This window comes from Schistocerca serialis, chromosome 9 (assembly GCF_023864345.2).
Source record: "Schistocerca serialis cubense isolate TAMUIC-IGC-003099 chromosome 9, iqSchSeri2.2, whole genome shotgun sequence".
NCBI lineage: Eukaryota > Metazoa > Arthropoda > Insecta > Orthoptera > Acrididae > Schistocerca > Schistocerca serialis.
Window position 1 is genome coordinate 503,966,913 of NC_064646.1, and position 69,892 is coordinate 504,036,804.

Here is a 69,892-nt window from a genome sequence, read left to right on the forward strand (position 1 = left end):
TCATTTCTTTTTGCCGGTCTGTACGCTGTCATCAGACATGAAGGCGTTCACAACCTTGTAAAAGAACGAAAACGCTCGGCATACTAGGCAACAGCAGCCTCAACATATCTTCTATATTCTCCGTAAATCAGGATCATTTCAGTTTTTGCTTCTCTGGTTGCAACATTCATCACCCACATGTTCGTCTGTTCTCCAAATGATAGGTAGGCGTGTAGGCAATAAACACTGCGCAAGTATTGTAATGTTTAGAGCCGCTGTCTGCTCTACGTCTGCACAAGTGAGCTCCCGTCGCAGCCTACTGCCTGTTACGTCGTAGTTCACTACACGGCCACGGTGGTGCGTCGAGCAGCAACTGTTCGATTTGTCGGAGGAATAGAACGTTGCTAATGTGGTTCCACCCTCGCAGCATGGAGCTGGGTCCTACGTGCCATTGGATATTCAAGGACCATTGAGCAGCATGTCATAAATTACAATTGTACGCCCATTTCTATTCTTCTGATTACTGTGCCATCTGTGACGAAACGAAGAAAATGCTTCAGGCAAAACGTATGTAGATTTTGCCTTAGAATTGTAATCTGCAGTAAAAAACTGGGGTTCCTATTGAAGATGTCAAAGCTGCCCCCTTCCACCGACGAAAGGTGGGGATATCGCTGGATGTTCCCATCCAAGACAAAAAGTTTGGAATTATAAATTTTTTTGATCCGATGTATAGTTTTCGAGATATTTCAATCTCTTCAGGTAAAATGAACATCCTATATACACTCTTTGGTTGAGATAGTGGATCGCTATTGGTGCTAAGCGTCGCAAGTTGAATTATTGAATTATTTCCTAGTACTCTAGCCGTTATTCATGTTCTGTGAGCGAATTAGTGTCGTGTAAATGTTTTAAAGCTGTAAAATAAATCTTGTTGTTATTCAACAATTCCAAATGCGTGTTATTTATTATATCATCATGCTCATAAATTAAATATAATGATGATACATGGTGAAACAACGCTCTGGTGGGCGGTTTGCAGGTTTAAATCACCTCAGGGTATGACCATGCGGTGCATCTGACCTGCGGTTGTCGCACATACGCAGAGGTGTGTTTGTGCATGTCAGAGTACGGTGCAGCGAGTAAGCGTGCAGACGTTTTCAGACGTGCAAATGGTGACTGTGTGTTGAAAATGGCTCAAAGAACACATATTGATCACGTTATGAGGGGTAGAATACTAGAGCCACTGGAGGCTGGTCAAAAACAGCAGGTCGTAGCACAGGCCCTCCGTGTGCCACAAAGTGTGATCTCAAGATTATGGCGACGATTCCAGCAGACAGGAAACGTGTCCAGGCGCTACAATAATGGATGTCCACAGTGTACAACACCACAAGAAGACCGATATCTCACCATCAGTGCCCGCAGACGGCCACGGAGTACTGCAGGTAGCCTTGCTCGGGACCTTACCACAACCACTGGAACAGTTGTCTCCAGACACACAGCCTACAGACGACTGAACTGACATGGGTTATTCGCACGGAGACCTGCAAGGTGCATTCCACTGAACCCTGGTCACAGGAGAGCCCGTAAAGCCTGGTCTCAAGAACACAGTACATGGTCATTGGAACAGTGGTCCCAGGTTATGTTCACGGACGAGTCCAGGAACGGTCTGAACAGTGATTCTCGCCGGGTTTTCATCTGGCGTGAATCAGGAACCAGATACCAATCCCTTAATGTCCTTAAAAGGGATCTGTATGGAGGTTGTGGTTTGATGGTGTGGCGTGGGATTATGATTGGTGCACATACACCAGTGCATGTCTTTGACAAAGGAACTGTAAAAGGTCAGGTGTATCGGGACGTCATTTTTCATGTCCGCCTTTTCAGGGGTGCATTGGGTCCCACCTTCCTCCTGATGTATCATAAGGCACGGCCCCACCGAGCTGCCATCATGGAGGAGATTTAACATTTTTCCGTTTTGTAAACACAGCTAAGGAATCCTGTTTTTTCGCCAAAAATGTTTTCCTTCTCCGGTAGTTCTACTGCTATTAAATTTTAAAAGCCGCTTCGTTAGCAATCACAATAATAATAATACAACATGGGGAAAAATATTCCTACTGATTTGGTTACCTATCAAACAACATTATTTTTAAATTACACTGTGGGAAGTATTGCAACCAGCCACAAGTTTTCTTGCAATCATCGAATTACACCATTACTAGTTTCAGGCCTGGGTCCATCGTCAACGCTACCGTGTCACGATAGGCTCAGGACCGAAACTCGCAGTGGTTTAATAGAATCAGTTCAAAAAAGCTTGTGGCTGGTTGCAATATTTCCTACAGTGTAATTTACGAAAATAGCTGCCGTGTTGTACAACCAAAACCAAAATGAGATTTTTCCCCGGTTAATTCGGTGGAAAAATTGAGCAGTTTCGTTCCACAACTACCTGCTGGCAACACTTAGACGAATACTGACCACGTATCTGTTTCTCCGTGTCTTTCTCGTAATGGATCATCAGTCAAAATGGGTCTAACTGTTGCCGATCGGGAGTTATCGCGGAACGAAACTGACTGCTTTTGCCACAGAAATTATCAGGGATAAATTTTGTTTGAGAGACGACGAAATGAGTAATAAGTATTCATATGATTTCTATGCTGTAATAAAATAGCAGGAAAAATTTCATAGGTGTAGGAGTAGCAGTTTCCGAGAAAGGAAACATTTTAGTCAGAAAAACAGAATTTCTTGGCTCTGTTTACAAAACGGTATAACATTCCAGTATTAGAGTCACAGCAGTGAAATTTAACTGAAAACCCGTCATTAAGATGTTTAGTATAGTAAAATCATGTTAAGCACTGACTGAAATGCTGTTACTCCAGGGACAGAGGCGGATGCAAGGAAATTTAGCCTGTCGTTAAATTTCCTGCAAGCGTGTTAACAGCCGAAATTTATTTTTACCGAAGGCAAAGACGCGGAAACTACTGGCAGATGAAAGTAGTATGCTTAAAATCGAGAAATTTGTTTATCGTCTTCCGGGGTGAACTGTACCCAGTAAATCCTAGTGATCAGACAGATGCCATTTGATTCTGTTCCAAGCCTTCTTTCTCTTCTATTTCTACGACAAGAGGTCTTAATGTTTCTGCACATGTTCTTGAAAATCTCACTTGTGCCATGAAATGCAGATTTATTAAAAATAAAAGTGTACTAGCTTTTTCATCTTGTTTACATGTTGTTTGGCAACAGGATAATCTTTACCATCTCTAGTATTTTCATTCCAAATCGCCGGCCGGGGTGGCCGAGCGGTTCTAGGCGCTACAGTGTGGAATTGCGCGACCGCTACGGTCGCAAGTTCGAATCCTGCCTGGGGCATGGATGTGTGTGATGTCCTTAGGTTAGTTAGGTTTAAGTAGTTCTAAAAGTTCTAGGGGACTGATGACTTCAGAAGTTGTCCCATAGTGCTCAGAGCCATTTGAACCATTTGAACCTTCCAAATCTCTACAGAATTGTGGAATTGTGGAAAAAGTACTGTCTGCATTTATCTACAAACTTTCTTTTGTTTATTTCCAGTTCGTCGAAAAGATAACTTTTGGAACAAGCAAAGGATTTTTCGACCAAACCACCGCAGTTGTCCACCTGTGACGGTGCTGGAACAAAGTGTCTTCGTACTCATGATGCTTTAAATCTAAAGACACTGATACTGAGAGACTAACTCAAAGAGTATTACTTACTACGAGTGTCTCATCGGAGTTTTGTTTGCGTATACAGCGTGTGACAACACTAGGTAGAAGAAGTCAGCGGCACGTCTTCCGTGGTAGCACTGGTCACTGGTCACTGGAGAAGTGCCGCGACGGTGCCCCTTCCAGCCGCGGGTCGCAGCCCAAATTGAGACTGCACATGCGCGATCGGGGTTGTTGGGTTGTTTTTGGGGTAGGAGACCAGACAGCGAGGTCATCGGTCTCATCAGATTAGGGAAGGAAGAGGAAGGAAGCCGGCCGTGCCCTTTCAAAGGAACCATCCCAACATTTGCCTGGAGCGATTTAGGGAAATCACGGAAAACCTAAATCAGGATGGCCGGACGCGGGATTGAACCGTCGTCCTCCCGAATGCGAGTCCAGTGTGCTAACTACTGCGCCACCTCGCTTGGTGCGCGATCAAGCAGCCGCTCTCGTCGTGGGGGTACCTGTCGCTGCCGCACCTTGGACAAAGCACCTTAGGTGACTGTGCCCCAGACTATTGTTCCATTGTTGCAGAGGCGCGCGGTTCAAGGCAGTTCACATATCGGGCAGCAGCTGCATGCATTAACACGTTGACTAACAGCCGGCCGTAGGTTTCAAGTTATGTAGCCAGCTGTGTGACCGGGGTTTCTTCTTCTCTGTCAAAAGACGGCATGACGCGTTGTATATCATTGTAAAGCTGAGAAATCGTTATATTTGAACGTGTACAAGACACTCCATTTCTTTCGATATTTGCGAGCTACAAGAGATCGTTTACACATTTTGTTAAGTTTATCCCCCACAGAGCAAGGGAGAAAAAAAGTGATGCACGATATGAGTGTGAGAAATGTCTAGTGCCGTATCAGATGCCTGTGTGTTTTCGGCTGTACCACACCAACGAAAACTTCTAAAACAGTATTATCTTCACTCCTCAACACTTCAGTAAATAGTAAGGATAGGTTTAAAAGAAATTCCTATCAAATCATTGCATAATCTTGAGGAAAGTGTGTAGGACAAAATTTGCTGAATTTCGTAAATATAGGTCGAATATAGAAAAATATTAGTAAGTTAGTGGATTAAATGTGAGTGTCGTGTCGCAGATACGCACGGAATGTGTAACTAGTATGGCATGGCACACTCCATTCATATTCGATAGAACTCGTTCGTCTAAGCTTCCCAGGCACTTTGTTTTGGGACTTTCGTAGTTTGTTTCGAACATCTGATGCGAATGTCAGGTTGATTCCTTAAAAAAAAAATCACTAATTTCATTTGACATGTATGTCAAAGAAGAGGAAATGACCAATTTTTAACACTGAGATCGCAACCACTGAAAGACATCATATACCTACATCTACATGAATACTCTGCAAATCACATTTAAGTGACTGGCAGAGGCTTCATCGAACCACATTCACAATTCTCTATTATTCCAATCTCGTATATCGCGCGAAAAGAACGAACACCTATGTCTTTCCGTACGAACTCTGATTTCCCTTATTTTATCGCGATGATCCCCCCCGCCCCCCCCCCCCCCCCCCCTACGTAGGTCGGTATCAACAAAATATTTTCGTATTCGGAGGAGAAAATTGGTGTCTGGAATTTTGTGAGAAGATCCCGACGCAACGAAAAACATCTTTCAAAAATTGGTTGAAATGGCTCTGAGCACTATGGGACTCAACTGCTGAGGTCATTAGTCCCCTAGAACTTAGAACTAGTTAAACCTAACTAACCTAAGGACATCGCAAACATCCATGCCCGAGGCAGGATTCGAACCTGCGACCGTAGCGGTCTTGCGGTTCCAGACTGCAGCGCCTTTAATCGCAGGGCCACTTCGGCCGGCAAAAACATCTTTCTTTTAATGATGTCCAGCCCAAATCCTGTATCATTTTTGTGACACTCTCTCCCTTATTTTGCGCTAATACAAAACGTGCTGCCATTCTTTGAATTTTTTCGATGTACTCCGTCAGTCCTACCTTGTAAGGATCCCACACCACGCAGCAGTATTCTAAAAGAGCACGGACAAGTGTAATGTAGGTAGCCTCCTTAGTAGGTCTGTTACATTTTCTAAGTGTCCTGCCAATAAACGCAGTCTTTGGTTAGCCTTCCCCACAACATTTTCTATGTGTTCCTTCCAATTTAAGTTGTCCTTAATTGTAATACCTAGGTATTTAGTTGAATTTACGGCTTTTACATTAGACTGATTTATCGTGCAACCAAAGTTTAACGAGTTCCATTTAGCACTCATGTAGATGACCTGACACTTTTCGCTGTTTAGGGTCAACTGTCGCTTTTCGCACCAATATGATATCTTTTCTAAATCGTTTTTCACTTTGTTTTGATCTTCTGATGACTTTATTAGTCAGTAAACGACAGCGTAAACTGCAAACAACCGAAGACGGCTGCTCTGATTGTCTCCCAAATCGTTTATATACACAAGGAACAGCAAAGGGCCTATAACACTACCTTGGGGAACGCAAGAAATCACTTCTGTTTTATCAGCAACACCTCCAACAAGTTTTGGAACGTAACTAAGCTTTAGCTTTATAAACAAATTATACCTTCGGTTTTAAAATAACATGTGATTCAGACAAACAAATCTTAATATTTGTTGTATATCTTTTAAATCATGGAATAATGAATCAAAAGATTGTTGGTTTCGCTTATTTGTACTCATGCATTTTCGTTTATATTTGGTTTGGCGTCGACCAAGGAACATCGCAGATCAACCTACAAGTTCACTCGTTTCATCGATTCTGCTGTCATTGTTACCATAGTCGACAGTCTCCATCCGCCTCGCAAGTTGTGGAGAGTGGAATCGATATTTACAAGAGTCTATTTGCATGATAGTAGGTACAGGACTTCGACCTACGAAATTTCCAAACTGAAACCTTACAGTATGTGTATTACTAGTTATGACTTGGGTGGATGATGTGTCCATCTTAACGCGAAAACCAGTCAAAAGATAGAGGGTTGCTCAATGAGAAGTGGAAATATGAACATGGGAATTATTAGGAGAGAAAGAAACCATTTCATCAGGAAACAGACGAGATTGGAGGCCACAATTACTACTGTAAGATTAGGAAATGGAGGCGGAGTAAGACTTTAACCAGCAAGTTTGAAGACAAACGCTGAAAGGACATTCCTATCAGGACTCCAGGGAAAAAGAATAGAGTGGGATGGCGACCTAATGGGCGCTAATGGGCGACTGGTAGCTCTCGTCAGAGAATATACGGGCCGCACGGAGTAGCCGCTCGGTCTCGGGCGCCTTGTCACGGTCCGTGCGGCTTGCCCCGTAGGAGGTTGGAGTCCTCCCCCGGGCATCGGTGAATGTGTTGTCCTTAGCATAAGTTAGTTTAAGTTAGATTAAGTAGTGTGTAAGCTTAGGGATCGATGACATCAGCAGTTTGGTCCCATAAGACCTTACCACAAATTTCCAAGAGAACATACAGGGTACTGTTGAAGACCGCAATGAAAATTTCTAAAGCAGGCATATATTCAGGTGTGGATACGAAATGGCTGTACATAATGATAGAGATTCATTATCCCCAGTGAGTAACTACCTCGAAGTGTGGGTGCATTGCTCTACCTGAAACGCTGTAATTCAGATTTCATAGCCAATTTCTCCCCTCGCCAAACATCAGTTTCATTGCCTCTGGCCGAAGCGGATGGTATCTTAATAGCGATGACATCTGTGGAATCATAAAACTTGATTTTATTTGTAGAGGTAAGACTGCTCCCCATAATATATCCAGAACCAGCAAACATATCCGTAATGTTTTCTGCTAATTTATGGCGCTCAGTGTTACAAATTTCCTGTAGTAAGCAAGTAATTTTTAATTTTTATGTTACACAGACCTTTATTTGTTTCCAGTGGAACTATATTTCTTTGCGTGACATTTGTAAGAGCCTCTGGAAGAAAACTTCTACTTCGGCGTCAGTATTTCCCTAGTTACTCCTTCAGCGAAATTAATTTACACAGTATTGTAGAGCGTATATCTCTCTCTTGTTGTGTTTGTTTTACACGGGCGACTTGCTTATCTAAATCGGCTTCCAGCGTGCAAACCGGCCGCCAACAACGTTGCAAGTGGCTCGGTGACGTCACGGAATAAAACACTTTGCGGGCTGTAGAGTTCTGAAGTCCTGACTACGCTGAACACTGCAGACAAAAGTGGGAGAGCTTTGTGGAGATCCTGCAGCCCATGACCAGCCCTGGGTCGACACCGCTGTGAGCCCCCTGAGCACGGAGTTGAGCGAGGTGCTGTAGGAAAAATACCCACACGGAACTTGGGAGTAACAAAAGACGTGAAAGTACGTCATAAGGAAATTCATCCTCTAATACTGAAATCTTTGAATTAATGAATCCGTGCTAGAACACGATTACAGTTTCGTGGTATAGATAGACAGTAGCCGCAAAGGTCATCATCGAAGATTTGAATTTTATGCGACTATTTACTTTCTTTGTAGAGGATATAAGATTATTCAAGTTGTCGTATTTCAGACGTTCTTTCTCAGCTACACAATGTAGTGCATGGACTAAACATGTAATTTGCTTTAGGTTAGGATAAATATATTTTGATTAGTTTTCTGGCCTTCATCATATATGGGGGAGTATTGCTTAACATTTCTTTTCTTAATTATAAGCCACAATATCCTTAAAAAGGTAATCATATAGCAAATTGCTGCTGCATTTTAAAACACGACGTAGAGTTTGTAAACTTTTTAGCACACCCAGCTCCCTTGTTTTGTGAGTAAAGTAAAGGAGCACACGGACACTCCATAGGTGAGAGATGCTGTGAGGAGAATCAGTCTCCATCACTTAATACAGTGCTGACAACTTACGCCGATCATCCGTTATAGTAAAAATGCCACGCGGAACTTGGAAGTAACAAGAGAAAAGTTATGAAAGTGAAATTAAAGTAAGTCTGTTGAAACACAACTACCGTTGTATAACAAAGACGCCCCAAAATCCACTTTGAACCGTTAATCGCACTTCGGCTTGTTAAAATGTTTACAGATTTTACAAATGTTTCTGTACATTAGCTCATCTATATACACACATACATCTATATACATAGATACATTAGCTGATCTAATGAATTTGCGATTTTAAAGTTTTCTCCTTTTTGGAAAACTTCGCGGCACAGTGGATGAAGTTGTCCTGGCCTGTCCTCACTTAATTCCAACAATCAGTTTTGGAACATACCGACTGAGACAGTTAGTAGTCTCATCAGTAGAGGCCTGTATCTTCGAGGTTTCCGAGTCAATTTCATTAACACCTCAATGACAAACAAACAGTTGATATTCATGTTGAATCCCGTTTAAGTTTATAAAATTATTTTTTACGTTCTTGGAAGATCATACAGACCGCAGATAATATTCCAAGAATTTTACAAGATAAAATCGCTGCAGTCTCGTGACGCAATGTCGCAAAAAAAGTTTTTTTTTACCTATTTTTAAACGGCTGCACGTGAAAACTGACATTAGTATTAAGTACTTTTGCACATACTTTTGCTATGATATTTGAAGGTAATTTTTGCGTAAGATGATTGGATCTGGGATATCATATTTTGTATAGGTTTTTAAAAATGATTTTTATGCCTGTTTTTCAAATGGTATGTTTATTCCTGCCGAAGCATCACATAAATCCTAAAAAAATGGATTTTACATTCGTTCAGCTGATATCGTACTAATAAATTATTGCACATTGTGAAGTTTGGCGTCTTTCCACAGTATGACATGCAGAAATTATTGCAGACTACTTGAGACTTTTTCAAGCACTTGATATGCAAACGAAATATAACCTATATCAAAATTACTATTTTGACACACAAGTTTCCTAAGTTAAGTAAGATTTAAACTAACTGGGTTAATATGTTCTGCAAGTGGTTAGGAATAACGTTCTTTGAAATGCACTACCGCCTGATAATAATAAGGTAAATACACAAGTGCTTACATACTTATTGCAACAGTCATAAACGACAACATCGTCCGTTTTTAGACATTCTTTTCCCTCGATCCATTCTGACAGAAGGTCTCTTCCTTCAGACCTAGCAGAAGCCATAAGTTACCTCCATTATACGATTGAAATGAATCACGCATTCCACTTCATTAGATCCTAAGCGGCAGTTTCCTTTGTCAGTGACAATGAAAAGTGTTTCACTATCCACTGTCTTCGTAAGAGAAACGCAGGAAGAAAGAGCACGTTCGTGCTGCATAGCGACGGTACAATAAGAGAAATCACAATGGATATTCGTCTCTACCGATATCTTCCGAGACTACCTAGGACGCTTTTAACTAAGTAGTTTATAAAACGTACTCAGATTCGCGAAATTACTTGTGTTCTGCATATCAATAAAAAGCGTTATCATGCGAGTTATTGTAAAATATGCCCGGAAGTCAGGAAAAATTATAATATGCGTTATAAAAGTCTGAGTTCATGCTAAAGCATCAGGTGAAGATACGGTCCAGCACACCGTTTCTAGAGTGCAGTGCTCGCTATCACAACGGAAACAGAAACGGAAAGCTAGAAAATCACGGATGTGTGTAGAAGCCGGAAGTCAAACCGGTCCAATAGAAACGTATGCTAAAGGTATGATAGGGTCGCACACGTGAGAATGAGCACTGCAGGCTAATGTACGCGATAATTATTCAGCCAAAATATCGGGCTGGTATTACGATACAATGCTGCAGCCAGCACCATCCTGCCTCTTCACACGGTGGGTTGCATTCAGTTGTTTCGTTGTCACAAGACGGGAGGCGGCCAGCAGAGTTTGCAGGGACAGTCTGGGAATTGTAGTCAGCCACACTTCTGTCAGGTGAATCAAGCGTAGCAGCCCAACTACACAGTTTACTCAAGTTTTGGCTTCCTATCGGTAAAATGTGTGTGTGTCTACTTTCGTAATCCGATATACATCTCTTCTTCTTCTTCTTTTTTTTTTTTTTTTTTTTTGTTTTCCTTTCACATCTAAGACAGAACTGCGGGTTGGTACGTCAGATTTGTCTTCGGTTCTTCAGGGTACTTCAAAATGAATATATAGGATTTAAGGCTTTGTAGCACATATTACATTCGCCTTACAATTATGAATAATACACCAAATGAAAGAGAAACAGAAACAGTTTTTCTTACAATTATTCAGTGTGAACACAGATCACACGTCGGGTCGACAGGCGAGTTTTTCCGAAACCTTCATCAATGTGTCAGGAGTAACTGTTGCATTAACACTGCTTCTAAAGTCGGATAGATGAGCTGGTATGGGAGTCACATACACATGATCGCGTCAATCGTGTGTGAACGAGGAGGTCATGCATAAGATGCTGTGTCAACCGGCCCCTTGCGCCCAATCCTCCGGTCGGATACAACGTCGTTTAACCAGTCGCGTACTGAATTATGCCAGTGAGACGGCGCACCAGCTTGCTCCCAAATAAAGATGTGTTGTTCAACTTCTTCCCATTGAAGCACAAGCCATAGCTGTAGCACATTAAGATAAGGAACATTAGTTGCACTTCATTCACAAAAAACGAAAGGCCCATAAACTTTCCGCTGGGATACTTGTTTGGGCTAAGCGTGAAAGACCCGCACTCATTCAACACGTATTTCAGTCACTCTTTCCCATACCGTATTCTTCCCACTGCGCACAGATATACAAAAAAAGACTGACTTGCTCTTTCATTTGGTGTATTATTTTCAATTGTAAATTGATCGTAATAAATTCTACAACGCCTTAAAACCGGTACATTCATTTTGAAACACCCTGTACTTTCTGTGTCATGAATGGAAATAATAATTTTAGTTTCGCACCATTGTGTGGCTATACGTTTTATAACGCACTGTTACTTTTGCGTAAAATATCTCTGTGTCTTGAAATTGTGTACTCGTGTGAATTTATGTAATATCGACTGCCTGTAATGCATAATCTACTTAAAACCTAGTGACTTTTCTTGGTGCTATGTCCACGGGCTGTGTAAGCGTTTGTATAACTTATGGATTTTAGTAATAAAAATACTGTGAAACACGGACTACAATATCTTCTAGGATATACATCATACATAACAAAGGCAACTATTCAATAAATATGAGTCTCCAATCATGTTTCTGTCAAATTCTCGCGCTTTCGCGGTCTAGTGACGTCTGATGGTATTACCTCTAAGACGGGTATTGCGGCTGTAATTTATTCTCGCAATAGGAATAAGAGTCACTTCATCACGATGTATTTCGTTTGTTACGCATTTCATTTTTCTCCATTGTTTCGTCGGACTAGAAATTTGAAGCAAATCGACCAAGAACATTGAAGTAAATCGGTCAAATGCTTCTCGATATGTTTAGTAACAACGTTTCGTGTATATTAAAAATATGTAGCTTAAGTCCGGTGTAATATTCCTTACTGGATAACGTGGAAATTATCACGAAATGTTTTGTAGACAGTGACCTTTCTCTTCTCTTGAATGTGAAGTGTACAATATTTCAGCAACATCGGAGTAAAACTGTAGATCCGTACGAATTACAAACAAATAAACAAGCAAACAAACGGACACTCATCTTTGAATTCATAGATTTTACTAGAGATGCATGCTTTATAATATATCGATAGATGACTATGTGAAGTCGCACAGGCGCCGACATAAAAAAAATATTTGGGGGGGGGGGGGCATATTGGGGGTCTTGACGCGGTAAATTTTCTAAATTTTAGATGAAAAATATCGAGTTTTAAAGTTTTTTAAGCGTTTTAGAGTCATATGATCTACATTAGAACCCGAAAACAGGACTATCGATAACTCGACACTCCAGGAAACTCGACAAGCAGGACACATTTTTTGGCTTTGAAACAAGAAAGACGTACGGTATTTTCGTAAAAAGCTAATTTTACATAAAGTAATAACCATGCTTATAGACTATTACAGAGTAGTGAGTATAAAACTCTGAAAAGACTGAAATTATATTTAAATAAATCCTAAACTATCATTAAAGCAATAAAACATAAAATATTGCTGTCGCACATTAATAGCACTTTGATTACTAAGTAAAACAATTTAAGCTTACGTTGAATAAGGCTCATTGTTCATTAAATAAAAACAATATCTCAAAGTTAATGCTTTAATACAGTTGATAAAGTTAATACAGTATGCCTAATACTTTCAGTCAAAAATTATGTAAATAGGGGGTTTTAATTGGGTCTTACAGCCTAAAAATATTTAAGTATTTGAAAATAACTAATACAGTACTATAGTGATATAGTAATACAATACTAAACTAGTACTAATATTTCAAAACTGAAAATTTAACGCTATGTATGTATTTAATTCTCTATTTAGTAATGGTTTTTAATATTGCTCTAAATGCCATTATTTGGGGTAGAGTGACTTTAGAAAGTGCAAATGTCGACCGTCCGATTGGTTTACTAACTACGAAGTCGTTGATGACTGGTTGGATATCCAATTCATCCAAAACATCTCGGTGGGCATGAAGAACAGACAAGTTGCTCAATCGCTTCTGTCCTATTGTAGATATGACTTCAGACGTCTAAGGGCGCTAAATCATCGTTCTGCTGTTGCTGTCGTGATTGGAACTGCTTGGAGAAGCTTAATGCACTTCACTACTTCACATAACATTTCTCCAACTGCAGGCTCTTGTGTAACGCACTTTCTTACATCACGCATGTTTTTTAAGACCAGTTGTTTTTTACTAGCGATATCAGCTAACATGTTCAAGTGTAAGCGCAGTCTCTCAATGTCTACGTCATTTCTAAAAAAACTCAGTCGATTTTTCTAAACTTGTTTCACCTCTGTTTACTAAAAATAAGCCCTCTTGTTCAACTGCAATGACTTGTATGAGTCCAGTTGAAGCAAACCGCTCAGTAATGCAAGATTGCACCGTTTCACAAATTTCAATGTAAATGGCTTTGTAATATTCCTTTGCGGTGTAGAAAGCGTGCGGCGAGCTGGATTCGTTGTTTCCGTACTTCTTTGGTATACTTCTTTTCCGAGGAAGCGAAGGATGATCAACTTGTGAAGGTTTTTCTTTTAAACACAATTCCCAAAAGTGTTCAGAACTATCACGCCTTCCATTCAATATACAAATCAAGCCCTCATATATTTTTTTTCCAGATAAGCAACACTTACATGAGAGCATTGAATTTTTTCATTGACACGCTCTCCTGGGTTCATTGCATGGCAATAAAGACGAAAAAAGAAATAAGTCTTGAATTGTAACATTGACTCAAGGTAGTAACCTGCCTCTGCTTTGTCCTCCGCAGAAAATGTTTCACAAAACTGTAGAAGTTCTTCAAAGTTTTTCAGCATTCTCAAGATACTATGAGCTAGCATACTCCATCGAGTCGGGCAAAGGGGTCGTAGACCAGCTTAGTCGTTGGCGCTCTCGCAGCGTATGCTTCTGAAGAGTCCCATCCTTTTGTTGAATTCCCTTACGGTGTTATTAAGTCCTTGGCTAAAGCCATAATATCCCTCATAGATGGCGGAGACTGTCTACAACTGCCAAGTCTAAACTGTGAGCAGTGGAGTGCACATAATGTGCTTTTGGTTGTATATCCAAAACTAACTTTTTTAGTTCTGTGAACTTAGCTATCATATTCGAGGCACTGTCCTCTCAAGTTAACCATTTACAAACCAAGACGAGCAAAAATATTTTTAAAATACTAAATAGAGTTTGTGATTCAGTGTTGGGGGTCTCGTAAAAGCCAACTAAGTCCTCATTGATGATTAAGGAATCATCGACAGTGCGAATACAAAATGACACTTGTTGGTGAATCGAAGAATCATTTGTTCCGTCAAAATCATTTGTTTCGTCAACCATAACAGAGAAATGTGCAGTCTTCTTGATTGAGGCCAACATCTTTTTCAACACAGACTTTCCTAGTAGATCAATGATCTCGTTTTGAATATCGTGGGACGTGCACTTATACCCCGAACACCCTAACCAACATTTAAACCCAAATATGTCGTTCATTCTGAGTTCCAACAATTGAAAAAAAATTGAGTTTACATCTTCATACCCTCTAATTGCTAGTCCTTGTCAGCATAGAAATTGTAAGGTAGTAAACATTGTCTCAAGAGCTAAACGGTCTTTCTTCATATCACCATCTATCTGTTCATTCCACTGGGAGGCCACACTTCCGTTAGTGATAGAATTTAGTTTCAGAACACTTTCTTTATGCATAAACGTATTTTCATGAAAACGGAATTTTTCCAAAGCCTTTTTCCAATTAGAAAACCCTTCAGAAGTAAACTCATCTTCTTTTTTTTAAGAAAATTGTAACAGATTTTTACGATCTGCCTCTTTTCAGGTTTGGCAAAAAACTTTTTCGCTAGATGCTTCATGTACTGGCCATGTATATTTGATCACCAAGACTTCTGAAATGATCTTCCCTTACCTGATTGTCCAGGTTTCGGCTGTGAACGGTTCTCGTCTGAAGACGACGAAGCAATTGACGACACAATAATTGTTGGAGCTTGACATGCAGTATCATCAAGTTCCAAGCGCACCTTTTAAGTAACAAATTTATCCATTGCAAACTTAATTCACAATACACTAAGAGACTAAAGTAAACGAATAAAATGTAGTCATATAAAATAGCCCACTAGACACTAAAGTCAGAACACTAAGCACGTCTGCAGCATGCACTGAACGAAACTATCCACATTGAATGACTGCGGCAGCAGGGTGGGCGTTACATAGCAGCGGCATCGTAATGTCTCGAAGCGTTAAGGCGACGCGAGGCGGAGGGTTCCGTGCTTCTGGTCCAGTCCTCTTGATGTCGCCGTGGCCGCAACGCTGGCCCGCCGGCGCCAGACTTTACCCGAAGGTTCGCGCACCGGGACAAATTCTAAGTGTGCCCGCAGCACCGTAACACTATCATGATTCACACCACTCGTTTTCAGTTAACCTCCTTACTGCCGTAGTAATTATTTGTTTTAACTCACTACTGAATGTCTTTTAAAAGGTAACTATCGTCAAACAAGGAAAATAAAAAATTCCAACATAATTTTGAGATTTTACAAAGCATAATATAGCTAATAATTTTCTTAAATTATTAGGGGGCGCCCCCCCGCCCCAAACGAATTTTGAGTTGGCTCGGGCCCCCTCAGCCTCCATTGAGTCGGTGCCTATGTGAAGTCGTAACAAAGCAATCTGAGTACACGTATGGAGACATGGTTATGTGGCGCATGGTGCCTGAATCGAAAACGTCTAAGAGAATACCAAAAATTTCTTGCATTATTACATGAAGCCGTATAAATAACAATGAAATCGAAGGAACCTTTTTAAGTGGCTAGTTTTCCGAATAGCAACTAATTGTGGTTTGAAAGTTTACATGTGTCTTACACTACGGTTACTATTTCACAAGTTTGCACTGAGCCGACATACGGAGTGCCAAGAACAGTACGATTGATATCCTGGATAAACTGTTATCTATGGTTCTGTAAACTGTGATTTAGGCTGTTGGTACTTTAACTACATTCGTGCTCATAAATTAAGGATAATTGCAGAATGTGGTGCCACACAACGCGGCACTACGCAAAACTGGCGCTATTAGCATAGGCACAGATCTGTAAGTCCACGGTATTGGCGATAAGTTGAGAAAACCGTCCCGAAACACATGTACTACAAAACGCCACTGTTTCCTGCGCATGTGCCCCGACATCAATATGGAATATGATCACCATGCACACGTACACAGGCCTCATAACGGGTTGGCATACTCTGGATCAGGTGGTCGCGCAGCTGCTGGGGTATAGCCTCCCATTCTGGCACCAGTGCCTGTCGGAGCTCAGGAAGTGTCGTAGGGGTTTGAAGACGTGCAGCGATACGTCGACCGAGAGCATCTCAAACGTGCTCGATGGGGTTCAGGTCTGGAGACCAGGCAGGCCACTCCATTCACCTGATATTTTCGATGCACTCTTTAAATTGCTCTCAATCGATTCACCCTAACTGCCTGCGATGGCTGGTTGTTGTCTCGCCTTGAAGCTCCACATTAGACATTACATGGAGGTTGTCAGTCGAGTGGGTTTAATGTGTGGTTAGTACTGTGGGGTGTTTGGCCATCACAATCGCGACATAAAGCGCGTCAGCACGACCTCAGTTTCTCGGATATGTGGGAGGGTCATACAGCCCAAGCATGAACCTTTTGTGCTGCCTAGCTACGCCCACCAGATGATGACCCCTAGTGTTCATCACCTGTGAATTCCATTTCGAATGTTTTGCGTTAAATTCCTCTGCAATAAGCAGTTTACCACGGAGGGAAAGGAACGCTAGAATCTGCAAAGCCTTGGTGGTGGTCTGTGTGCTGCCACAATTGTGATCTGATCCGATGTTGTGGAGACAAATATTGCTGTTGCTACGAGTTTGTCAAGAAATGGCAACTGCAGTGTGCCTCCACCTGCAATGAACCTTATCTGTACGATAACAATAGTATTGGCTTGGTGCGTAAGTTTTCCATCATATAACAGAAGCTTTAGTCATCAATAATATTTTCTCCTTCACTATTTGCAACAGTCTGCAACATTGGGACAACTTTTCGATTCTCCGACTGTAGAAATCACGTAGTTTTGAGATAAAGAGCAGTAGTGGGACAAAGTTTGTATGGAACCACATTGCATTGCTGCCAAATTTATTCAAGATGGCGGATCCAAGATGGTGGCAATAGATATGGCAACATCGCAATGATGTCATGGCGAGTAGTTCAAATTTTGGCGGGAAAGTAGGTCAGTTGGGCTACCTCCACTAACCTATCTGACCACCACCTCATCTTTGGAATTGGCAGGAAAGGGACAAAGTCTGTGCTGGATAGGGTGAATATAAGTCTTTATTTTGAATGCAGTCTTTACTTGAACATTTTGGATGCATTATGGGAACAGCAATGATCAATATCTTATAAATAATTACTATTAAAAACCGTCTTGATCACGATTTATTTAACAAGGTGACCGGTTTCGACCACTACTGTGGTCATCTTCAGACCTACAAGTTGTATACAAAGCTCTAATTAGAGCGCTACATATATTAAAGAAAATACATAAAGTTATAAAGCTATAAAGCTATAAATCGTTGAATTACCATTGAGTAGGAACCTCTTTCTGTTGGAGAATCACTACTGGACAAACCAGTGCACGTCCTACTATATATAATGGAGGCCCCACCCACTTCTGACTGCATGATGTCATTACTAACCAATGAGTTATAAGTCGAATTACAATTTAAAATTTCTTAGTTAAAAGAACATTGTCAAGAATTAGAAATAAATACACACTAAACTTAGCTTATTAAACAGCTATTGTCAATTAAGAAGCGTTAAAAATATTTAAATATGTAGGAAAAGCCTGCTGCTTCATCTTTGCAATGGCGTCCAACTTCACCATAGCAACCAGTGGTTCCAAATGGTTCACTGACAGGCCTTGAGAGGGCAACCCATGTCTGCCAAACCGAAGTTCATTTTCTTACATATTTAAATATTTTTAACGCTTCTTAATTGACAATAGCTGTTTAATAAGCTAAGTTTAGTGTGAATTTATTTCTAATTCTTGACAATGTTCTTTTAACTAAGAAATTTTAAAATGTAATTCGACTTATAACTCATTGGTTAGTAATGACATCATGCAGTCAGAAGTGGGTGGAGCCTCCATTATATATAGTAAGACGTGCACTGGTTTGTCCAGTAGTGATTCTCCAACAGAAAGAGGTTCCTACTCAACGGTAATTCAACGTTTTATAGCTTTATAACTTTATGTATTTTCTTTAATGTATGTAGCCCTCTAATTAGAGCTTTGTATACAACTTGTAGGTCTGAAGATGACCACAGTAGTGGTCGAAACCAGTCACCTTGTTAAATAAATCGTGATCAAGACTGTTTTTAATAGTAATTATTTATTTGAACAATTTGAGTTGTCATAGGCAGTAGCTCCATCCAGTGTGTCCACCATGAGGTCTGGGAGCCAACTGACCTAGTACACAATACCACCACCAGAGGGCACTGTCATCCCATGGCAGTCTGGGGAAAAATGGTGGGAAAAGGACTCGGTCTGTGTCCAGCTGGTGGAGAGAGGAAGGAACGTACTTTATTTATTTTGGATGGATTTCACATAGTTTATTTCACTGATATAAAATACTCACTCTGACATGCTTGGCATCACAGTGAATAGCCTACACACCAGCAAAATACTCGTAAATTATCGAAATAATGCATTAAAATGATGTGCAGACATGCATACAACTCGTAAATTACTGAAATAATGCATAGCACAGTCTACAGACCTGTTTACAAAATAATGCAACAGACATGTTCATTACAACTGAAATTGTCAAAATAATGCATATATAATGCTCTGCCAACAGTCTCACAACAATTAAATAACGCCAAATAATGCAGTGCACTAACACAAATTGCACGTAAAATCGCTTTCAAACAATCATTAAGAAATTCGACTGTTTCATTTCAGTGAACTGCTCCCTACAGAGGTTCCAACGCGTGCATGCGCCAATGCTGCCGACTTTATATGGGTGCCTTGCAGGGCCAGCTGGACAGAAACCAGCGCCAGAGAGACAAATTCTGGTGCACAAGCCTTCGCTTGGTGAAAGTCGCGTCAGTTTTTGTGTATACAGTTACAAATCTTCAAATGTTATAGTAACGTCAGACGTCTATGTAAATCAGAGCCAAGTCTCCCTCTGGCCGAGCACGTGTTCACCTAACCACCGTTTGTGGCGCCTTTGTACCTGCTGCTCAGTGCCGAGAGAGTTTGCATAGTGGCTAACCCTCGCAGATATAACTAAACGGTTCTTAATGTTATATTGATGTCACATGTCTATGTAAATAACAGCCAATTCTCCCTCTGAACACATTGTAGAAATCTGTTGCAATGCTTCCTGGAATAGCACAGGGTGCATTCTCCCTAGCGATCCTAATGGGACATGTGAGGCGCCTCCAGCCACGTATGTGTTTACCCAACCACCAAGCGTACATGCCGGTCCTGTGCAGGCCTAATTGCCAAGCGAGAGATGTCTGCATAGTGACTCACCCACCCAGGTGCAGCTAAAAGGCTGTCAGTTTTATATTTAACAGACAAGTCACCCTCTGGACGCGCTATAGAAATCTTTTGCAGTGCTTCCCAGAGAAACACAGGATGCATTCACCCTAGTGATCACAAAGGGACAGCCTGTCCATTACTTATCAGTCCCTTCTCAGAATTCATGAAGTGTCACAGAAATAATTGACAGTCGCATTTGTTGTTGTAGGAGATTTCGTGAGATCAGCATGGAAATTCTCGTCCTAACAGGACGTGTTCACGAAAACAGCCCAGAATAACATCGATTGCATTCGTCCTGATGGTCATAACGAGGCCTCACATGTTACCCTTCCCAGAAATGGTAATGTCCTGCTTTCAGCATACATCTCAAAAATGTTAAATTTCTCACTGCTAAGAGCCATCATCATGTATGTGCACACTTGCGAAAACACTGTTAATGATGAAGCATTCTTGTTATTTGTAAAGAGAGACAATGGTCGCATCAAGCCCTTCCAGGAAATAGTGATGTTCCATGAAAGCTTCTCATTGGCTGTACATTCAAATGAAGCTCGCTCATTGGTCGCCTCAGTCTATATATAAACCCACAACCAACTTCCATTGTCCTCAGTCCACTGTCATCTGCCTTATTGTGCATACTGTCACCTCTGTGTGTACATGTTTTTTTCTCCCCAAGATGAAGAGAGGTAGCAGCAGCAACGATTCAGAGTGTAGCAGAAAGAGGCATAGAGTTGTGGAGACAAGATTTCCAAGTAAGTAAATAATTTGTATTTTGTGTGTAAATTTTTGTGTGTATATTAAATTCGCCTTTTTAGTTCCATCTTCTTCTTATAGTACAACTCTAGGATTTTATCTTGGAATGTCAGAGGAAATGGGAGTTGGCAGACTCTCGAAATCCAGCTTCCTGTGTTGGGTTCACAGACAGCATTGCCATTTGAGTATAATTTTCATTGTAATTTGTTCTTGCATAGTAGCAATTAAAATTTGCTAATTTCATTCTTGCTTTTTCGCTTTATATATCTTGTTTTTTGTTGTTGTTGTTGTTGTAGGCGAGACAGACCAATTGCCAGACGCCGATACTGACAGGGACAATGACATGTCTGAATGGGTTGGACAACGGACCACTGAACTAGAGGAGGAGGAGGAAAGGAGGTATGATCTGCCCCTATTAGATGATCATGATGACATCTTTGAGGGTGTGACGGAGTCGCCCGTTGAAGTGTTAATGCCTTGGAGCCAGAGCGAGAAATGTAATTTCTCACTCTGCTTATAACCTTGTGATCGTCATAAGTCTTTCTTCTACTGCGCCAGCAGCAGCAAGCAATATACTTAAGTATTATTTTTTTATCTCTTTTTCCACAGTGGTAGCGTCTCCACAGCCACAACACAGTGTGGCACGCATACCAGTAGTGGTTAAACCTCCTTCCTCCCCAAAACAGCGTCCGTTAGCCACACATTGCCTATAAGAGCACTGCTAGTCGCCACAAGGAAAGCCGCCGCTGCCGCTGCCACCCTGGCACCACCCCTCTATCATTTGTGGGCCAAGCAACAAACCACAACCCTCATGTTACCAGGCCGGGTTTTCAGCAGCAGCAGCAACAGCATCAGGAACCATCACCACAGCCTGGCTGTTCCAGACAGTCTCACCTGGTAGCACCGCAGCATGCTCCTCCATCATAACCATCATCATCATCATCATATCACACTCGACAGAATCGGCGTAAATGCAAGGTATTTGTGCCTCAGCACATACCGACTTTCCTCCCCCAGCGCCATCATCAATAGAGTGGATGCAGAATAGAATTAAAAAGAAGATTCTGTAGCAAGTGGCAGTTCTTTCTCCTGTCTTTTTAGTGAAGGACATCTGCTCAGTGATACTATACTGCAGTTAGAATACTCTGTGATTACAGACGGCTTTGAGGAGTAAATCTGGCAGGAGGGTACCGTGACCCTGTTTTGTTTTCTAAGAGCATGCCTTCCTGTCATGGAAACGGAGCTCCTCAAGGTAGCAAATGATCCACAGTATCCCGCCATTAAATGTAGTGCGGTGCACTCCCCCAAAGTTTATTCTGTTGTTGAAGAGACAACTCCTCATTATGTTTGGGGGGAAATGGCGTGATAACACAGAGCTCATCAGTCGCCGAGTGGTTCTGTAAATCCACCTTGAATGCCGTACTGGCCAGGTTTTCCGAGATGGAAGTCAGAGGGTCAGCTAAGGCGCTAAGCCGAATACTACAACTGCACACCCATACACATGTCTATGATCCAGAAAATCGAGGGTCTGGCTATATCAAGATACCAGAAGATATAGCTAATAAGCGGACATGTATTAATGCGGAAAACATAGATGATTAGGCTTGTTTTGCGTGGTCAATCCTGGATTGCGAAGGAAATAACAATCATAGGGATCATCCTGAAAGTCCACCATGTAGGTGATAATATTTGTGTGTGTGTGATAATATTTGTGTGTGTTGTAACTTTGATGGTCTCGATTTCCCCATCAAGATCCAGGACATACCTAAATTAGAAGTGCAGAATACCGAAATATTGGTTCATGTTTATGGCCTGGAGATGAAAGGCACGTCAGAGCAAGACAAGCATCGGTCCCCTCCATTTCTCAAAATCAGCCAGTTAGCGTGAGCTGCATATAAACATGCTGTCCTTCTCTGAAAGTGATAAATATCACTACATTTGGATCCTGCAAGCATGAGGAGCTAGCATCCCTTTCATACTTGACACCTGAAAATTCCTGTAGAAACACGTGTCTATGCATAGCCTTTGTATCTGAGGTCCAGCGAGATGTTTGCATAATAGATCACCCTCATCAAGATATTTGCATAATGACTCACCCTCGGAGGTGCAGCTAAAATGTTGTCAGTGTTATACTGACGTCACGGATCTATGTAAATAACAGCCAAGTGCCCCTCTCACTGCACTAGAAAAATCTTTTGAATTGCTTCCCAGAATAACGCAGGATGCATACTTCCTCACGATCCTAACGGAACAGCCTGTCCATTACTTATCAGTCCCTTCTCGGAATTCGTAAAGTGTCACAGAGATAGTTAATTGTCGCTTTTGTTGTTGTTATAGGAGCTTTTGTGAAGCCTCAGCTTGTCGGCATGTAAATTCTTGTTCTAACATGACCTATTTACGAAAATAGCCCAGAATAACAATGAATACATTCTTCCTAATGGTGCTAATGGTACAGCTCATTCATAACTTTTACTGAATTTACCTATTAAACGGCTGCTGCTGCCAGTGTGGGAGCACAGTCCGCATTGTTTTCTGCAGACGAGACTTTCAGTGGCAAAACTATCTTGTCCAGGTCGCCATATTGCACTGACAGTTAACCCCGACAAGGTGGTCCACAGATGTCAAATACATCCCACATACTCACCATACCGCAGTGCAGTACTGACGGAGGGAACTGCCCCATAAATGCAGCTCATGACCACAGACGCAGCCGGCCGAAGTGGCCGTGCGGTTAAAGGCGCTGCAGTCTGGAACCGCAAGACCGCTACGGTCGCAGGTTCGAATCCTGCCTCGGGCATGGATGTTTGTGATGTCCTTAGGTTAGTTAGGTTTAACTAGTTCTAAGTTCTAGGGGACTAATGACCTCAGCAGTTGAGTCCCATAGTGCTCAGAGCCATTTGAACCATTTTTGAACCACAGACGCAGAAGTGCGAGTCAGCCAGAGAGAGGCCAGTTGGCCATGGACGACCCCACCCTCCACCCCAGGAGGATCTGAATGGTAGGAGTTCGAATGCATATCAGTACTTTCAGCGCAAACACTCGTCATATTGAATCTTCTCAAATTTCTGCAGAATATACACGCGACACACGCGGTCCCGAGGGCAACTCAACGAGAACTAGGTATTAGTTTACTATTCACCATCCCAGGGGGAGCCGCGAACCAAATCGTCATAAACCAGACGATCTCCTGGAGTCTCTGACCTGCTTGCTTGCTGCTGTGCCTTGTACAGTCGTCTCCAGACTCACACGAATATTGGAAACCATGCACATATTTTTCATTCAGTGTAACTACAATTAAATAGGATTGCTGCTGCAGTTTGACATCGAGCAATGTACTGGAAATGTCTCCTCCTGTCACCCTTGGTTCTGGTACGAGCCTCATTATCGATAGTGTACATAATTTTCCACATAAAAAATCTTTCATTACGGCTATCGATGTGCTGAATTTATCATTGTCGATAATGCAACAAGGAAAACGCGAGGATACGCATAGGGGTGCCGATGAGGGGACTCCTATTTTACAGCCATATTACCCGTCCTGTTTGTACACTATAGCAGGTCCAGTTGAGCCCTTTTATTGCAATATTGTGCTGCTGTTTACGAAATGAATCTGTCACCCCTTACTTTAGAATATATTCCTCAAAGCATTGAATTCACAATTCGCCACGTCAAGTCTATCCTTCCTTCACGACTAGCCTTATGTTTTTCTTCCTACATGAACAGTAGTTTGATTATGCCCTACAAACATCCGGTGATATGTTGAAACATAAGCCACAGTACCTTTACGTTCAAGCAGCAGCATAAAATTTCTATCAGTTATAGGTGTACAAAAAAATTGTGATACGTCCACACTTGCACCAGCTGGGTGTCGTTTCCGCACTGCAAAAAAGCCTCCCGCCATCACAAATATTTGTCGATGAGTAAAGGATGTAATTACAATTTAAAGAGCCCTAGAGTCTTTTCGATTTATCGATTTCAACACTTCCACGAAACCTTGTCGTATTTTCGACACTTGTAAATCCAGCCTACACACAGTGGCGTGCTTTATATATTCATACCGCCAAGTCTGATATTGTGTCAGTACGTTCCATGCATAACGACCACCAGCCAGATCACACAATTCTCCTCTCAATAAGAAATCATTGTGAGTGCAAAATATAAGCCGGCCGCTGTGGCCGAGCGGTTCTAGGCGCTTCAGGCTGGAACCGCGCGATCGTTACGGTCGCAGGTTCGAATCCTGCCTCGGGCATGGATGTATGTGATGTCCTTAGATTAGTTAAGTTTAAGTAGTTCTAGGGGACTGATGACCTCCGATGTTAAGCCCCATAGTGCTCAGAGCCATTTGAACCATTCCGCAAAATATAATGTACATTCATTCGGAGTTAATTTTCACGGGTGGAGCAGGTGGGTGGAGAAACCGCAAAACTCTTGGAGTCCAAGCAAATTTTTAAGTTCATGTTGCAAACAGCATGCCTGTTTAACACTTTCGAGCAGGCGGAGAAACACCGCAAGACGGATCTGTAGTTTCAGCCGGCAAAATTGAGTTTGTTACGTAAAAACAAAAAAGCCTGTTAACCCGTCATACAAAGATTTTGTTTGTTACATATGCGAGAAACGGTGACTTAGTGATACAGCCCTGTTTAGATCCTATAACGTGTGTACGGGTGCTGAATTTTGAAAAAGGACTATCATGTTATGTAGAAACCTCCTACAGGCCTGAATACAAAGAATGCTTTATTACAAGCGTGCAACAGACTTTTGTTTTTTCAGCGCACTAGCTTTATGTAACTGAATAGTCACTATGAATCGAACGTCATTTAGTTATTCAACTTCAAGTGTGTGCTATATATAAATGTCGTGTGACTAGGGCCTCCCGTCAGGTAGACCGTTCGCCGGGTCTAAGTCTTTCGATTTGACGCCACTTCGGCGACTTGCGCGTCGCTGGGGATGAAATGATGATGATAAGGACAAGAAAATACCCCGTCCTTGAGCGGAGAAATTCTCCGACCCAGCCGGGAAGCGAACCCGGGCCCTTAGGATTGACAGTCTGTCGCACTGACCACTCAGCTACCGGGGGTGGACAAGTGTGTGCTGAATGTCTGTGAATATGGTAGTGCCGTAGTTCTGTCGTTTGGTAGTGAGTGTAGTGTGTCAAGTATGGTCATACATTAGTTATCGCTATCAAAGGGGGTTAGTGACTGCGAAACTCCGCTTATTTAAGGACAGAGCTGTATCCACAATTTAGAAAAAATATTCTAGAGCCCTTACTTCCTCAATGTTACGACAATTAACCTTGAGGACTACGGATTCGCGGGAAAACAGAATGTCACTGCTTACAGCGGGTTTGAGCGGGTGAAATGGAGAAATGTGTGTAGTGCGCTCTCGGATTGTATGAACCTGATAAAGAGTCGTCTCCACGTGAACGCTTTTGATTATTACATGTTCCCCACACAACTTATATCGTTACTACGTGATATATATTTTACTTGCCACCTAACGTATTTCGAAGTATGAGCCCCGCATTGAGCACAAAGGCTCGAATGCCCAATGCCACACAGATCGGCCACCATCAGCGTCCCTTATGTCACTTTAGTTTAAGCTTTACAGAAACGTTATTCTCTGTTTCTTTGAGTCGTATATCGGCTAATTTGTGAATAACTTCTTTGATTGATTCAAGTGAAATCGAAGTGCGTAAGAGGAGGTTTTCATTCCAAGAAAAAGTATTCAGACGAATGTTTCCTCATAAAACGAGGAAGGCATGACTATTAAGCAGAATGCGGATGGGGGTATAGCAGATATTAAGTATTATTTAGCTGACGTAAAGCACAATCTGGAAGCACTTAAAGAAATGGACAGTTACTTTCTTTCCAATTCATTCAAACGGGGGCAATTAGTAATGGCACCGAAATTAGCAATGTGACGTCATGCCGTTAAAAATCATCATGTTTTTGAAATCGGTGAACTATACTTTCATGCTAAGCTCCAAACTGTTTAATATTTCCAAAGCCGCGAAAAGAGTAGGTGGGGCATAACTACGTCAACAGCAACTGTAAAATAATTGTTAGCACCCGACACTGCCAAACAAATACAAAGCTGCAGCTGTTTGCAGCTAAAAGCAGTATTTGCTCCAATTTTTGACTTTTTTAAGCTTAAGAGAATTAGCCTGCTTTGCCCCGATTTGTCCTTCCCAAAAAACGACATTTTTTAGTCGATTTTCGGTTTGCCAGAGAGAAATTGTGGCAACTCTAGTACCTTCCGCCGCGGAAGTCGAACACGAGTCAGAACAAATGGACGTGGTCAGCCCATAGAGGGCTCCGCCTCCGCGGCGGCTATTCCACGCCACGTGCAGACAGCGGCCAGTAGCCGCTCCCTCCGGTTTCGTAAATAGGGACCCACTCTGCCGTAGGCCAGCCAGTCTGGTACTCGCTCTGGATTTCGTTTCTATCTCGGCGGTACTGCGTTCTGGTCGTTGCTCGTTGTTGACCTTTGCCTGGCTCTGGTTCAGAGTGGATTTACGTTTGGTGCTTGGTGTTGTGGTTTCCACAAGCCTCCGTTGTTTGTCTCTTCCTCGTTGTGTCTCTCATAGTCGGTCGTGGTCTGCCGTCCGACTCCTCCTGTGTTTATCCGGTGGTGCGTGCTCCACCGCCGGCGGCTTCCCCGCCTGGCGGCTCCGATCCGCAGCCCAAGGCGTTCCCGCTGTTGGTTGTGGTTACTACAGCAACCCTAGACACATAGAAAGCTGTTATCGTGAAATAGGGCGAGCGTTACCTACATTTAATGTTATGTTCGGTTTTGTCGAATGGAAAAAATCACAAAACCAGCTCGGAGACCGGCACAGACTTGTCCAGTGTGGGCAGCGCGGCACCGACCTGAGCAGCGTGCTGAGACCAGCATCCACCTGTTGGCGGGGTAGAATGCTGCATTCCTATTGGCTCCCTGAGGGAAGCGGTGGGTGGAGGGGGGAAAAGGGTATATAACGACCACTTCCAACCCCCACTCTTTCCGTCGTCAACCACCGTAGTGCGAAGTCGATCGTCTTGCCCTCGCTCGTACACGTCAGTTTGCTCCTTTGTTGGGTGCGTGTGACCAATTTATGTGAAAAAATGAAAAGTTCAGCCGCATCATCAAGCGCCGTAGTTAGTGCCAGTGCTGCCAAACGGCGGAGACCATTAGCGCAAGGTGGAGAATTACTTGACAAGTACAGACTGAAGCCGGAACTGGAACATTTCTCTTCGATTAAGAATTTCATTTTATTGAACACATTTCTTCTTGTTATTGTCTCAGCGCACATCGACCGACACCTAAGCGTGGATGAAATGCATCCTGTGGTGCAACAGCAGAGACAGTGGCAGCACCTGCTGCTTCAGCATCGGCAGCAACAGCAGCATCATCGGCAGCATTGTAAATATATAATCAATCTTTGTAGTACTGTTGTGACCAGCGAGTCTGTAGATGATTTGGAGAGATAAAAATCGACGACTGTAAGTTTTTTCACTAAGAATATATGTTTTATTGTTTCAGCATACATCCTGGGGGTAACTGAAGAGTGCGAGAGGCTAAAACGGCAGCAACAGCAACAACACTGGATGCAGCTGCATCAGCAGGAACAGTGGCATTAACTGGAGCAGCAGCAATATCACAGTTAGCGTATCTCTGACGTCCAACTTCCTCCCTCTCTCAGCCTAGCGGGTCAGGGCTGCAGCAACCAGGCTGCCCGCAGCAGCCCGATTCCGCAGTGCCTCGTCCCCCTCTTCCTTCGTCGTCACGTCCTCGCCGATCACTTGAGGTACAGCACATACCTCGCCAACTCCATCGACTAGCTGTAGTTGTAGTATTAGAGAAGGTCCTGTGGCTAGTGGCAGTTCTCTTTCAGTGAAGGACAGCTGGTCAGTGATACCATACAGCTGTTAGAATACTCGGCGATTGCAGACGCATTTGACGAGCGAATCTCATTCACGAGGATGGAAAACCCGGCAGGAGGGTATCGCGACCCTGTTGGTTTCCTATGGGAGTGCCTTCCTGTAGCGGAAAAGGAGATTCTCAAAGTACTCACTGGTCCACGGTATCCCGCCATTAAATGCAATGCGGTGCTCTGCATCGAACTGTCGCACCCGCCACTGTCCCCCCCCCCCCCCCCCACTCCCACCCCCACCCCACCACACAAACATGATTCTGGTGTTGAAGAGACAACTTTTCATTATCTCTAGGGCGAAAACGGCGTGATAACGCGAAGCACATCAATCACTGAGAGCTGTCATAAATCCTCGTTGAGTGCTATACTGGCCCGATTTTCCGAGATGGAAGTCAGAGGGTCAGCTAAAGCACTCAGTCGAATACTACACCTGAACATCCATACACATGTCTACGATCCGGTAAATGGAGGGTCAAGCTATATCAAGCTCCCTAAAGATACAGCTAACAAGAGGGCATGCTTTAATGTCTAAAATAAAACCGAAGAGGCTTGTTTTGCATGTTCCATCCAGTCTTGTGAGATAAATTACAGAAAATATCTGCAGTGCAAAACTCAGTATGGTAGATACCTTGACATTCCTAAGTGGATGGTGCCAATTTCCCCATCAAGATCCAGGACATACATAAATTTGACCGAGCGAGGTGTGTTGTAACTGCGACCAGGTCGGTCGCGGGGTAGCACTGACGGAAAGCGCTGCGGGACCCGCAGAGAGGCCCGCGAACAACAACACAAAAGGACAGACACGACCAACGTAGGACGGAACGAATCTTCTTCTTCATGTGCCGTCTCCTCTAAGAAGGTTGGCTGTCATCATGGCAATTTCTGATCTTGATTTGGCTGATCTAAGGAGTTCTGACGTTGAACAGTTGTACCAATTTTTTAAATTGTCAATCCAGGATGTCCGTCTTCTACCCCTCGTTCTCTTCCCACAAATTTTCCCTTCTAGTATTATTTGCAATATTTTGTAATTTACTCGCCTAATAACATGGCCTAAATATTGTAGCTTCCTTACTTTAATAATTTTAATTAATTCTTTTTCCTTTCCCATTCTTCTTAGGACATCTTGATTAGTAATCCTCGACACCCAACTAATTCTAAGTATTCTTCTATATGCCCACATTTCAAAAGCTTCTAAACTGTTCAAGTCCTTCTTTTTCAATGTCCACGCTTCCATTCCGTATAATAATTTTGAGAATACATAGCATCTTAGCAACCTCATTTTTGTGTTTAAACAAATGTCTCTCGAACAGAATGCATTTTTCATCTTATTAAAGATACTTCTGGCCTGTCCTATTCTCGATTTAATTTCATCTGAGCTTTCAATCTCCTCATTTACAATTGTTCCGAGATATTTAAATTTACGTACTTGATCGACTCTTTCCCTATTGATTGTAAGATTTTCTTGTTGGTGTGTTTTAGATATCACCATGAACTTAGTCTTGCTTACGTTAAGAGTCAAGCCAAATTCTTCACATTTTTATGCGACTTTGTCAAGAAGTGATTGTAGATCTTTGAGGTTTCCAGCTAGTAGTGCAGTGTCATCAGCTAACCTAACATTGTTAATGTTTAGCCCATTCACTTTAATGCCAGCAATTTCATCTGATAGAGCTGCCTGGATTATGTCTTCTGAATACATATTAAACAATAAGGGTGAGAGAACGCAACCTTGTCTCGCACCCCTCTTTATTTCTATATCATTCGATAACTCATTTTCTACCTTCACGGTTGCGGTTTGATTGTAGTAGAGGTTATATATAATGCGGATGTCTTTCTTATCAAGTGTTTTCTTTTCTAACAATTCTATGAGATGATCATGACGAACTTTGTCAAATGCTTTATTATAATCCAGGAAGCACACATATAGTGGCTGGTTAACCTCCATACATCGTTGCGCTAATATGTTAAAAGCACACAATGCTTCTCTTGTACCGAGGGAACTTCTAAAACCGAATTGTGTTTCACTTATACCTTCTTCTACTTTTTTGTATATTCGTTGGTGTATAACTTTTAGAAATATCTTTAAGGTGTGACTCATTAAGCTTATTGTACGGTGATCATTACAAGTTTTGGCATTAGCCTTTTTGGGTAATGTAACAAAGGTAGATGTCAACCAATCCCTAGGAATAATTCCCGAATTATAAATATCATTAAACAATTGTACAAATGTATCTATATGGTCTATTCCTATGAGTTTCAGGATGTCATTCGGTATCTTATCCGGTCCAGGGGCTTTTCCTGTCTTTGATTTGTTGATAACATGTAATATTTCTTCTTTCGATATGCTTGGTCCTCGTTCTCCGATCATGTTATCATAAAATTTTTGATCTTTTCTTGTATCTTCAAATAGTTCTTTGACATATTCTGTCCACCTGTCCAGTTTACCTTTAACATCAGGAATTATTTTGTCATTTTTATCTAACAATAAACTTGTACTTTTCTTTTTATTAAGTCCAGCTAAATCTTTAACTTTTTTGTGTAAGTTGAAACTATCATGTCTTGTTTCATAACTCTCAATTTCAGAGCATTGTTCCTTGTACCATTCTTCTTTTGCTCGCCGTGTTTCTTTTCGTATTTCTGCATGTAATCTTTTATACTCACTTTCATCTCTATTTTTAAGTATTCTTCTTTGTTCCATCAATTGTAATATCTTCTCTGTCATCCACTTCTTTTTCATGTTGTCGTGTTTGGTCGCCATTGTGTTTTTACATGCATTATTTAATGTGTCTTTTATAAGTTCCCATTTGCCATCAATGTCTTCTGTTTGATTATTCTTTATCCTAACTAATTCCTTATTAATCTCTTCAGAAGTCTTTTGTTTAGTCAAGGGGTCTCTTAGAATAGTTGTATTTATATAGTCCTTCTTTTGTTTCTTTTGTATAGCTTTCAGCTTCACATGGAACTTTGCTACTAAAAGGTTATGATCAGAAAATATATCAGCTCCTGGATATGTTTTCACACCATGAATAGAATTTTTGTACCTCTTGTTTATAAGTATGAAATCAATTTGATTTCTGCAAACTTCTTCATTACAGTCTCTTGGTGATTTCCAAGTATAAAGTCTTCGTTTAGGGAGTTTAAAAAATGTGTTTGTAATAGACAGATTGTTTTCCTGGCAAAATTGTGACAGCAAATCTCCTCTTTCATTTCTTGTTCCTAAACCAAAAGGTCCAATAAGATCACCTTCACTTCCTTCACCTATTTTGGCATTAAAATCTCCCATGATGATAATAATGTCTCTGCTTTTTGAGGTTCCTATTGCTTGTGTTAATTCTTCATAAAATTTTCCTATTTCTTCTTGGTCTTTGTCGGCTGTTGGAGCATAGATTTGGATTAAATTAATATTTGTTTGTTTCGTTTGTAAATGTAGACTGATTACTGTATCTGAGATTGGTAAAATGCTTTTGACAGATTTACTAGCATACACATCTAAAATTATTCCTACCCCATTCCTGTGCTGGCTATCAGAATTTCCCGAGTAATATACTTTCATGTTGTCAATGGTCATTTCTCCTGAGTCAGGCCATCTTGTTTCACTTACACCCAAAATGTTAATTTTTAGGCGTTTCATTTCTTGTATAACATTATTTACTTTGCCTGGTTGGTATAATGATCTTACATTCCAAGTTGCTATTGTTGCATTATTTTTGTATTTACTTGTGGCATTGTTCAAGGCTCTCCCCCCCGGAGATCCGAGTGGGGGAGTTGAAACTCCGGATAATTTGACATTGAACCCTGCCATGATGAGTTTTCCTGGGGATATCCATTGGATCTTTAATGCTGTGGTTTCCCGTTGCCTTCAGCATCCTATGCCGTTGACCACCCTTGGTGATTCTTCCGTCTTTAGGAGTGATTTCTCACTCCAAGGACAAGAGGGTGCCCTTGCTCTACCAGCTCATCCGCCCTCTAGAAGGTCGTTGGCTTAGTAGAGGGTTCTCCTTATCCTGGGAGAAACTCGGTCGCCAGAGCCTCGTTAGCGTAGCAGGGGATACCACGTGCCGGAGAGGTTGACATTTGTGTGGGAGAGGCTATTGGTGACGCATCCCACACCTTACGGAACGAATACAAGACCGAAAAACAGTCACCAGGAAAATAACTCGTAAACGAACCAGGATGAAAGTAGTCTAGCGCTAGCAAGTGTAAACCGACGTAAGCGAGATTAGATGAGCGAGTGGCGGCGCTTAAGTATGCTCTCGGGGGCGCCGCTATTGACCGCTGGGACCACGTATCCCACTGTGGCGCCCCCACACTAAAAACGGGCCAGGAAAGCGCGCCGCCACAGCTTACAGGTGCAGCGACCTCTATGGGTCTACGACGTCCATGACGTCTAGCGCGGATTCAACTTCCGCGGCGCGCAGTACCAGATCCCTCCCCCATGAAACTTCCGCGTAGGGGCGGAAACGCCCCGGACGGTGTCGAGCTGGGTGGCAGTGCGAAGAGGAACGACGTGTCAACCGCTAGCAGCGGGAGGAAGGGACGCCCGAGGTATCCATGACAGCCGATCCAGAGTCCAGGGCGGGGGAGGGAGCCGCCGGTCCACCCGGAGGTGGAGAGGGCCGGCGACAGGCCTGCGGGAAGACGACAACCAGGGGCTCGGACAGTGACTCGAGGATTACGTCAGTACCCGAAGGGGGTAGGGAAAGAGGCGGCGGCGCGAGTCCCGTGGCAGCACGAGGGCGGAGATGATTATGATGGCGGCGCTCCAACCCTTTCGACGTCTGCACCGAAGTAACAAGCCGCCCATGGGCCGTGACGACCATGGCGGGTGTCCAACCCGCCTTGCGTCCGTATTCGCGGGCGCATCCAGGGATAAACTGCTGCGATGGCCGGGAGAGGGGACGGGAGGAAGACGGCATCAGCAAATGGAGCAGGGTCCACGGCTGTCGCCCATGAAGGGGCTCAGCCGGACTGCGACCGTCAATTGGCGTAGTGCGATAGGTGCTCATAAACAGGGCGAGGGCCGTCGTGGTTGGAGATGTGGCTACCGCCTTAGTCAGCTGGTGTTTAAAAGTGCGGACAAGCCTCTCCGTCACGCCGCTGGACGAAGGGTGGAAAGGGGGGCTATGGATATGCTTGATACCGTCGGCCTGACAGAAGTCGTGGAAGGAGGATGCTGTGAATTGGGGACCATTATCGGAGACCAAAGTGTGAGGCAGGCCCTCAATGGCGAGAACTTGGGCCAGGGCCGTGAGTGTAGCCTCCGTGGTGGTGGATGCCATTCGGACAACATATGGGTATTTGGAGTAGGCATCAACAATGAGTAACAACATGGATGCGATCGACATGGATGCGATCCCAGGGCCGGCGACGCACAGGCCAGGATGCAAACGACTGAGGCGGGCTTGCCTTGTGATGTGCACAGACAGTACAGCCACGGACCAGGCGCTCAATATCGCCATCGATGCCGGGCCAATAAACATGCCAGCGAGCTAAGACTTTCACACGGGACATACCCCAGTGCCCGCAGTGTAACAAACTGAGCACCCAAAGCCGCAATTCTGGAGGGATGACTACCCGGTGGGCATCCGACAGAAGGACATCATCGACCACGGAGAGCCTGTGGGACAGGTGGCGCCAGGGGCTAAAATCGGACTCTATCTGACGAGTAACATAGGACGGTCACCCGTGGACCACATAGTTGAGAACCTGCCGCAAGACAGGGTTGTGGCGGGTAGCCGCAGCAACGTCAGCAGCCATAAGAGGAAGAGCATCCCGGCGGGAGGAATCTATGTGAATGCAGAGGACCTCCTGTTGGTCAAAGGTAGGATCGGGGCCAGCAGGGAGACGTGACAAAGCGTCTGCATTAGCATGGTGGGTGGTGGGCTTATACCGGATGGTGTAAGAGTAATTACGTAAAACAATGCCCACCGCTGGAGACATTGAGCCGTCTGCTCAGGAAGGTGAGAGTGGGGCCCGAAAAGTGTAACGAAGGGTTTATGGTCTGTCAGAAGGGTGAACTTTGCCCCAGAGAGATAGGAATGAAATTTTTGGACCGCGAACACGATCGCCAGGGCCTCCTTTTCAATCCGGGAGTAGTTCCGTTGCGCCGGGGTTAACATCTTAGAGGCATAAGCGATGGGCTGTTCAGAGCCATCGGCATCCCGGTGCGCGAGGATGGCCCCAATGCCGTATGCCGACGCATCAGCTGCCACAACCAAGGGACGGTCCGGAGAGAAGGGACTAAGGCAAGAGGCTGACTTCAGCATCGCCTTTAGACGGAGAAAAGCCTGGTCACAGCCAGGAGTCCAAACAAGAGGTACCCCTTTGCGATGCAAGTGGTTGAGGGGTTGAGCAACAGAGGCAGCCTGGGGCAAGAACTTTAAGTAATAAGTAACCTTGCCCAGAAACACCTGCAGTTCCGAAAGTCCTTGGGACGAGGAATGGTCTGAATGGCCGCAAAATTACGACCCCAAGGGTAAATGCTATCTTTGCTAAGCCAGTGGCCTAAGTATTCAACTTCCGGTTGAAAAAACACAACACTTGTTCAGCCGACAGCGGAGACCAGCAGACTGCAGAGCGTAAAATAAGGCGCTAACGTTTTGCAAATGTTCCTGTCAGGAACGCCCAGTGACCAAGATGTCATCCTGAGAATTCACACATGCAGGGATAGGCTGCGTAAACTGCTCCAGGAATCGCTGGAAAATGGCCGGCGCCGAAGAGACAGGAAAGGGAAGGCACTTGTACTTATACAATACGAAAGGTGTGTTGATAACAATGATGTTCTGAGATTCGGCATCCAAGGGCAACTGGTGGTATGCCTCAGCCAGGTCTATCTTGGAAAAATACTCTCCCCTGGCAAGCTTGACAAGAAGGTCTTCCTATCGGCGAATGGGGTAAGTGAAGTGTCAACGAGGGACTGATCATTGACTGTAGCGTCGAAGTCCCCACACAGCCGAAGGGGCCCATTGGGTTTCCGTATGACCACCAGCGGTGTAGACCATGCACTATAGGTTACAGGTTCCAGCACGCCAGGGGCCTGGAGCCGATCAAGTTCCTGCTTGTCGACTGGCCGTAAGGCCACCAGAAGGGGCTGTGCATCTGGCCGGAGGGTGACGTGCACCTGAAAGCCGGAAGCACATCTGAGATCCGGTGCAAACAACGACGCAAAAGCGGAGCACAGATCGTCCAAGTCCTGAAAGGGAAGAGCCGTGGAATCGACCTTAACTTCGTCGGAAATTGAAAAGCTAAACAGTTGAAACGCATCCAGGCCAAAAATATTCGAAACCGACGGGTGGTCGACGACAAAGAGAGTAAGGAGCCGTGGAAGATGCTTGTATGTCACCTGGACGACGAACTGCCCACGAAGGGGAATGGAACCGTCTCCATAGGCGACCAAACGGCGAGAGGGAGGCGACAACGCAGGAGAGCCCAGGCGTGTATATGTCGCCATATTAATCAGGGAGATGTCGTCCCCAGTGTTGACCGGAAAACTGACATCCTCAGTGAAAATGCGGAGCGTGAGGAAAAGCTTCCGCACTGATGGGTCATCCTGTGGGACGACCGATTGCAGAACGTGGAAGGTATCTTGAGCCCCGGAGGGGCAGGACTGGATCGAGTCGAGCGACTACGACAACCGATCGGATGTGGCCCTCCTTGTTACACAGCGTGCACATTTTCCAGCGGTGGGGACAATCAGCCCGCGAATGGGCAAGGCGATAGTAGGCCGCGCGACCAGCGGGGAGGGGCGACCGAAGGCGCCGACGCCATAGAGACGTCGGAACACGAGGATCCCCGATGGCGCTGGCCCCTGTCGGCCGGGCCATGTCGACGTCGCGAGGGCGGACCTCCCGGGAGGCCGCGATCGCTGCCAACTGCGGTCGCGCCGTAAGACGCTCGTTGGCCGCTTGAGCAATTTCAAAGGAGTGAGCAATGCGGAGAATGTCTTCCACGGAGGGGTTGTCGAGTTTCAACGCCGCAGTACGGACCTAAGGGTCGGGAGCCAGCTGAATCACCACATCCCGGATCAGGGAATCCACATAGGAAGCCTTACATTGCTGATTGGTGCACGTAAAATCGCATCGACAGCTGAGACACTGCAAGTCCGTGACCCAGGAACGATACGATTGAGCACGCTGTTTATGTTACTGGTGGAACTCCAGCCGAGAGGCGAATACATGGTAACGTTGGGAATAATAGTTTGTCAGCAAAAGGCAGATCTCCTGGAAAGAGAGAGCCACAGGATCGGACAACGGTGTCAACTTGCGGAGAGGAAAGAACGTGTCTGGAGAGGCCCAAGACAAAAACAACGACCGCTGCAAGGAGTCGTCCGTGACTTGAAAAGCCGTGAAATGTTGTTTCAGCCTTTGTAAGTCGGTTTCCCAGTCCTCTTTAGCGTCATTAAAGGGTCGAAACGACGGTGGACGCGGGAAAGCATCGGACACCCGAGGACCCTGAAGCTGGTGCTGTAACGCGTCCCGGCCATCGACTTTGTCCGTTAGCAACTGCAGCGACTTTTGTGAGATGTCTAACTGGAGCTGCTGCTGGTGCATGAACTGCTGCTGTAGCTCCAGCAGACAGACCAACTTCGCCTCCATACCAAGAACGACCACAGTTTATCTCGTCGCCAAAATGTTGTAACTGCGGCCAGGACGGTCGCGGGGTAGCAGAGACGGAAGGCGCGGCAGGACCCGCGGAGAGGCCCGCGAACAACAACACAACGGAGGAGGACGGACACGACCGACGTAGGACGGAACGAATACAACAAGACCGAACAACAGTCACCAGGAAACAAACTCGTACACGAACAAGGAAGAAAGCAGTCTAGCGCAAGCAAGTGTAAACCGACGTAAGCGAGATTAGATGAGCGAGTGGCGGCGCTTAAGTACGCTATCGGGGGCGCCGCTATTGGCTGCTGGGACCACGTGTCCGACTGTGGCGCCCCCACACTAAAAGCGTGCCAGGAGGCGCGCGCCGCCACAACTTACGGTGCAGCGACCTCTATGGGTCTTCGACGTCCATGACGTCTGGCGCGGATTCAATTTCCGCGGCGCGCGGTACCAGAAGGTGGAGGAGTGGTTAGCACACTGGACACGAGTTCGGCAGGACGACGGTTCAATCACACGTCTGGCCATCCTGATTTAGGTTTTTCGTGATTTCCCTAAATCGATTCAAGCAAATGCCAGGATGATCCGTTTGACATGGCACAGCCAACTTCTTTCCCCATCCTTCTATAATCTCATGAGACCGACGACCTCATTGTTTTGTCGCTTCCCCCAAATAAATCCAATCCAATCCTAAATTTGAGGTGCAGAATACCGGAATATTGGTTCATGTTAATGGCCTGGGGAAGAAAAGCAAGTCAGATGAGCAAGACAAGCATATTGTCGTTGGGCCCTTCCATTTCTCAAAATATGCCAATGAACATGAGCTGCATGTAAGCATCCTACTGTTCTCTGAAGGTGATAATTATCACTATGTTTGGATCACTATGTTTGCATCACTATGTTTGGATCAAAGACATGTCCCATCTCCTCTCCTACAACTATCAACTAATCATTGTGTAAAACATATTTGCTTAAGGTGCCTGAATTACTTCTCCTCAGACAACTTATTAGTAGCACATCTAGTAGACTGTGGTTCCAAGGACCCTGTACGTGTTATTATGTCTACTGACGAAATCAAATTCATAAAGTTTAAGATTGCATATCACCAGGAGCGATGCCAGTTTGTAGTGCATCCTTTCTCCTGTGACCCAGTGTGAAGGTGACCTTTCTGCCGCACAAACTACCTTTACAGAAAAACATGTACCATATATGGCAGCATACCTAATTGTATCGTCCCATGATTCCAATCTTAATTGCTACAATCCATACGAGGAGTTTCCACTTTTCGTGGGTTGGCTCCTCACTGTGCTCGAAAAATTTTCATTGGAGGCTGATAAGCTTTACAGCGCCAACGCTCCCATGACCAAATCGAAGGAGAATGAAGATTTGTATAATAACATGGGTGATTGTCATATTTGTGGGCTGCCGTTAGGAGAAAAGCGGTAACTCCTCTTAGGGACCACTGTCATCTTATGGGGATGTTCCGTGGGGCAGCTCGTAACACGTGCAGTTTGAAGTACCAGCTACCAAGGCACATACCCGTTTCCTTCCATAACTTAAGCGGGTATGACGCTCACTTTCTGGTTGAGCACGTGGCTGTTTTCGGCTTGGAGAAAGACCAGGTCAGTGTCCTACCTGAGGGCGTCAAGAAATTCTCCAAACAAATGACAGTAAGAACTACGCTCTGCTTAATGGATGCAGAGTACGAGCATGTCGTGAATGTCTGGCGGGAATTCAGCATCACCGCCTTACAGCTTTACATGGACACAGACGTTTGCTTTCTTGCGGAAGTTTTCGAGAAATTCCGGAGTCTATGCGCGGCCACATATTCTATGGATACCACCTTTTATTACACCGTGTCTGGGTTGTCTTGGGTTGCAATGTTCAAGAAAATGAAGTGCAGCGTTGAATCATTGACCAATGCTGACATGCTACTTTTCTTTGAGCGCGGAATCCGTGGGAGGCTTTGCCAATGTGTGAATAGGCATGTGAAGCCAAATAATCTGCGAATGGGTGACAGGTTCAACGCATCCCTTGTTTGAGTTACAAAATGTACCTGGATGTAAATAACTTATACAGGCACGCCATACAGCAATCGCTGCCGATTGGTGAGTTTAGATGGGTGCCAGAAGAGGAATGCACGGGACTATGAGGAAAAATCATGGGGTATGGGAGCTGATACTGATGTAAGGTATATGGTGGGGGCCGATCTCACATACCCTATTAGTTTGCGTGATGCAGATGCTCATTTGTCGCTGTGTCAAGAGTAACTAGTTCCGCAAGGAGGCTCAATGCCAAAATTGATGACAACACTAGGAAATTAGCGATATACATTATTCACCATCATAATCTCCATCAGTATCTCAGCTCGGGTATGGAACTCGTTTTCAAGCAGTCCCCCTGGTTGAAAGAGTGCATTGTTTTGAATTCGAGACAGAGAGCTTTCGCGACATGTGATTTCGAGATGCATGGATACATTGTATGGATGAAATTTGTGGAGCTTCAAGATATTCCAAACACTTATGTGTGAAATTCCTTATTGCCTTGATATTTCTCTTGTGCTCACATGTGGATTGTTAACCACAGCAGCTAGAATTGCCACTTGATTGTTTTCTCTACAAACAGTAGCTGTACGGGCTCTTTTCTTATGGTTCACACTAAATTGTTTAATAACTCGAGCAAAAGAGGAGCTAGGAGAACTCTGCGCGTAAAGCGCCACTGCATGATCAAAATTTCTCCCACTTTCTCCATTAATGTACATCATCTCAATTGTTTCTTCCACAGAAAGATAATTCATAACGACATGCGCCACCTATTAATCTCAAGAGAGGAAAGATAAGGGGCGTCGAGAAAGGCAGGGTAAGAATTTCTATGAGGAAGAAGCAGCCAGCTCGGCCTAATTCCGCCTAGCAATACTAACTCCGCGTCAAACGCGACTGGTAGCGAGCAAAAGCCGCGAACGCAGTCACAAAAGGTAATGAAGCATAACACACCCAAAAGACAATCATATTGCTGTCTGAATGCTCAGACGGATAAAAGATACAGTGCGTTCATTACATTAATACTTATAATTTCTAAAGCCCAGTCGTTTTACGAGAAAGGGCGAATTTCTCGTCCTTGCTCTACCTATTGGCGGCACTCCGAAACATACGCCGTTGATCAGCAAGGGCTGGATAAGAGCATCGATTATCGATCGGCGCTGTGGCGTATCGATTATCGTACATCATTATAAAATTGTAAACGACGTAACAGCCGCGATATTTCGAAATAAAGTAAAGATGTGAACAATGTGATTTAATTCAGTAAATATGAATGTCGTTTTAAACGTTTTTCCACCCAAAACTAAAAGATTCAAATCAAACAAGCAGCCCAGTTGTGAGACTTCTCGACAAATAAGAGTGATTATCCCGAATCAAATAAAAAATTAGGTTCGTGAGTCAGTTAGTTTTTTAGTTAATGAGTTCACTTGTAGTAAGTAGCATGGTTGGTTAGTTAGTTAGCTAGCCAGATGTTTTGTTTGATAATCAAATGTTGTGTAGCCTCATGACAGGAAACAAACAAACTTAGCCGAATCTGCGGAAAAAATTAATACAGTATTTGGGTCAACATTTGCAAAACTCTAATTCCTATCTCTCAAACCCCACCCTTGACAAAATGTTCCCATTTGAAATTTTAAAGCTGCCTCCCGCCCCACCCCCATGGGGCTGGGGTGGCCATCCAAGTTTAGCACCGGAAGATATCCCCCTCGAAAATAACTTTGGATTCTACATATTTTTTCGTGTTAAGCTTATTTTTCGAGTTATTATGGTTTGTCAACTTAAAATGTACACCCTGTATATTGTACCTCCAAAACTCTATTGTATCTCCAGAATGATATTGTACCCGAAGAACTGTATTGTATTTGTGAGTACTGAATAAACGAAGAAAAAAAATTCGTCACCATACGTCTCTGTTGTTATTTACAAAAAATCTATCGCATGTATATAAAGGCTGTGCAGGTCACAAATGACATTAGTTTTCCTGAAGATGAGCGCTATTAAGGAGGTAAAGTTTAAGATGGAAGATAAAATATATAGAATAGTTGCATGGAATTACACATAACATGCAGCACGAATTGGGTTGTGGGAGCTGGAGGCATGTGATCGTGTCTAAAATTGTATATCTTGTGCTTGAAGAAAACCACAGACATAGCGTGTGGTTGAAACTGTCAAAGAGAGAACACGGTTGAGAAAAAAAAAGAAAAAAAAACGCAAAGAACGCAGAGGTTGTGCGGTAAAAACTCATTAATTATTTTCATACATCTTCTTCTCCTTCTTCTCATTCCTGAGTCGATGGGAAGATGGAGACATCCGTAGAATTTCAGATCTTGAATGGCAGAAAACTTAAAAATTTAACGCATCCATGAAATCTTCTCCTTCCCTTTCACGTATATGATGGTGTCCATGTGGTCGATTAATTGAAGCGACGTCACCATATCTTTATAGGATATGTCAGGATAATCCCAGTGAATTCCATGGTAGAAATGTGTTAACCACCTTGCACTCTTCCATGTCTTGCTTGAAAGACTTCAGTGATGCTATGTTTGCTGAGAATGTCTCTATTATTCTTGCATTTTCTGTGTACGCTACAAATGCAACATCTTTAAATATGAACTGTCTACTCTCACCGTCATAGAAACCCTGAATGTCTGCAATGATGTTCACACCTTGAGATGCCATATGGAATGCTCTAGGTATGGCGCAGCACCTGTTCTTTTATACAGCCCGTTGCACAACACAGGTGAGCAGGCAGTAGTTGATCACATGGTCATGTGGAACTAGACCATACACGGCAGTGTGTTCTGGGAAATTTGTCGAAGATTCAAATTCAATTCGCATATATATAGGTCCAGACTTAATTATCTCGTTATGTTTCGAGCAGTCTATTACGATGATCTGTGATAGCTCCTTGAACTTCCGTGGACTGAGTAGACACCCTCCTCCTTGTTCTTTAGCACCACCACTCTCATCGTAAGAAGCACGAAACCTTGCATACATGTCATATTCTAGACTGTATACATTTTCATTTCACTGCAGGTGTAAATTGTCATATGGGGAGAATTCTGAATTCAGGTAGACTTTGTCATTAGTTAACTTGCAGTTGTCGAACACAGTGGCATCATTTGCTATATTCTTTCCTTCTATCAGTCTGAAACGCATGTATGATGAATCTAGGTGGCTCTAGCTGCGAAGAGGTTTTAATAGCCCAAGTTTGTCTGCTCGCAGCGGTTAATACTAGGTACTCGAAAAAATAGCACGAACGAAATATCAGTGATAGAAGTCTACCAGATTTTTGAATGATTCAAACGCTCCTCGTCTGATACACTGATGTGAGGCACTTTCCATATCTTATTCACTGTGATCAGATTCTCTTCTTGAGCTCCTTGAATGTATGAGTTATTATCCGTCACACTCCATACCAGAATGAGTTCCTGTTTGGCGTTCATAATAATCTGCCTCATGTCCTCAAAGCAGCCCATAACCATTTATAGAGGTATGCATGCAGTAAGTCGCTATTACTCTGCAACCGTTCTAACCTCCGGATCGTCTATGAACCATCCCGCATTTTCTAAACTATGCAGATTCGCTTGTGATGCAGAGACCAATCTTTTAAGGACTGATGTTATGCTGACACTACGTGTATTGTCGATCTCAGACCCACTGAGTTCATAGCGTATCTCTTGGGACAGGAATGCTAAAGCATTACGAGTAAGCTTGGATCCCACAGTATCGCTCCCGCTGGCCAGTGTGGCCGAGAGATTCTAGGCCCTTCAGTCTGGAACCGCACGACCGCTACGGTCGCAGGTTCAAATCCTGCCTTGGGCATGAATGTGTGTGATGTGCTTAGGTTAGTTAGGTTTAAGTAGTTCTAAGTTCTAGGGGACTGATGACCTCAGCTGTTAAGTCCCATAGTGCTCAGAACCATCTGAACAATTTGTATCGCTGCCTTCGATTTTCTTGAATGACCCTCCTAGGTATGTGGAACTCTTGCATGGAAGCGCGTCTTGGTGCTGGATGACACTCCTGATTTCATCGTTCTTGTTAAATGTGGTTGAAGGGTACAGTTTATGTGAGAAGTATTCCTGGCGTATAAATGGCTCATCATACTCTACTGGACTGGTTATACCGTGAGGGAGGACGTCATTGTCAGGTTTCAAGCCAACTGTGTTAAGAGACTCGTAGTTCACGTATGTTATAAGTCTGCGGTTCGCCAGCGAAGTGGCATGCTGTGGATTGCGAGGACTGCTTTTATACCGTACACCCATCCTGCCTTAGATGTAATCGTACGATGATTTCCTCACCACGAAAGTCAACAAGTTGATTATTCTGGTCTACAGTAAGCGGCTCCAAACAGCCCAGTGTCTGAGCTGGCAGTGGGAGGTATATTGCATTGGCAGGTGTCCCTAAGACCTCATACTCTGTTGCAACTGAGGGAAAGATTCCATAAATAGTATGAATCAGACTGTCGTTGAGATAGGAGTTCGTTGCAATGTTACACTCGACTCTGATTGTGCTGACGGGCAGTTTGTTCACAGTGTGATTAGACTTGTTAAATTTACTAGGATTCTTCTTCAAAACCTGCCCTTTCGTGAAACCCAGTAGGCGCCTTATTGAACTTTCTGGTTAAAGTCAATCGTTGCATTTACATTCCTTATTTCAGATTTAAGGGTATTGATGTTTGCACGTAGCTCAGTACCTTTTCCAGACTGCTTTAATACATCATTTAAATCGTCGATATCGTGTGTATCCAGTTCTATTTCCACAATGTCTTTTTCACCATTAATACCCAGATGCAGTTTGTTGTTATTTTAGGTGATGTTTGGGATGCCATTATACGTCTCCAGTCCAGTCAATGCAATACTCCATTCACAATGCTCAAATCAATTGGTCGTCAGTAATTTGCACTCAATACAGATGATTGTTTTTTTAACATTCCATCTGAACCTAAACTGATGAAGGAGTGTTTAAAGCTCCTCATGTAGTCTGCTTCTTTTTATTTACAAACGTCAAGAGAAACATGATGCATAAATGTCTGCATAGGTGTGTATTAAAGTCCTGATAGCACCGAAAATTGTAAATACACGTCTTCTGTGAGTGAAGTATTCTTTGGTGGTTGCAGGTCACCAAATGAGTCAAAATAGTAGACCCAGTGGGTGCCGGGCCCTCCAGCAACATCTAAATTCACAATACCAGATTTACCAGTTTTCCACACAATCTTCGGTAATGTATCCCTCACAAACACACCACGGAATCTTGGAACGTTGAATTTTTTTCTAACAAACTTAATAAAATCACAATTTGTGAGTGGTCGATCTGGTAGGACCGCTAATGGGCATTTTTTAAATTATGAATAGTCCAAGCCCTTTTCTGTGCGGTTTCACGTATAGTCCTTTTCCGATGGCTCGTTGGGGTCGTCATATTGCGGGATTCAGTTGTTCACTGCTCAATGTCAATACCTTAGCCGCTGCTGCTGCTGCTGTTGTTGTTTTCGCCATCAAGTACTGGTTTTGTAATGGTTACATATTTATTGTTGCTCAGGATTTTTCCGATCTTTGTACATCAGCCAAATGCAGTATTTCGCGGTACTTTCCCTATCAAACTGAATAATTTATAGGTTTTTTGTAGGTCTTAGGAAAAAAAGATTCATTAAGCCAAGAGTTCTCTCAAACCGCCTATCACCAATCTGTATTGCGTCATCTGTTACATACATAGGATGCCTGCCTAACTTGTACGGTCTTCACCAGATAGTCCGCCCCGCTAGCAGAGCGGTCAGCGTGATGGATTGCTGTCCTATGGGCCCGGATTCGATTCCCGGCTGGGTCGGGGATTTTCTCCGCTCAGGTGCTGGGTGTTGTTCTGCCATAATCATAATTTCATCCCCATCCGGAACGAAGGTCGCCCAACGTGACGTCGTATGTAATAAGACCTGCACCCAGGCGGCTGGAACTCCCGGCCAATGACGCCAAACGCTCATTTCCATTTCCCTCTGATAACGCCGAATGTTCTGTCTGACCAGGGGCGCGACGGATAATAAATTTGTCAGTGGCTAAACCAACGTTATCGCGTGGTTTTGCTTTTACTGAGAGCTGCCTGAGAGATTCAGTAACCGGCTTGAAGGTCTCTCTTGGTGTTTGCTGTCGATCTATTTGCAGCAACCGTAATTTCTCTCGAACGGCAGTCCGCGCTTCAATGACTTTCTGCTTAGTTGACATCTCGGTGTATACGAATCAGACGTCTCCGCAGCGTGAGGCTTTATATATCCTCTTTTCTTCTTCCTCTTACAATGTGCCTGCTCCCCCTTCTCAAAAACAATGAAGTCTACACCTATTTTTCTCTCAATAGCCTTGACCTTTTCATTGAAGTCGGTGACTTTCTTACCGATTTCATTAACTAACTCATTTAACACATTGGCCATTCTCAGAAGAGTCTGGTAATACGTCTCTAGTTCCCTGTGCATACCTCCAACTTTATGCACAATAGCCTGAACTTTCGCAACCAATGTACACCCATTCTCTCGCATGGAGAGCCAGGCATGCGTGCGAAATTGTCCATGGTGCAGCGTATAGTGATGTACTAACCTCTCTTAACAGGCTACATATAAAGAAACTTGAAAGTTTCGCCTCTACCTACCATCATTTAGTTTTCTTGTTTTATCAATAACGAGAAACCCATACTGTGAATGATTCCAGCATTCAGCACATATCTTTATAAAATCATTGAACGACATGTCAGTTCCTAGATGTGGTGGTAAATGTGTTTTGAAATCAGATTGTCTTGATTGAAGGCTATAATGAGGTTTGCATTATCCCTTACCAAGTATTTCGGGATTCTGGAATGTGTTTGGCTCAGATAAAATACACCAGAACCCATCTCACCACCGAAACCGAAATATTTTCGAATTTGGTCTTGGTTTACCGCAGCAACATCGTCAGATATGAAGACAGTGTTTGGCTTTGCTTTTTGAGGTGGAGGGATATCACCGCTTTCACTGAATGTCGTGTATGTAACACAATCTACACCGCGCAGTATCTCCTGTAATAGCTGATACTTAGGCTGGAACAGTGTTTTTGAGAATACACAAACATATTCAAATCGAACTCCATCTACACGTGTTAGCAGCGTCATGAGGACATTACTCTTGCTACAATTGGATGGACCTTCAATAATTGCTCTGTATTATCAGAAAGGAGAATTACGTTCTTCCTCTTCTTCAGGTCTCCTTTTGCATCTTCACAGTACCACTCACCGACAACAAAGTCCTTATGATGAGGATGTTTCAGCCACCATGCCATGGTACTAACTACGATAGGTACTGACAAGTAGTTGACGTATATAGAATGGTACGCTTGTAAGGATGGTAATAGTATGTGTAGCTACTATAGCTCCATCACTTAACCAACTGAGCTGTGTTGGTTACACAGAGAAATCGTCTATATATGTTTTACAGATGAAGAGTAAATTCATCATTCATTTTGTCAATTACTGCTGAAGAGATCTTTGGGCTAACTGTCTGCTGATGCTGCATCATTATACGTGTAGCACTGAAAAATAATGCTGTTAGGCCTGTTGTTGTTATTGTTGTGGTCTTCAGTCCTGAGACTGGTTTGATGCAGCTCTCCACGCTGCCCTCCAATGCTAAATTTGTGATCCCTCGATGCCTCCAAACATGTCCTACCAACCGGTCCCTTCTTTTTGTCAAATTGTGCCACAAACTCCTCTTCTCCCCAATTCTATTCAATACCTCCTCATTAGTTATGTGATCTACCAATCTAATCTTCAGCATTCTTCTGTAGCACCACATTTCGAAAGCTTCTATTCTCTTCTTGTCTAAACTATTTATCGTCCATGTTTCACTTCCATACATGGCTACACTCCATACAAATACTTTCAGAAACGACTTCCTGACACTTAAATCTATACTAGATTTCTCTTCTTCAGAAACGCTTTCCTTGCCATTGCCAGTCTACATTTTATATCCTCTCTACTTCGACCGTCATCAGTTATTACAATCCCTAAATAGCAAAACTCCTTTACTACTTTAAGAGTCTCATTTCCTAATCTAAATCCCTCAGCATCACCTGACTTAATTCGACTACATTCCATTATCCTCGTTTTGCTTTTGTTGATGTTCATCTTATATCCTCCTTTCAAGACACTGTCCATTCCGTTCAACTGCTCTTCCAAGTCCTTTGGTGTCTCTGACAGAATTACAATGTCATCGGCGAACCTCAATTTCTTATCCATGAATTTTAATACCTACTCCAAATTTTTCTTTTGTTTCCTTTACTGTTTGCTCAATATACAGATTGAATAACATCGGGGAAAGGCTACAACCCTGTCTCACTCCCTTCCCAACCACTGCTTCCCTTTCATGCCCCTCGACTCTTATAACTGCCATCTGGTGTCTGTACAAATTGTAAATAGCCTTTCGCTCTCTGTATTTTACCCCTGCCACCTTCAGAATTTGAAAGAGAGTATTCCAGTTAAAATTTTCAAAAGCTTTCTCTAAATCTACAAATGCTAGAAACGTAGGTTTGCCTTTTCTTAATCTTTCTTCTAAGATAAGTCGTAAGGTTAGTATTGCCTCACGTCTTCCAACATTTCTACGGAATCCAAACTGATCTTCCCCGAGGTCCGCTTCTACCAGTTTTTCCATTCGTCTGTAAAGAATTCACTTTAGTATTTTGCAGCTGTGACTTATTAAACTGATAGTTCGGTAATTTACACATCTGTCAACATCTGCTTTCTTTGGGTTTGGAATTATTATATTCTTCTTGAAGTCTGAGGGTATTTCGCCTGACTCATACATCTTGCTCACCAGATGTTTGAGTTTTGTCAGGACTGGCTCTCTCAAGGCCGTCAGTAGTTCTAATGGAATGTTGTCTACTCCCGGGACCTTGTTTCGACTCAGGTCTTTCAGTGCTCTGTCAAACTCTTCACGCAGTATCTTATCTCCCATTTCGTCTTCATCTACACCCTCGTCCATTTCCATAATATTGTCCTCAAGTACATAGCCCTTGTATAAACCCTCCATATACTCCTTCCACCTTTCTGCCTTCCCTTCTTTGCTTAGAACTGGGTACCATCTCCAAATGTCTCTTTAATTTTCCTGTAGGCAGTATCTATCTTACCCCTAGTGAGATAAGCCTCTACATTCTTACATTTGTCCTCTAGCCATCCCTGCTTAGCCATTTTGCACTCCCTTTCCTTCTCATTTTTGAGACGTTTGTATTCCTTTTTGACTGCTTCGTTTACTACATTTTTATATTTTCTCCTTTCATCAATTAAATTCAATATTTCTACTGTTATCCAAGGATTTCTATTAGCCCTCGTCTTTTTACCTACTTGATCGTCTGCTGCCTTCACTACTCCATCCCTCAGAAACACCCATTCTTCTTCTACAGTGTTTCTTTCCCTCATTCCTGTCAATTTTTCCCTTATGCTCTCCCTGAAACTCAGTACAACCTCTGGTTCTTTCAGTTTCTCCAGGTCCCATATCCTTAAATTCCCACCTTTTTGCAGTTTCTTCAGTTTTAATCTACAGTTCATAACCAATAGATTGTGGTCAGAGTCCACAGCTGCCCCTGGAAATGTCTTACAATTTAAAACCTGGTTCCTAAATCTCTGTCTTAATATTATATAATCTATCTGGTACCTTTTAGTATCTCCAGGATTCTTCCATGTATACAACCTTCTTTTATGATTCTTGAACCAAGTGTTAGCTATGATTAAGTTATGCTCTGTGCAAAATTCTACCAGACGGCTTCCTCTTTCATTTCTTCCCCCCGATCCATATTCACCTACTATGTTTCCTTCTCTCCCTTAGAAGTCCAGTCACATATGACTATTAAATTTTCATCTCCCTTCACTACCCGAATAATTTCTTTTATCTCATCATACATTTTGTTGTGACTTGGCAAGACAGCCAAGCCACTATGAGATAGCCGAAAGGCACGCGTTAAGCTCACGCAGGCTGGCGTGAGGTCTGGAACAGTTAAAGGAGTTGAGTCTAGTAAAAAAAGTACGTAGCTTCTGGAATACTTAACTTTAATCCATAATTGGTGAACATCGGTCTGACGGTACATGCATCACAAGATAAATAGCAAATGGTAATGGCGCCTTGCTAGGTCGTAGCAAATGACGTAGCTGAAGGCTATGGTAACTATCGTCTCGGCAAATGAGAGCGTAATTTGTCAGTGAACCATCGCTAGCAAAGTCGGGTGTACAACTGGGGCGAGTGCTAGGACGTCTCTCTAGACCTGCCGTGTGGCGGCGCTCGGTCTGCAATCACTGATAGTGGCGACACGCGGGTCCGACGTATACTACCGGACCGCCGCCGATATAAAGGCTACCACCTAGCAAGTGTGGTGTCTGGCGGTGACACCACACATTTCATCCATTTGTTCATCATCTGCAGAGCTAGTTGGCATATAAACTTGTACTACTGTAGTAGGCATGGGCTTTGTGTCTATCTTGGCCACAATAATGCGTTCACTATGCTGTTTGTAGTAGCTTACCCGCACTTCCATTTTTTTATTCATTATTAAACCTACTCCTGCATTACCCCTATTTGATTTTGTATTTATAACCCTGTATTCATCTGACCAAAGGCTTGTTCCTCCTGCCACCGAACTTCACTAATTCCCCCTATATCTAACTTTCACCTATCCATTTCCATTTTTAAATTTTCTAACCTACCTGCCCGATTAAGGGATCTGACATTCCACGCTCCGATCCGTAGAACGCCAGTTTTCTTTCTCCTGATAACGACGTCCTCTTGAGTAGTCCCCGCCCGGAGATCGGAATGGGGGACTATTTTACCTCCGGAATATTTTACCCAAGAGGACGTCATCATCATTTAATCATACAGTATAGCTGCATGCCCTCTTTCAGCCGTTCGCAGTACCATCACAGCAAGGCCGTTTTGGTTAATGTTACAAGGCCAGATCAGTCAATTATCTAGACTGTTGCCCCTGCAACTCTTGAAAAGGCTGCTGCCCCTCTTCAGGAACCACACGTCTGTCTGGCCTCTCAACAGATACCCCTCCGTTGTGGTTGCAACTACGTTACGGCCATCTGTATCGATGAGGGACGCAAGCCTCCCCACCAACGGCAAGGTCCATGGTTCATGGGAGGAGGCTGTTAGGCCTAATAAGCTTAATACGTGGATCATAATGAGAGAGTTATGAAATAAAGCACAGACACAGTTTGATATTATATATATATATATATATATATATATATATATATATATATATATATATATATATATACTTTATTTATTGAAGTATCATACAGCGGATGTAGTATCTCAAAAACATCATCATCTTCTTCTTCGTACCTGTTCAGTATATCCCAAGCAAAGCTTTTTGGTATGCAATAAATTCCGCGCGTATTTCCCTTAAGCCAATGAATGCCTCACAGCACTTTTTTTTTCACACGCACATTTAATCTGTTTCTCTTTTAGTTCAGAATTCATGTGCAAACAAAGGTAGTGTTCCAAATCATCAACATGCACACTACGCACATGTAGCACGGTTACAACATCGTTGTATGCAGAGTCCATTTTCGGCGACCAACGATTCAATCTCTCCAATGCAAGGCATAGCCCAGTATTCAGATCGTATAAGTTCATAACTGAGGTGTGCCATAGATAAACACACTTTTCACCTGATATCGCACATGGTGCAGAGTCCTCATACACTGTTGAGATAGTGTTACACCAGTAAGGCGAATGTCTGGGGGGGGGGAGGGGGGGGAGGCTACAAGTTGGATAATAACATAGTCATCTGCTGATTGAAGTAACTCTCTGCACGACATACAGTATTTCGTCCCAGTCGAACTCATAAACTGATATTTTAACACCCATCAATGCATTTTCAGTTTCTATTCTCGCATGCAAGCCCCACTCATGATGTGCTTCTATACCAATATTTGCCGGTCGCAGTGGCAGAGTGGTTCTAGGTGCTTCAGTCTGGAACTGCGTGACTGCAATGGTCGCAGGTTCGAATCCTGTCCTGGGCATGGATGTGTGTGATGCCCTTAGTTTAGTTAAGTTTAAGTAGTTCTAAGTTCTAGGGGACTGATGACCTCAGATGTTAAGTCCCATAGTGCTCAGAGCCATTTTAACCATATACCAACATTTACATGTTTCGTTCCACTCACAGTTAAATTGTATGTAGAACTGAAAGAAATTGATACACTTGATGCCTTCTTATCGACTGCATCTGCAGACCGTGCCTGCACTAGCACAGGAATGATCTGCTGGGATGAGTCTTATGTTGGTGATCAGTACTGTCCCCCATCTTGCTGTTGTTTAGGACCACAAGCAGTGTTCGATGTGTTAGGGCAGACCACACAAATCGATGAGTAGGACATATAATAACAGCTCCTTGTCCTGCTCCAGTAAGTGGGCTATGTGGGTGAGGTCAGTGTTTAGGTCTCGACAAGATTGTTGTAGTTCTGGGAGTGGCAGAGGTCAACATGTTGGTGCTTGATCCTGCAAGCTTGGACTGCTGAACAAAGAGGAGGAAGTGTTACATATGGACCAAGATGTAAAAATAACCAATAATGATAATAATACTAACCACAGACAAAGATGTCATATGGGATACTTACTTTTCCACTTCTTTCTGTTCTGCAGGGCTGTCCTGGATTGCGACTGCTGTTGACACATCATGGTTCTTCTTCTTCTTCTTCTTCTGCTGCTGCTGGTGTTGCTTGATTGAGTGAGACTGAGGTCGCAGAGCTGCTGAGGCTGCCCATTACCCCCTTCAATGATGGTACCAGATACAGCCATCCTACTTGTTGAAGTCTAACATGTGACTGGATTCGGGGTTCCTATTGGTTCCTGCCTTTTCTCCCGAGACCGCCATCTCAGACAGTGTCCTTTGGTGGCGGTACTGTGTACTAGGTCAGTTGTACACTGGACCTCATGGTGAATACACTGGATGACAACTCAAATTGTTCAAATAAACACTACTTGCACAGTAAAGAACTACATACATCCTACACAGCAGCCCAGCACAGGCTGTCCTTTTCCCGCCAATTACAAGGAAGACGTGGTGATAGGATGACTTAGGTTAGTGGAGGTTGCCCAACTGACCTATTTTCCCGCCATCTTCTTAGGCGGAGGTTGCCCGACCTTTTCCCACCAAAATTTGAACTTCCCGCCATTTTGTTGGGGAGAGGGGGTGAGGGAGGAGAGGGGGAGGGGGTTAGGTTAGTGGAGGTAGCCTCACTGATCTATTTTCTCGCCAAAATCGGAACTTCCTGCCATGACGTAATTGCGACATTGCCATATCTATCGTCGCCATCTTGGATCCGCCATCTTGAATAAATTTGGCAATAACACAACGTGGGGCTATACAAACTTTGTCCCACTAGTAAGAGTTCGTTTAGCTATGTTCGGAGCACATTGTTATGGAGAAGGGAAGTTCCTTCTAGGCTGTTCACTATAAAGTGGAAAAGGTGAAGATCTGATGGCACAAGACCAGGTGAATAAGTTGGGTGCAGAATGACTTCAAAAACCAATTCTTGACAAATGAATACAAAATTTGTGCTCAACCTTTCCTTTCTTTCCCTTCTGTTAACATTAAGCCATCATTTCTTGTCACCAGTAACGATACAGGTAGTAATGGTCGTTGATGTTCTCGAGCAAGTTCATGACGAGCAAGCAGAGACGCACATATGGCTACCTGCTGATTTTTGTGATTTTGGCTTACAGCATGCGGTACACAACCTTACAGATTTCTGTCCTGACCATGACAAATGATAATCCAATGGCAGCGGAACCATAAACCTTTCCTGAAGCTGATCGTGGATAACTTTATGGTTAGGCTGTGGTCGTATTATCATCATAATATTTATTAACTAAACTACTGCGACTAGGGAGCAATAATTTCCATAAACGTCTGGGGTGTCAGCACTCAGTAACATCGCTACCACATGTAATCAACAGCCTATGTGGGCTGCAGCTTCACTGTGCCGGCAGCAAATGGTCAGCAATCCACAGAGTGACAGCTATTGGTACCATTTAAAACATCAGTCCCACCCTCCCCATCCAAAGAGAATAGTCGATGGACCAAATATGCATTACTTTTTATGGCCAGCGTAACTCTGTCTTGCCAGCCGCGGTGGCCGAGCAGTTCTAGGCGCTTCAGTCTGGAACCGCGCGGGTGATACGGTCGCAGCTTCGAATCCTCCCTCGGGCATGGATGTGTGTGATGTCCTTAGGTTAGTTAGGTTTAAGCAGTTCTAAGTTCTAGTGGACTGATGACTTCAGATGTTAAGTCCCATAGAGTGCTCAGAGCCATTTGAACCTTTTTTGTAACTGCGTCTTTTGCAGCAGTTTGAGAAGGTCCACTCTGGAACATGATGTTTCCACACACAGGTGTCTTGTAATGACCTGCATCTCTTGCAGATGCATGTCTATGCGTGAATACCTTCAAGATCATACAATGATTTGGTCTAGACAGAAATAACAGTCCTGATAATAATTAGTGTCATTTAATGTAAATACGGTAGGCATCGAGTTAGAGAAGTCAAATCATACCATTATACTTCTGTTCAAATGGGTTAAATGGTTCTGAGCGCTATGGGACTTAACTTCTGAGGTCATCAGTCCCCTAGAACTTAGAACTACTTAAATCTAACTAATCTAAGGACATCACACACATCCATTCCCGAGGCAGGATTCGAACCTGAGACCGTAGGAGTCGCGCGGTTCCAGACTGTAGCGCCTAGAACCGCTCGGCTACCCCGGCCGACTATACCTCTGTATCATCTCTCGGCCACTCTTGCATCACATGTAATATCAATTTAAAAATTTGCACCCTGATTAATTAACCAAGTTTCTGGATTAAGTTTTAGACTCACAAACTTTGTTTTCTTTAATTTAAAAAGCGTAAAGTTTTATCACCATCCCTTGGAGATGTTATAGCATACTATGAAATATAACAATCCATGAAAGAGTCAGTATTTTACATTATTAAACCGACATTTTGTAATATAATTTTTAATCGTATACTTTTTTGGCCTTCGGTGGCTCATATCTAATACGTAACACGGAAATTATACACTATTCTTTGTACATTTAGGACATAACGTTTTCTTAAGTGGTTTCCATTCCGCTAACATGCTGCCATCTGTTAGATTGTTGAGCTACTCAATCCTGCCACTTTTCACAATGAATTCCATTTATTGCCAACGTTAGAGCTACCAGAGCCCCCTACTTCAGAACTCGGTCATCCAAGCATAAATTATGAATGTGTTGGTGTCTGTTCTTATAATAGACAAGATACTGATCTCTCACAGCAGATACCATAATCAAGTGACAAATCTGAAATCAATAGTTGTATTCAAAGAAGTGAGGCTGTGACTATATGGACAAGCTGAAATTCTACCTGCAACTAAGGAAAGAAATCATGGTAGTTTATTAATTCTCTTGGAAGCACCCTTCGCCTGACCCACTCTGTAAGTATTGTATATCAAATTATGCATCTTACGAACATTGAGAATAACTACTATTTTTATCAGTGATAACCGATATAGTCGGTGTGATCCGTGGCTTCCACCGCTAGCTGTAGCTCACGACGGTCAGGACATGCTGCAATACGCGCTCCCAATGCATCCAACACGCACTCGATGGGATTCAAGTCGGGGGAACGGGCAGGTCAGTACATTCGCCAAATACCCCCTCTTTCAAATAGCTCCTCTACTTGCCCAGTTTGATGTGGTCTACATCTGCATCTACATACATACTCCGCAATCCACCATACGGTGCGTGGTGGAGGGTACCTCGTACTACAACTAGCATCTTCTCTCCCTGTTCTACTCCCAAACAGAACGAGGGAAAAATGACTGCCTATATGCCTCTGTAAGAGCCCTAATCTCACTTACCTTCTCTTTGTGGTCTTTCCTCGAAATGTAAGTTGGCGGCAGTAAAATTGTACTGCAGTCAGCCTCAAATGCTGGTTCTCTAAATTTCCTCAGTAGCGATTCACGAAAAGAACGTCTCCTTTCCTCCAGGGACTCCCACCGGAGTTCCTGAAGCATTTCTGTGATGATCAAACCTACCAGTAACAAATCTAGCAGCCCGCCTCTGAATTGCTTCTATGTCCTCCCTCAATCCGACCTGATAGGGATCCCAAACGCTCGAGCAGTACTCAAGAATAGGTCGTATTAGTGTTTTATAAGCGGTCTCCTTTACAGATGAACCACATCTTTCCGAAATTCTACCAATGAACCGAAGACGACTATCCGCCTTCCCCACAACTGCCATTACATGCTTGTCCCACTTCATATCGCTCTGCAGTGTTACGCCCAAATATTTAATCGACGTGACTGTGTCAAGCGCTACACTACTAATGGAGTATTCAAACATTACAGGATTCTTTTTCCTATTCATCTGCAATAATTTACATTTATCTATATTTGGAGTTAGCAGCTATTCATTACACCAATCACAAATCCTGTCCAAGTCATCTTGTATCCTCCTACAGTCAGTCAACGACGACACCTTCCCGTACACCAGAGCATCATCAGCAAACAGCCGCACATTGCTATCCACCCTATCCAAAAGATCATTTATGTAGATAGAAAACAACAGCGGACCTACCACACTTCCCTGGCGCACTCTAGATGATACTCTCACCTCCGATGAACACTCACCATCGAGGACAACGTACTGGGTTCTATTACTTAAGGAGTCTTCGAGCCATTCATATATTTGGGAACCAATCCCATATGCTCGTACCTTAGTTAGGAGTCTGCGCTGGGGCACCGAGTCAAACGCTTTCCTGAGGCCAAGGAATATGGCATCCGTCTGATACCCTTCATCCATGGTTCGCAAGATATCATGTGAAAAAAGGGCGAGTTGCGTTTCGCAGGAGCGATGCTTTCTAAAGCCGATCTGATGCATGGACAGCAACTTCTCTGTCTCAAGGATATTCATTATATTCTAATTGAGAATATGTTCGATAATCCTGCAACAAACCGATGTTAAGGATATTGGTCTGTGGATTGTCATCCATAGAAATGAAGCCGGGTCCGAATGCACTCGTAAAAAGACGCTTATGGGAAAGGAGTACACCATATCGTTGACTGGTGAATCTACTATGTTCAAAGACCTGGAGGTCAGTACGCCCATGCATCATTTTGTCTCCCCACTCCATAACACCACTCAGTTATCGGTGCGTAAATTGTCCTGAAGTGGAAAAGAATAAGAAGGAGACTGATTAAAGCACCTTGGCTTTTATCAGTACCCCAGTCATCATCAGATGGAATTATTCATTTCCTAATGCCTAGACCGGCAGGACTTTCAGCATTTCTCACGTCGACTAGAAGGAATGTTTTTGAATGACTCTGATATCTTAGAAACTTTGACGTGGTCTCTCTCTTCACTCGTGTTCCTCTGTCTGATTCGTTGCTGTTAATTGGGGCTCGGTTTGTTAAACCTTTTTATCCATTTGTTGAGTTTCATGTACTTTTTATTTAATGAGAAGTGCTATAAACAGGCAAATGGAGTTGCGATGGGACGCCTCTTGTTACCTATTATTGGAAAATTGTCTACGAAAGAGCTCGAGGAATGCGGCTTGCAGTCGGTGAGTTTGAAAGCTACTTTCGAAGCCACAGAGAGTCAAGAGATCGCCTGCTAGCAGTTTCTACACCGTTTACAGCACTACAGAGTAACCAGTGAGCTGTTTTAAGAGTGTAAGTACTATGCTGTACGGTGAGCATAAGAAAAAAATACATGTTGTTTCAATGATGATGATACAAACTTCAGGCAAGAAGGAGGACGGATACATCAACTTGATACGCAGTGCTGTTGTAATGAAACTACTCTGTCGAAGCTGTAAGCCAAAATATAAAACTAACCTCAAACTTGCATCGGTCTGCTGACGACGTTAAAAATCTAAGTATTTATTTGCACAACATGTATCTACACCTACGTATTCATTCGAGTATACAATCGAATATATTTGCGAAAAGGGTGTGGGATGAACGACTTTTGATAAACTTCTGTATGAGCTCTAATTTCTCTGTGAATTGACTTCCAGATTAAAGCTGTTAAAAGTAAAAACAATGTTGAAAGCGAAGACAGTGGCGAAACAGTGCACCAAGGACAACAGGTGTAGCTCGTCCGGCTGCTTAGCTGATCGGTAACGTGTTTGCCTACGAGGCACCGGGGGCGGGTTGGAGATTCTCTTCGCTCGTGGATTGTGCGTTGTGTTGTCTTCATCATCACCGAAGCCCAAGCCGCCCCTGTGGCGTCGCCTCAAAGAAGACTTTGTAGACATATGGAAGACGGTTGCCAGAAGCATGACGTTAGAATTTGTTATTACATTCCGAAGTGGGATGCACTTCCTGTTAACGCCTCGAATATAGTGTCGATTTTATAGCAGTAAATATATTGTTAAATTAAGGCGACATACTTTTTTTCCCAAAATGTGCCATAGGCTATTCTCACACACATCCATGTCGATAGATATAGTAAGTTTTATGGACAATTACAAACAATGGAAAAGGTATGTTAGCGTGATGAGATGCTCGGTATATCACTAAGTGAGCTTTCAATGTACTTTCCTGCGTAAGCATCATACTGGCAGCATGAGGATACACTACTATAAGATTAGACTGTTTGTAATTTATGTACCCGATGTGCTCATATGGACGGGAAATAACACAGGTAAAACTAACCTTGTCACCATAGCAAGAACGTGGAATGGAACAATGTTTTCTATGTGATACAGTTTTCGTACATTTCGATATCTTTTCATAAGATGCACATTTTACTAGTAAACACAAAAGACATCCGTTTTATTCCATTCCAGTACTATTTAAAACTGTTAAATCTTTATCAAGCGAGTTATTTCCAATGACTGGTTTTGGTACCTCTGGAAATGATCTGTTTTTCTCCCGCATACTGTGTACTTTGAAATATTCATCATAGATACAGAAGAAATTCCACTATGAATGAAACTGAATACAAATATTTTGCATCGTCTTCAGCGAATAATTCCATAACACTCCCGTAACCTCTTGGGAGACTTTTTCTCCAGCACTCGCTCCTCTGAATGTTTTATTCGTTTCTGCTTTGAGACGGTATCCTCACCACCAAGTCCCCAAAGACCGCCGCAAGTGCGTATTACGGCGTCAAATGCAACTTCGCAGCGGCATTATTTACTACACAGTACACCCACGATAACTGGTTATCTCCAGCTGAGGTGGTAGCTTACGGAAGAGAGGACACTGAAGATTGACTTATCACCAACGACTGCGTCGTCAGTGTGGAAAACAAGTTCCGATTACACAAGAATAAAATCTGCCTTATTTATGATAGCGCACAGTTATTTTAAATCAGTTGACCAGATCGGGAAGTCCATTTGCTTACGCAATAACATTTCTACTTGAAATCTGCGGAAAATCTCTCAAGCATGAAGCCACGCATGTCATTCAGCGAGATCAATCGATTTGTGTCCTAATGCATCAAACATTCCTCGGCGTCATAGGAAGGGCTGATGATTCTAGATGTTGCACATGTCAACGTGATACGAATCATGATTTCGGCAATAGTTGTTACGATGATTACAAAGAATTATTTCAGATAATAATCAGACATTTAACATTTACTACTATAATGCAGGTCAACTGGAAGCATTAGCCCAAGCGACCCAGATTCACGTTTCTCACGCGTGTTAAGTATGTCCTCCACACCTGTACAATATTCTTCCTAATACACTTTTTTAGTTTTCGTGTAATTCCTATTAAATTTCTACGAGCATTTCTCCATTACTCAGTGTTTAGACTACGGTTTTTGGCGAATTTCACCTTAGAAGTCCGTAACTTATGGGCGTACATCTATGGTAATAATACTCGGACATAGCAAATTTTCTATGTTTAGATATTCTACTCATTTCACGAAATGTATTCAGGTCCTTTTATTCTCTCTAAACTTATGAAATAAAATTTATGTAGAGTATCTCCCAAAATATGCACTACTACAATACCGACTATGAATCAGGTGAGAACGTACTTTAACAGCCACCTACACTGGACCCAAGCGTGGAAGGACAGCCACCTCATCGAAAACTGCTAAGTTCAAATGGCTCTGAGCACTATGGGACTTAACATCTGTGGTCATCAGTCCCCTAACTGCTAAGTGATTGGCTCCACAGGCGGTAATTACATCACGGGCTTATAATCAGCACATAAGACAACTAGGAGTATCATATCATCTCATGAGGAAAAAAAAAAAAAAACTCGCTATTACCTTTGAGATTTAGGCGGGTAGAACATGAAACTCGGACACTATTGTAGATGTTCATCTACAAGACAAATAGCAAGTAATCTAACACTTCCATGTACGAGGGAACATTCTATCACTGGACCGATACAAGGGCGTGACTGAGAGTCCAGGATGTCACTTCCGTACATCAGTTCAGCCATAGTTCCACATACTGAAAGATGTCGATTTGTACATCGACTGGAACATACACTACTGGCCATTAAAATTGCTACACCAATATACACGTGCTACAGACGCGAAATTTAACCGACAGGAAAAAGATGCTGTGATATGCAAATGAATAGCTTTTCAGAGCATTCACACAAGGTTGGTGCCGGTGGCGACACCTACAACGTGCCGACATGAGGAAAGTTTCCAACCGATTTCTCATACACAAACAGCAGTTGACCGGCGTTGCCTGGTGAAACGTTGTTGTGATGCCTCGTGTAAGGAGGAGAAATGCGTACCATCACGTTTCAGACGTTGATAAAGGTCGGATTGTAGCCTATCGCGATTGCGGTTTATCGTATCGCGACATTGCTGCTCGTGTTGGTCGAGATCCAATGACTGTTAGCAGAATATGGAATCAGTGGGTTCAGGAGGGTAATACAGAACGCCGTGCTGGATCCCAACGGCCTCCTATCACTAGCAGTCGAGATGACAGGCATCTTATCCGCATGGCTGTAACGGATCGTGCAGCCACTTCTCGATCCCTGAGTCAACAGATACGGACGTCTACAAGACAAAACCATCTGCACGAACAGTTCGACGACGTTTGCAGCAGTATGGACTATCAGCTCGGAAACCATGGCTGCGGTTACCCTTGACGCTGCATCACAGACAGGAGCGCCTGCGATGGTGTACTCAACGACGAACCTGGGTGCACGAATGGCAAAACGTCATTTTTTCGGATGAATCCGGGGTCTATTTACAGCACCATGATGGTCGCATCCGTGTTTGGCGACATCGCGGTGAACGCACATTGGAAGCGTGTATTCGTCATCGCCATACTGGCGTATCACCTGGCGTGATGGTATTGGGTGCCATTGGTTAAACGTCTCGGTCACCTTTTGTTCACATTGACGGCACTTTGAACAGTATACTTTACATCTCAGATGTGTTACGACACGTGGCTCTACCCTTCATTCGATCCCTGCGAGACCCTACATTTCAACAGGATAATGCACGACCGCATGTTGCAGGTACTGTACGGGCCTTTCTGGATTCAGAAAGTGTTCTACTGCTGCCCTGGCCAGCACATTCTCCAGATCTCTCACCAATTGAAAACATCTAGTGAATGGTGGCCGAGCAACTGACTCGTCGCAATACGCCAGTCACTACTCTTGATGAACTGTGGTATCGTGTTGAAGCTGCATGGGCAGCTGTACCTGTACGCGCCATCCAAGCTCTGTTGGTCAGACTACCACTCTATTTGTTCATATCTCCGTGGCCAAACCGAACGCCTCATCCAGTTATAAATGGCAAGCGGCACACACGCTGCTGTTCTCCACCCACATATGTCACGACTGTTAAACAGGTCGAGCACAGTGGACTGTGACGGCTGAGGCATCCGTAAGCTGCAGTTGGGGAGGGACACGGTAGCATTACCCGAGTGCATAACATCAAACGTCAGACGTCGGTTCCTCAGGTATTCTCAGCTAGATTCACAAGGTGCAAGTACTTACGGTAGAAACTATTGCTACAGTCTGCAGGTAACAGAAGCACAGACATGAAGCACGTGGCCTTCCTTGCCTGTCTCACCATTACGCTTCTTACCGGAAATCATATCATGACACCGTCACTCAGCTTGTGTGTTAGAGCTGTCTTGTGATAATGGAAATCACAGAACGGGCAGCACAAAAATTCTGAAATATGCTGTTCGTGCTACCTTAATTGCTGAGACAATAATGTGCGTGAAAATTAGATATCAATTGCTGCTACAAGCAAATTTAGTGGATTCGTATGATGATACCAACTGGGTTACATAATTAATGCAGTGACACTTGCTTATAGACGACAATATAATGACTTGAGGATAATGACGGACACTAACTACAAAGTTATCATTACAACACAATGATGATGTAGTTACTACTGAATCAACAAACTGGAACGACTTTTAAAAGCTAAATCATATAAACGATCACCCTGCCAAATTTTCATCGCCATGGTGAAGGTGGAATCGAAGATAATCAAATTAAACAATCGCTCTCGGGTAAATGTCCCTGTTTCGACGCAATTCTGCCTTCCTGGAACTTTTGCGAGGCAGCTACTGGCTCTCTTCGGCCCATGAAGATGCCTGATATGGCAAAAACTGTCTCACTCCAGGATCCATTTTGAACTCAACCACAAGAATCTCCGAATCCCTCGGCTTTCCTCCTCCATGTTTGTTAGTCTGTCCACTGACACCGGGAACCTGTGCCTTTCAATTGGGTTTGAGTGAAGTCGAGTAGTCTGGACACAAACACCATGTGTGTCACCTTCTAATACGTTCTAAACAATGCTCAAGTGTGTCAGTGCCTGCTGTAAGTTCATGGAAATTTTCCCCTTAGCTGGCGAGTAGTCTTTCCAATCCTCAGCTCGAACGTTAGCGACAACCTTCCCAAGTTAGTCTCCTAAGTGCCTGCCTCAGTGCTGGACGCTGTCTAACAGATCAGTGGTCTTCAGTGTTAACAACTGCAGCCTAAGTGCCTATAACTAACGAAAGAAAAAAACATTTCCATGCATAAATGGAGACTCTCTGTTTTTGACCTATATTACGGTCTGAAGTGAGAGAAGCTTGGAATTATTTGCCTGGATCTCATAAATATTGTGCAATGTTTCTGTCTGAAGTAAGAGAAGTAAGAGAAGCTTGGAATTATTTGCCTGGATCTCATAAATATTGTGCAATGTTTCTGTCTGGTAATACGTCTTCGCACAGGTGCGCAGTTGATGAAGGTATTTTGCTAGTAGTTCAATATTTTTCCCATCTTACATGGCAACGAGGTGTTAACGGCTAATGGAGCGTAAAACTATTTGTATATTTCTCTCGGTAGGAGCAACAAGGCTCGTGTAGGATGTATTACGTACGTGTATTACGTATGTGTAAATCTTTAGACATCGAAGAATATGGAATATTGAAACATTACCGTCAAACATCCTTGCCTAGGGACGCCAGATGAAAGTTGATGTCGTCAAGCCCTGAATGAAAATTGCGCAACGGATAACTGGGGAGGGGAGCTTGAGAGCGCTACCTAGAGAGCGTGCCCTTTCTGTACGATACTAGGCAAGGGGCTGGAGGGCTCACACGCTGATGTGTGGCTCCCTGCATTCTATAGCTTTTATTTTAAATAAATTCCTTTAACTTCTTTGTGATTTTTAAGGTATGTTAAAGATTTATGACAGTCGATTACCTATTTATTTTAAACATTATCACTCGACTTTACAGCGTCTGCAGCAATTGTTTCACTTTACCGATACTACAATTTTACAACTTATAGCTTGGGTATATTACATACTAATCTGCACGCACATTTCTACGGCTAAGACGGAATTGCGTTGGCCAAATGTATACCACCAAAGTCTCCCAATATTTTACATAGGACATTCACTATGTGAGGAGGATAACGGGCAAACTGGGCACCATATACATTAACACAGGTGGTCAAATTTCCGAAATTAAACGAGCACATTCATTTCCTTACGCAATTCGAAGTTGGTAATAAAAGAATTAGTACAAATATTCAAATACCTCTCTTCCATGCGTGAACATTGAGACAGATTCACTGACGGCACGTCTGCTCACTTACCCGTCTTCTGTAACACTCCCAGAATATGGCGGGCACCCGGAGGTCTTCCTGGGCCCCAGTGGAGGAGGTGGTCGAACCACTTGGTCGTGACCAACCTCTCCACCCCAAATCTTGTGACACTGGAACGTCTTTGACTTTTACCTGCCTGTGCTGTCTCTCTGATCCCATACCCAGGAGTGAGATTGGCACTACTATACTACAGAACTACGTCCCAGCTAAGATTTGGCCACGCTTTATGGAAAGGTGTGAGGAGGATTAGGAAAGTTCATGTGCAGATTCACATTCACGTACAAGAAATGCATAATACACGACACATATAAGTATGTATTATGAAGCCTGACAAATTTCTTTCCACCCGTCCTCATGGGTTCTGTTGCACCCGCGGCCGGCCGCGTAGTGCGATAAACCAGTTGCGAAACCAGTACCAGCATCTCCTCTGCTCACGCTGAATCAGATTCACATAGCACGCACGTTACACCACGACGTACGCAATAATGGAGGACAGCTGACGATCGGTAAGTTTATTTCCGAGGAAACGATCCCTGCCAATTGGCTCATGATACGATACCGTGGGATTCGCGTGCGCTTCGACTGTGAAAGTTGGAGATATATTTCCTCAGCTAGAGGAAGTATGCTAAGGTAAGCCGAATTTCCATTTCAGCTAAGAATTACGTGCGTACGTACGTTGAGTTACGCGAGTACGACATTTGATACGGTAACGAATAACGTGACAACATCGCTAGAATAGGTGTCCAGCAGTTGCTCAGCATTTGGCAGATCGAGATAGGATGCAGCGCACGTTTTCCGCCTATCTTCCAATGCTTTTACACTTTTTCCAGAAACATATAGCGATTCATCACCTTTATTTATTGTTTTATGTATTTCTCACGACTTGCATTTCAAGGTTGTTATTGTACTGCATGTACGGGAGTTTGTAGCACCTAAAAGGAAGACGCTGATGTTCTGAATCTGCTACTGATGAAGAGAAGGATAAACGCCGATAACAATTTAACGAGAGGAAGAAATTTTGAGTTAGTTCTGTTACGCTGATGTTACCTTCTATCTATATGGATGTGAGCGCTCATGAGGACCGGTAGTTTGTTACAATAGCTGCACTCGGTATGAATTAGCAACGCATATAGGCAAGTCTAACGTGACTGTATCGTTATGCGCCTTCAGTCGCGTAAACATTCTACCGTCTCTCTTTCTTTAGCTCTTCCTATTACCTCTGTAGCCACATAAAAATCCTTTATATCTTGCATTTTCGACTGTATTTGATTCAATTAATGCGTTTTTTTTTATTTTCCACAGTTCCGATAACAGTGTTTTATAAGACTATGATTTTTTGATTCACGTTAGAACGACCTGTACGCAGGTATGACCGTTATGGGTTCTTACTTCAGAATTCACTATCTTCGAACGTATGCATATCATCAGCTTGAACGCATGGGTATCGTCTTTAATATTAATTCGTCAGTATCTGTGTTGTCATCTGAATGATGTTCTGCTGTTCTGTGTGCATTCGCATTAGAAATACTGCTTCAGGAGGGCACGGCTAGACCTGGGAATAATTCTACGGTTTTACACACGTTACTAACGTTTAGTTATAAATAACTTTAATCTGACATATTATTTTTATTGTTTTGTAGACAGATAGTGGCCTGGAGGGGTGCCCCTCTGTACCACTGGTACACTCTTACACTCTTAATCCAGGGATGAGGTGGAAGCATTTCTCAGATCATTTCGCTGCTCCAGTGACGACGAGTACCCTGTGGAAGAGGACCAGAATCCCTGGGATGGCGACTGGCCAGGTTTGCCAGAATGTTACTGTAAGTACCCACAGCACCAAAAAAAGAGTACAACTTTTAGCCTAAACTCAATTCCAGTGGCACTAAACATCTGAAGGCTGTAGAATATTATCTAATGTTCTGTGCTTCGTGACGATTTTAAACTTTTTTGTTTCATTGCAAAAAGAAAGCTTAAATTGCTATGTAGTTAAAGAAATATTTCAATTGTAGAAGTGAATGATGCCTTTACGTAATTTGTGGATGGCTTCTATCTCTACAATGGCTAGGGAGTTTTAAAGGAGGGAAAATGTTAAGTTTTTCGAATACGGGCTAAGAAGACATTGTTCGTAGTTGCGGTGTATCGTCCGCAGCTTCCCACGCCCGGGTTCCCGGGTTCGATTCCCGGCGGGGTCAGGGATTTTTCTCTGCCTCGTGATGACTGGGTGTTGTGTGATGTCCTTAGGTTAGTTAGGTTTAATTAGTTCTAAGTTCTAGGGGACTGATGACCATAGATGTTAAGTCCCATAGCGCTCAGAGCCATTTGAACGATTTTTTTTTTTTTTTTTTTTGCAGTGTATCTTTGTCTCCGTTCTCAGGATAATATTAAAATCACTGTTCCTTCATTTCCTACATAACAAATTATATGTGTTGTTTAAAGTGAGCGGAATGATTGAAACAGAAATGGTCCAGGGCATTAAGTTGCAAAGTGGCATCGGACAACTACAAAATTGTACCATTGTTAGTGATACACTAGGCAAGGGGCTAAGTAACACCTAAATACTTCTCATGACATAGTGTAATACTGAGACCAATGACATGAAAAAGGATATTACCGCTATGGTAGAATTGATATAGTTAACTACACTCCTGGAAATGGAAAAAAGAACACATTGACACCGGTGTGTCAGACCCACCATACTTGCTCCGGACACTGCGAGAGGGCTGTACAAGGAATGATCACACGCACGGCACAGCGGACACACCAGGAACCGCGGTGTTGGCCGTCGAATGGCGCTAGCTGCGCAGCATTTGTGCACCGCCGCCGTCAGTGTCAGCCAGTTTGCCGTGGCATACGGAGCTCCATCGCAGTCTTTAACACTGGTAGCATGCCGCGACAGCGTGGACGTGTACCGTATGTGCAGTTGACGGACTTTGAGCGAGGGCGTATAGTGGGCATGCGGGAGGCCGGGTGGACGTACCGCCGAATTGCTCAACACGTGGGGCGTGAGGTCTCCACAGTACATCGATGTTGTCGCCAGTGGTCGGCGGAAGGTGCACGTGCCCGTCGACCTGGGACCGGACCGCAGCGACGCACGGATGCACGCCAAGACCGTAGGATCCTACGCAGTGCCGTAGGGGACCGCACCGCCACTTCCCAGCAAATTAGGGACACTGTTGCTCCTGGGGTATCTGCGAGGACCATTCGCAACCGTCTCCATGAAGCTGGGCTACGGTCCCGCACACCATTAGGCCGTCTTCCGCTCACGCCCCAACATCGTGCAGCCCGCCTCCAGTGGTGTCGCGACAGGCGTGAATGGAGGGACGAATGGAGACGTGTCGTCTTCAGCGATGAGAGTCGCTTCTGCCTTGGTGCCAATGATGGTCGTATGCGTGTTTGGCGCCGTGCAGGTGAGCGCCACAATCAGGACTGCATACGACCGAGGCACACAGGGCCAACACCCGGCATCATGGTGTGGGGAGCGATCTCCTACACTGGCCGTACACCACTGGTGATCGTCGAGGGGACACTGAATAGTGCACGGTACATCCAAACCGTCATCGAACCCATCGTTCTACCATTCCTAGACCGGCAAGGGAACTTGCTGTTCCAACAGGACAATGCACGTCCGCATGTATCCCGTGCCACCCAACGTGCTCTAGAAGGTGTAAGTCAACTACCCTGGCCAGCAAGATCTCCGGATCTGTCCCCCATTGAGCATGTTTGGGACTGGATGAAGCGTCGTCTCACGCGGTCTGCACGTCCAGCACGAACGCTGGTCCAACTGAGGCGCCAGGTGGAAATGGCATGGCAAGCCGTTCCACAGGACTACATCCAGCATCTCTACGATCGTCTCCATGGGAGAATAGCAGCCTGCATTGCTGCGAAAGGTGGATATACACTGTACTAGTGCCGACATTGTGCATGCTCTGTTGCCTGTGTCTATGTGCCTGTGGTTCTGTCAGTGTGATCATGTGATGTATCTGACCCCAGGAATGTGTAAACAAAGTTTCCCCTTCCTGGGACAGTGAATTCACGGTGTTCTTATTTCAATTTCCAGGAGTGTATATCATACTTATCTATAAGTCAAAGAGAAATTGTCATATGTCTGTGTAAATTGTATCTGAGGAAAATATAGTATATGAGATGCGCTGTGTGGGAAAAAGTAAGAAAGAATGATATATAAACGGTATGTCAGCGTCATTGAGGCACAAAGCAGAGTGGATTAAGACATTGAGAAAATGTCTCTGCGAAGTAACGTAGTAGTGGACAAAGCGATACAAAGGATAGTGGATCAGTTTAAAAAGTGTCTCTTGTATATCTTTCATATCTGGTCAGGATATCACACCATTTAAGTGTGGTATCTGTTGAGAGGCCAGACAAACGTGTGGTTCCTGAAGAGGAGCAGCAGCCCTTTCAGTAGTTGCAAGGGCAACAGTTTGAATGACTGGCCTTGTAACACCAACCAAAACAGCCTTGCTGTGCTGGTACTGCGAATGGCTGAAAGCAAGGGGAAACTACGGCCGTAATTTTTTCCGAGGGCATGAAGCATTACTGTATGGTTAAATGATGATGGCATCCTCTTGGGTAAAATATTCCGGAGGTAAAATAGTCCTCCATTCGGATCTCCGGGCGGGGACTACTCAAGAGGATGTCGTTATCAGGAGAAAGAAAACAGGCGTTCTACGGATCGGAGCGTGGAATGTCAGATCCCTTAATCGGGCAGGTAGGTTAGAAAATTTGAAAAGGGCAATGGATAGGTTAAAAATAGATATAGAGGGAATTAGTGAAGTTCGGTGGCAGGAGGAACAAGGCTTCTGGTCAGGTGACTACAGGGCTATAAACACAAAATCAAATAGGGGTAATGCAGGAGTAGGTTTAATAATGAATAGGAAAATAGGAATGCGGGCAAGCTACTACAAACAGCATAGTGAACGCATTATTGTGGCCAAGATAGACACAAAGCCCATGCCTACTACAGTAGTACAAGTTTATATGCCAACTAGCTCTGTAGATGATGAAGAAATTGATGAAATGTATGATGAGATAAAAGAAATTATGCAGGTAGTGAAGGGAGACGAAAATTTAATAGTCATGGGTGACTGGAATTCGGTAGTAGGAAAGGGGAGAGAAGGAAACGTAGTAGGTGACTATGGATTGGGGGTAAGAAATGAAAGAGGAAGCCGCCTGGTAGAATTTTGAACAGAGCACAACTTAATCATAGCTAACACTTGGTTCAAGAATCATAAAAGAAGGCTGTATACATGGAAGAAGCCTGGAGATACTTACAGGTTTCAGATAGATTATATAATGGTAAGACAGAGATTTAGGAACCAGGTTTTAAATTTTAAGACATTTCCAGGGGCAGATGTGAACTCTGACCACAATCTATTGGTTATGAACTGTAGATTAAAACTGAAGAAACTGCAAAATGGTGGGAATTTAAGAAGCTGGATAAACTGACAGAGTTTCAGGGAGAGCATAAGGGAACAATTGACAGGAATGGGGGAAAGAAATAGAGTAAACGAAGAATGGGTAGCTTTGAGGGATGAAGTAGTGAAGGCAGCAGGGGATACAGTAGGTAAAAAGACGAGGGCTACTAGAAATCATTGGGTAACAGAAGAAATATTGAACTTAATTGATGAAAGGAGAAAATATCAAAATGCAGTAAACGAAGCAGTCAAAAAGGAATACAAACGTCTCAAAAATGAGATCGACAGGAAGTGCAAAATGGCTAAGCAGGGATGGCTAGAGGACAAATGTAAGGACGTAGAGGCTTATCTCACTAGGGGTAAGATAGATACTGCCTACAGGAAAATTAAAGAGACCTTTGGAGAAAGGAGAACCACTTGTATGAATATCAAGAGTTTTGATGGAATCCCAGTTCTAAGCAACGAAGGGAAAGCAGAAAGGTGGAAGGAGTATATAGAGGGTCTATACAAGGGCGATGTACTTGAGGACAATATTATGGAAATGGATGTAGATGAAGATGAAATGGGAGATACGATACTGCGTGAAGAGTTTGACAGAGCACTGAAAGACCTGAGTCGAAACAAGGCTGATGGAGTAGACAACATTCCATTAGAACTACTGACGGCCTTGGGAGAGCCAGTCCTGACAAAGCTCTACCATCTGGTGAGCAAGATTTATGAGACAGGCGAAATACCCTCAGACTTCAACAAGAATATAATAATTCCAATCCCAAAGAAAGCAGGTGTTGACAGATGTGAAAATTACCGAACTATCAGTTTAAGAAGTCACAGCTGCAAAATACTAACACGAATTCTTTACAGACGAATGGAAAAACTAGTGGAAGCCGACCTCGGGAAAGATCAGTTTGGATTGCGTAGAAATGTTGGAACACGTGAGGCAATACTGACCCTACGACTTATCTTAGAAGCTAGATTAAGGAAGGGAAAACCTACGTTTCTAGCATTTGTAGACTTAGAGAAAGCTTTTGACAACGTTAACTGGAATACTCTCTTTCAAATTCTGAAGGTGGCAGGGGTAAAATACAGGGAGCAAAAGGCTATTTACAATTCGTACAGAATCCAGATGGCAGTTATAAGAATCTAGGGACACGAAAGGGAAGCAGTGGTTGGGAAGGGAGTGAGACAGGGTTATAGTCTCTCCCCGATGTTGTTTAATCTTTATATTGAGCAAGCAGTAAAGGAAACAAAAGAAAAATTCGGAGTAGGTATTAAAATCCATGGAGAAGAATTAAAAGCTTTGAGGTTCGCTGATAGTGTAATTCTGTCAGAGAGAGCAAAGGATTTGGAAGAGCAGTTGAATGGAATGGAT

At 43.4% G+C, this 69,892-nt stretch overlaps 1 long non-coding RNA gene across 1 annotated transcript; it reads left to right on the top strand.

The window, feature by feature from the left end:
• Positions 1-10,490: 10,490 nt before the first annotated feature.
• Positions 10,491-51,778, top strand: LOC126419881 (uncharacterized). The gene is made up of 3 exons (XR_007576019.1): positions 10,491-10,559; positions 20,756-20,858; positions 51,654-51,778. It is a non-coding gene; the product is annotated as an uncharacterized LOC126419881 (long non-coding RNA).
• Positions 51,779-69,892: the final 18,114 nt, after the last annotated feature.